The sequence below is a fragment of the Quercus lobata genome, chromosome 2 (genome assembly GCF_001633185.2).
Source record: "Quercus lobata isolate SW786 chromosome 2, ValleyOak3.0 Primary Assembly, whole genome shotgun sequence".
Classification (NCBI taxonomy): domain Eukaryota; kingdom Viridiplantae; phylum Streptophyta; class Magnoliopsida; order Fagales; family Fagaceae; genus Quercus; species Quercus lobata.
Window position 1 is genome coordinate 168,796 of NC_044905.1, and position 72,089 is coordinate 240,884.

The 72,089-nt window shown below is 35.4% G+C and overlaps 4 protein-coding genes across 4 annotated transcripts in view; 1 reads left to right on the forward strand and 3 right to left on the reverse strand.

Annotated features, from left to right (window-relative positions):
• Positions 1-4,931, forward strand: part of LOC115974856 (thermospermine synthase ACAULIS5) — a 5,088-nt gene extending 157 nt beyond the window's left edge. The window contains exons 1-10 of the mRNA XM_031095398.1: positions 1-174; positions 763-829; positions 1,132-1,226; positions 1,833-1,935; positions 2,414-2,502; positions 3,602-3,758; positions 3,865-3,940; positions 4,086-4,144; positions 4,222-4,358; positions 4,557-4,931. The exon at positions 1-174 is cut by the window's left edge and continues 157 nt beyond it. Of these exons, the coding sequence (XP_030951258.1) occupies positions 11-174; positions 763-829; positions 1,132-1,226; positions 1,833-1,935; positions 2,414-2,502; positions 3,602-3,758; positions 3,865-3,940; positions 4,086-4,144; positions 4,222-4,358; positions 4,557-4,635 (1,026 nt within the window). The 5' untranslated portion in view covers positions 1-10 and the 3' untranslated portion in view covers positions 4,636-4,931. The remainder of the gene's footprint in view (positions 175-762; positions 830-1,131; positions 1,227-1,832; positions 1,936-2,413; positions 2,503-3,601; positions 3,759-3,864; positions 3,941-4,085; positions 4,145-4,221; positions 4,359-4,556) is intronic.
• Positions 4,932-6,032: 1,101 nt separating this feature from the next.
• LOC115978135 lies at positions 6,033-6,705 on the reverse strand. Its single transcript, XM_031100159.1, has one exon. The coding sequence runs from the start codon at positions 6,590-6,592 to the stop codon at positions 6,221-6,223; it is 372 nt and encodes a 123-aa protein (XP_030956019.1). The 5' UTR covers positions 6,593-6,705; the 3' UTR covers positions 6,033-6,220.
• A 7,263-nt stretch (positions 6,706-13,968) lies between these two features.
• LOC115968383 (mechanosensitive ion channel protein 10) lies at positions 13,969-21,111 on the reverse strand. The gene is made up of 5 exons (XM_031087775.1): positions 19,561-21,111; positions 19,340-19,460; positions 18,259-18,552; positions 17,951-18,153; positions 13,969-15,308 (listed from the first exon to the last, which is right to left on the reverse strand). The coding sequence occupies exons 1-5, from the start codon at positions 20,964-20,966 to the stop codon at positions 15,041-15,043; spliced, it is 2,292 nt and encodes a 763-aa protein (XP_030943635.1). The 5' UTR covers positions 20,967-21,111; the 3' UTR covers positions 13,969-15,040.
• A 2,981-nt stretch (positions 21,112-24,092) lies between these two features.
• Positions 24,093-53,301, reverse strand: LOC115977720 (serine/threonine-protein kinase CTR1-like). The gene is given in 8 exon segments (XM_031099741.1): positions 24,093-24,275; positions 24,591-24,647; positions 25,062-25,077; positions 28,045-28,643; positions 30,221-30,514; positions 50,639-50,658; positions 51,536-51,742; positions 53,127-53,301. Coding segments are annotated over 8 exon segments (1,551 nt in total).
• Between the last annotated feature and the right edge of the window lie 18,788 nt (positions 53,302-72,089).

Consider the following 72,089-nt stretch of genomic DNA (forward strand, 5'->3'; position numbering starts at 1 on the left):
TTTCTCAAGGATGGGTGAGGAGGCTATTCAGTTCTTCCATACCAATGGGTATGCCAATGGGTTCTTAAAGATTCATGAAGAAACTAATCAAACACTTACTAATAATCATGAGGACTGTTCTTGGTATGAAGAAGTGATTGATGATGATCTCAAATGGTCCTTTGCATTGAAGAGGTTCGTCTTCAATCTTAGTCCATAGCCAAATATGTTCAATCGTATTGTAAATGTCATATTTATGTTAGTAGGCCAATTATCATTTCGTGCATAGGATATATGCGTCTTTCTTCTTATAGTGTCTAAGTTTACATCATTTCGTATTGATGTATATATTCACGCATGAGATATCTTCTCATTAGAAAGCCCTCCTCCCCTCTACAACCTTCCTTATCTCTCTCTCTCATAAATAGATTTAATAAGAAACAATCTTTTATTTTCATGACTAAATTAACTTAGCTACTATTCATTGTTCCATAATTCGAAGTAAACTATAGGCTTCTTTCCAATTAACTATATTAATTTGGAGATCATGCTAGATATTGAACATCTATCTCTCAAGATCTTAAGCAATTTTTCTTGTATTCTTTTTAACACACGCCCCCCACACCCTCCCCCCCCCCCCCCCCCCCCCCCCCCCCCCCCCCAAAAAAAAAAAAACGGTAAAATAGAAGGTTTAAGCATGTCTTTTTATACATATGGTAATTATGCACTAAATAATCATGTTTTCTTTGCTATATATTAATTTCATTCTTTCTCCTTAATTAGGGTGCTACATAAAGGGATTAGTGACTACCAGGAGATAGCTCTTTTGGACACGAAACGTTTCGGGAAGGTATACATATGATATGATTTTTGGACTAGAATCCTAGAGTCAATCTCATGTTTTAGATTTTATGTTTTGTATTTATATATATACATAATAGTGTAAATGTGATTACATCGTTTATAGACTGGACATGACATTAGATACATCTTTGTATTTATAATATGTGATATGAACCATTTGTGGATACTAGTTCATGATTTTGTATTTTGTTTAGATTTCAAATTAATTAGTTTTTTTTTTTTAAATGAAAATTTATCCTCTAATGCTCCTGCATCCCTGATGCCTTTGTGGGTTTATTGGATATATAGGTCTTGGTGATTGATGGGAAGATGCAAAGTGCAGAGGTGGATGAGTTTATTTATCATGAATGCTTGATTCATCCCGCTCTCATATGTCACCCAGAGTAAGTCCAAATCTCTTATAGCTCAAAAACTTATATACATATATATATATATATATATTTATTTATTTATTTATATATATATATATATATTAAATTTTGTTCTTTTGTTTGATATTCATTTGGACAATCATTAGATGGTGTATTCCATTATATGCAATGGATCGAATTTAGCCGTCCAGTTTTCCTGTTCAATAATGGTCTAGAACTGTCATTCATCTTAATTTCATCATATATATATGTGCGCCCGAATCTTTTTCGTTTTTATTTTTTTATTTTTTATTTTTTTACTTATGCAAAAATTACTTGAATGATTAAATTACGAGTGTTCAAACTACTTTTGTTTAAATAATTTTGTTAGACGATTTACCCAGCTAGCCCTCTACAAATTCATGGTAATTTACACTACATTTTAGTTTCTGTCATAATAAGCATATTGGAAATATACGTCGAATGCATGGCCCATGAGATAATAATTTGGGTCGATAATCTTTCTAGCTATATGACAAGAAATATAGTCGATACTATAATTAACTAAAAAAAGTCTCCCCCTGGTCGGACTTTGACTCACCCAATTGGACTAAATTTGACTCATTTTATTCCGTGCAGAGCCAAAACCGTATTCATAATGGGTGGTGGTGAGGGGTCGGCTGCAAGGGAAGCACTCAAGCACAAATCATTGGAGAAAGTTGTTATGTGTGATATTGACCAGGTTCCCACCATTTCTATTCGCTAATTATTATTAAGCATATTGAGTTATACATTGTCATGTACATTTATTTTTCTTTTTTAATAAATAAAAAAGAAGTAATTCAATTCCAACAGCGTAGTGTTTTAAATTCACAATTTTTTTTTTTTTCAGTGTGGGTACATGATAAAAATTGTGTGAAAGGCATATGTTGATGATGCTGTGAAAATTTGTCTATCCATCTCTTCTCGTCTTTTAATTTTTATTTTTAATGAACTCTTACTAGTCATTTATTTGGGAGTAAAGTATGAACAAGAATTTCAGTATATATAGGAATTAGGGATACGAGGGAGAAGTCCATTCTATGTGTAGTTAGTCACTGCATTCTGCTTTTACCTTTCTTTGTCACTCGCAGCAACTTTATGTAAACTTGGCTTTAAATATTTGTATACCTTTAATATCATATGCCTATTTGAATAATATTGTTGGACGCTTGTTTCAGGAGGTGGTCGACTTCTGTCGTAGATACTTGACTGTAAATCAAGAGACATTTTGTCACAAGAAGCTTAATCTTGTTATTAATGATGCCAAGTAAGTATTATGCTCCTTTGTTTAACTCAAGGGCTGTTCGGTAAATTCTGATTAGTTACAACTATCAAATTCAAATGACACAGATTGGCTAAAGTCTTTTAATTTTTAACTAACAAAATTTAATATGTTCATTATCACCATATTTTATTTTTGGAATTCGCATGCTTTTTTTCTTTTCTTTTTTTTAAGAATTACTTACGAGGCAATTGTCCTTATAATAAAGCTGGAAACCTTTTCTTTTTTATAGGTCATTTGACTCAGTTAATAACATTCATATCACATTATGTAAAATAGTATAAGTGTCATGCACATATAAACCCAAAAATTACCACATCAATCAATTTAAAAGTGTGTAAATTTACATTTTTGTTAAAACATAATATACACAGTCACTATTCACATGCATATCTATTTTTTAATACTTCTTTACTTATTTACACAAAGAGAGAGAGATATGATTTGAGAGAGTAATAAAAAATTGATAAATAAATAATATTTTAATCAAATGTATTGAAAAATAAATAATCTAATATAGAGTGTTTTGAAAAGTGATTGTGTAATAGCTAAATAGACGACGACGACGACAACAAAAAAAAATAATAATAATTGCACAAGTGAATGCTAATGCTCTTAGTAGGTCTTCACATATACCATGTTGATCCGCTAGCTTTGGTTACGAGAGACACTGCCAAGTCTAATCAACGGAATGTATGGCCTAATGTATTTATTTTTTTAATTCATTGTAACTCTAGAAGCGCGATTCATTTAAATTTTAGACCTTTTTCTTTTTCTTTTTTTCTTTTTCTTTTTTTTTTGAAAAAAATCTTTCAATAAATAACCATTTTAGGAGTCCTGGATTAGCATCTTATTACACCATATAGTGCAATTATTATAAATTTTAATGCATAAATTGTACAAAAAGTTGCAAACTAATGCTAACTTAAAATTTAAGAAATTTATTTATTATGTTATTGACATGATAACGAGGACAAAATTGAGAGTGCATATTGTTGCTTGTTTTGCTTGGTATATATTGTGGGTCTCTTTAGCATTGTCCTTACACGATATCATATGATTTGAATAAATTTTGTTATTAAAGGGCTGAATTAGAGAAGAGGGATGAGAAATTCGATATCATAGTTGGAGATTTGGCAGACCCAGTAGAAGGAGGTCCTTGCTATCAGCTCTACACAAAATCTTTCTACGAGAAAATTCTAAAACCTAAGCTCAATGAGAATGGCATCTTTGTGACACAGGTAACATGTCACTTGGAAAAGCTTTACATAACTACTTGGAGTCATGTTCTTCAGCTTATCCGATGGATAAAACAGACCAAAAATTTATAGATTTTCTGTCGTATAGGCTGGACCAGCGGGTATTTTCACACACAAGGAGGTCTTCACCTCTATATACAACACAATCAAGCAAGTCTTCAAGTGTAAGTCTCGCATCCAATCCAAAACAGTTCACCTTATCAACTTTTTTTTTTTTTTTTTTTGGTGGAAATATTGAGACAAGCAGAGCCACCCAATATGGACTCCCACGTCGAAGTGTTATTAATTTTCTCCTATGCGTGCTTGCAGATGTGGTTTCATACACAGCTCACGTGCCATCTTTTGCAGATACATGGGGATGGGTCATGGTATGTTACATGTTTCGATAGAAATGGATTAATTTGAGTTTGCTTGGTTGTTTACGCGATAATTAAATTCAATCCAGGCCTCAGACCAACCTTTCTCTATTAACGCTGAGGATATTGACAAAAGGATTGAAGCAAGAATTAATGGCGAATTACTCTATTTAAATGGTGCCTCGTTCCTTTCCTCTGCCACCATGAACAAGACCGTTACTCTATCGTAAGTTCACTTGATTATAGAAGCAACTAATTTGAAAAAAAAAAAATTTTGAATTTAGTCCTAGGCTATTACGTGCGTAGTACTGTTAGTTAAGCCTCTAGTGCTAGTAGACATGGTCACTTGCATTATATGAGACATATCTTCATCATTTTTTTGGTGATATAAACTCTCTTAATTAAGATGGATTTGCCATTTCAGGTTGTTGAATGAAACTCACATCTACACAGAAGAAAGTGCAAGATTCATTCATGGACATGGGGTAGCTTATCGCCGTTGAGGTCACAAGCTACAGGTCGGGGGGAATTGCTGTACAGAGGAAAAGATTGAAGCATTGGTTTTACACAATTGATGTTAGCTAGCTTCATTGGGCCGTTTAGAGGGTTCAAAATGATAAACTGTAACAAAAAGGTTTTATCTGATATGAATGAAATATGAGGCATTCCTCCATTCAGATTGTAGCACTGCACGGATATAGGTTTTTTTTTTTTTTTTTGATGATGAAGGGGGCCCCCCCGTAGTTTCTTGGTCTTCATCTTCTTTTTTGGTTATCAATTAAATTCATCCATTCCAGAAGATACTTGTGCGTCGTTCAGCGACAATCATCTTAATTCTTAAGAAATGTCAACTTGAGAAATTACTAATAAGCACTCATAGCAGTGAAGCTAAATCTAAAATTTTTAGCTCCATTGCTACAGTGCACATTTATAGATAGATATGCACTATTCATGAAAGCTAAAAAAATATATACTATTTTATTCTCCCCACTTGCTCTGTCTTATCACCGTGCCTCTCTCTCTCTCATTCACTCTCATCTCTATCTCTAAAGCTCATCTCTCTCAACTCCAGTCTAAAGCTCATCGTCAACGTCGCCTCCACCGACCTCAACGTCACCGGCCCAAGCCAACCCAAGCCCCGAGCCACCAATCCACGCCTCCAACCCACGCCTCCGCCGATCAAACCCACGCCGACACCGTCCTCCCCAAGCCGCAAGCCACCGTCTCCGCCCATCTCTCTATTCTCTTTGCTGTGATTGAGTTTTTTTTTTTTTGTTTTTTTATTTTTTTTTTATTTTTTTTTTTTTATGTATTTTCATATGGGTTTGGTGGCTGTGGCGGTGGTGGTTGATTTTGGCTATGGTAGTGGTGGTGGATGATTTTGACAGTGGGATTGTGGATTTTGATTGTGGTGGTGGTGGATGATTTTGGCTTTGGCAGTGGGTTTTGTGGATTTTGGCTATGAGTTTTGTGGTTTATGATTGTGGTTGTGGTTGTGACAGTGGCAGTTGGTTGTGGTGGTGGTTGTGATGGTTGGTGAGTTTTCTGGGTTTTTGTTTTGTTCTACTTCACTGGTTTGGCTATGTTGATTTTTCTGGGTTTTTATTTTGTTCTTCTTCACTGGTTTTGATAGGCACGGTGGGGTTGTGGTTGTGCAGTGATTTTTATGGGTTTGATGGTGGTTGTGGTGGTGTGTTGGTGGTTGAATGAAATATTATTTTATTGTAGTGTTTATATTATTTTATTGTGTTAAAAGGTAAAATAGCTCAACTGCTGTAAGGTGTGTGAAGGTAAAATAGATAAAGTAACTTTTTGTGTAGCTAAAAAGTTAAAATTTTAGATCCACCGGTGTGGATGCTCTAACTAGTTTGAACCATGTATGCTAGCTTTGTGCCCAAAATAATAATAATAATAAAGGACATTTATTTCTAAATTCATTTGTTTCATTCCGATAATATAAAAATAGCTAGAAGAGTTGCACAATATAAATATAAACTACTCATAAACCAATACCAACAAAGTCAAGAGGCCAATACCAAGAAAACTAATTCACAAAACCGAACCTTCAGTTCAGATACTCCTCAGTCCTCAGCTTCGCTTAACAGGGTCAAAGTTGGCAACACCAACAACAGCTCCAGCAAGCACTGCTAGCACGACTCCACCGGCAACAATGCTGAGCAGAAAGTTCTTAAGAGATGGGGACACACCAGGCCCTGCTGCCTCAGCCACCTCAGGTATAACCATTGAGGCTGTAAATGCAGCTGCTGTTAGGCCTGTCACAGCCTTTTCCTTAAGAGAGGCCTGCACTTGAAGCCAGACTTTTGACTTCGGCTTCACAAACATAGCCTTTTTTGATGGTATTATTGGTAATGGCTTGAAGAAGAATTCTGAGCTAGGCTGGTTTAGCTTATTTTGGGCCGCGGAAGTGAGTGGCATCGCCATTGAAACAGAAGATGCCATTTTTGCGAGTGTCACTTTGTTTATCAATCTTGCTTGGTTTGCAACAAGTGATGTCAGTATTCTATTCACCCTCTTAGAAGTTAGAAGAGAGATGGGGCTTAGATATTGGATGTACAAATCAGGCCTGGAATAAGATGGGAGGTGGAAATCAGAGATTTGCAGCTTATGTGTCAATTTGGAGTTGTCCTACATGGCAAATTTTCCACCTGGTTTGGAGGATAAGGTTATCCTCTTAGATTGATCCATTAGGATTAGATTTCTCTTGTACATGAAGAATACGGTTAAGACTTATAGTTTGTTCTATTCATATGGAAAACCTGAACGCTAAAATAGACTGAGGGAATAAATTGTTATAATTTTAAAATTTTAAAATACCAAAATTAAAAATTTTAAAATTGAGGAACCAAAATCGAAAAATACGTCAGATTTAATGAACAAAAAAAAAAAATGCATTTTAAACTAAAATAGTAACAGTAAGTAACATTTTTTTTTAATGTCCTCTTTTGTCAATTCCCACTTCTAACAGCTCTTTAGATATAACATCTTTAAAGCACTTTTATAACCTTGGTTTCTCTTGTCCTAGGGTTGCGCTGCGCGCTCTCTAGTCACTCGTAGAATTTGCGTCCCTTTCTCAATAAAGGTTGTCCTATTCCCTCCATTGACTCTGTTCATTGGTAGGGCTTCCGTGGGTAGTTCTATACTGTCCCATTCTCCTCTCCCTCTGTTCGTCTTTTTAGACTCCTGTTCGTCTCCTTTCCTTTCTGTTTTGCCTTGCAATGGAGGAAGTGGAGAGTATATGGCAGAGGCTGTCTCTCTCTGCAGAGGAGGAGGCTGGCCTTGAAGTCCCAAGCCTTCCCGAAGTGTCGAAGTCTCTGCTAGCTGGTAAATTCCTGTCTCACCGTATTATCAATAAGGAGGCAGTGCTAAGGACATTTAAGCCGCTTTGGCGCACTCGAAAACCCTTTCACATCTACGATGTGGGAGAAAATAAAATGATCTTTGAGTTTGAAACAGATACTGATTTGGAAAGGGTCCTGGAGTATGAACCCTAGACTTACGACAAACATTTGGTAATTTTTCAAAGGGTTGATAAGGCATCCACGGTTGCGTCCCTAGCCTTTAACGAGTGCACTTTCTGGGCCCAGATTCACGACCTCCCCATTAAGAGTATGACGCCGGAGCTGGGTATGAGTCTAGGTAATTCCATTGGGAAAGTTGTGTGTGTGACTGAGCCTAACGTGGATGGGTTTATTGGTCGTTTTCTTCGTGTCCGTGTCACTCTCGACGTTACCAAACCCTTGAGTAGGGGGACGAAACTTAAGGAAAATGGTGTAGTGGTGGGGTGGGCATCTTTCTGTTACGAGAGGCTTCCCAACTTTTGCTATTGGTGTGGCTGCCTACTACATAAAGACAGGGAGTGTGAGGTCTGGCTACAGAACAAAAGTAAGCTGACCATGGGAAAGCAGCAATTCGGTCCATGGCTACGAGCTGAGCTGGATCGTCCGGCCCGAAAAGTGTTGGCCTCCTCTAGTGTTTTTGCTCAGGCCGGCGTCCTGTCATCAAGGCCTGTCACGGAAATCCCATCTCCTTGCCCTTCTCCCAATGCATCCGTGGGTAGGTCTGCCCGAGAAGCTGCCAAGCCACCAGTTGAGTCAGCGCATAAGCTGGATGTGGATACCTCGGACTTAGCTACTGAAAATTTTGAAAAGACTTTGCAAGAGATTGACACTGAGTTGGGCTGGAATCCAGATGGTATGGATGCTTCCTTGGAGTGTATTTCTCGGGATAAGTGTGACTTGAAAGAGGCTGATCCGGTGGATGGGCTCAGGAACTTGTCCAAGCGTGGCCCAATCCCCTCTAAAGTGGATATTGGGCTTTCTTTCAAGGCTGAGAATGGGCCGATAGAGACAAAGCAACCCCTGCGCCCCCACGTCGCCTTAACTAGCAAATCCAGGTCCCCCCTTGCAGACATTACGAACAGATCTGGCCCAAGCAGAGTTAGTAAGGTACTAGCCCAAGCTAGGCGCCCCAAAGTAACCCGTAAGCCCATTCCTACACCATCTGATGATGTTTTGCTGAAATTCATTAGAAAGCGCCCAAGTTTAGAAGCCTCAGATCCGCAACCCTCTAAACGCAGAACCATTCTTTCACATGAAGTTTCTTCACCTGTTAGTACATCGACGGTGGCTGCATCCCAGCCACGCCGGCAGCTATGAATTGCATCAGCTGGAACTGCCGCGGGCTTGGGATCCCGCGGCGAGTTCAAGAGCTTTCCTGTCATCAAGGCCTGTCACGGAAATCCCATCTCCTTGCCCTTCTCCCAATGCATCCGTGGGTAGGTCTGCCCGAGAAGCTGCCAAGCCACCAGTTGAGTCAGCGCATAAGCTGGATGTGGATACCTCGGACTTAGCTACTGAAAATTTTGAAAAGACTTTGCAAGAGATTGACACTGAGTTGGGCTGGAATCCAGATGGTATGGATGCTTCCTTGGAGTGTATTTCTCGGGATAAGTGTGACTTGAAAGAGGCTGATCCGGTGGATGGGCTCAGGAACTTGTCCAAGCGTGGCCCAATCCCCTCTAAAGTGGATATTGGGCTTTCTTTCAAGGCTGAGAATGGGCCGATAGAGACAAAGCAACCCCTGCGCCCCCACGTCGCCTTAACTAGCAAATCCAGGTCCCCCCTTGCAGACATTACGAACAGATCTGGCCCAAGCAGAGTTAGTAAGGTACTAGCCCAAGCTAGGCGCCCCAAAGTAACCCGTAAGCCCATTCCTACACCATCTGATGATGTTTTGCTGAAATTCATTAGAAAGCGCCCAAGTTTAGAAGCCTCAGATCCGCAACCCTCTAAACGCAGAACCATTCTTTCACATGAAGTTTCTTCACCTGTTAGTACATCGACGGTGGCTGCATCCCAGCCACGCCGGCAGCTATGAATTGCATCAGCTGGAACTGCCGCGGGCTTGGGATCCCGCGGCGAGTTCAAGAGCTTTCCGATATTGTGAAGGCGAAAGGTCCCAACCTCATCTGCTTGATGGAAACAAAAAAGAAGAGCTCGTACTTGGAGAAGATAAGATGCCGTCTGAAGTTTGACAACTTGTTTGTGGTTCCTCGAAGGCACCTAAGTGGAGGTCTTGCTCTTTTATGGAAGAACGAGTTAGACTTGCACATTCGGACCTTCTCTCCGCACCACATCGATGCAGTGATAAACCCAAGGATTGATGACGCCTGGCGGTTTACGGGATTCTACAGAGCCCTGGAGACTGTCAACCGGGAAGATTCTTGGTCCCTGCTTCGTTACCTTAGTACTCAGTTGGATTTGCCGTGGGTCTGTATCGGCGATTTCAACGAAATTACGCGATTGGAGGAGAAAAGTGGGGGAGCTATCAGGCCTGAGAAACAAATGCAGGAATTCCGTGATTGCCTTGATTTCTGTGGGTTTAAAGACCTTGGCTTCACTGGTCTTCCTTTTACTTGGAGTAATCGCCGTTATGATGGTCCGCTGGTTTGGGTTCGTTTGGATAGAGCTGTCGCCTCGGCTGATAGGTTGATCCAATTCCCCTCAGTTCGCCTTCACCAGCTGACTGGCTTCTCTTCAAATCATAAACCCATTTGGCTTTGCTCAGATAGTATTCACAGTAGATTCCACCGCCCTCAGAAACCTTTCCGCTTCGAGTCTATGTGGCTAAAGGACGAGCGTTGCGCAGGTGTGGTGCATTCAGCGTGGGACAAACCTTCCACGAGTGATCCTATGGGAAAGGTCCTGGAAAAGGTTAGTAACTGCCAAACTCAGCTGGTTTCATGGAATAAACATGTTTTTGGTAATGTTAGATTAGCCTTAACTCGTAATAGGAAGCTATTGGCTAAGGCTGAAGCCAAAGCCTTATCAGGGTGTGGAATAGGTCAGGTGAAAATCCTGCAAGATGAGATAAATAAATTGATGGATATGGAAAGGTGCATGTGGAACCAGAGGTCAAAATCAGATTGGCTTAGGGACGGAGACCAGAATTCTAAGTATTTCACTGCCGAGCTACTGATAGGAATAAGAGGAATTTTATTGGGGGTTTAGAGGACCGGTATGGTAATTGGGTTGATGATGAAAATAGGATTGGCGACTTGGTTGTCAACTTTTACTCTAATCTTTTTACCTCTACCAACCCGACCTTGTTTGATGAAGTGTTACATGGTGTAAATCCTCGGGTTTCCCAAGAGATGAATGACAAACTGCTCCAACCCTTTCATGCTTCTAAAGTCCAGATTGCTCTCAAGCAAATGGAAGCTAACACGGCCCCTGGTCCTGATGGCCTTCCCCCCATCTTTTACAAACAGTTTTGGGCAAAAATTGGCGATGAAGTCTCTTCTGCAGTTTTGGTAGTGCTTAACTCAGGTATTATCCCTCCAAACCTCAACCACACTTTTATTACGCTTATCCCTAAAATTCAAAGTCCGAGAAGGGTCACGGACTTTAGGCCCATTAGTTTGAGTAATGTGTTGTATAAGCTTATTGCTAAAGTGCTCGCTAATCGTCTAAAAAAGTTTCTGCCTGAGTTAATTTCAGAAACCCAGAGTGCCTTCATGTCAGGGAGACTTATCACTGACAACATTCTAATCGCTCATGAGACTCTTCATTACCTGAAGACTAAGAGAACAGGGAAGATGGGGCTGATGGCGGTGAAGCTTGACATGAGTAAAGCTTACGACCGCGTTGAGTGGGTTTTTCTTGAGAAAATCATGGACAAAATGGGTTTCAGTCAAAGATGGATAGCGCTAATTTCCATGTGCATCAGATCTGTCTCTTATTCAATCTTACTAAATGGGCAACCACACGGTTTCATTGTGCCAGAAAGGGGCCTTCGTCAAGGTGACCCATTGTCCCCGTATCTATTCCTATTGGTGACAGAAGGGCTGCATGGGCTCTTGAAGAATGCTGAAGCTGAAGGTAGCATTAGGGGGGTCTCTCTTTGTCAATCAGGCCCACGGATTTCGCATCTTCTTTTTGCTGACGACAGTCTCATTTTCTGTAGAGCCTCTATTTCAGAATGCGAAAAGATCCAATCAATCCTTCAGCTCTATGAGCAGGCATCGGGTCAGAATATTAACAGGGGTAAAACAAACTTGTTTTTCAGCTCTAACACTCCTTCCCAAACTCGGGAGGGTATTAAGAATTTCCTTGGAGTGGCAGCCTCTCAAAGTTATGACCATTACTTAGGTCTACCCTCCCTGGTGGGCCGTGCCAAAAAGAAATCATTTAGCATCATCAAAGAAAAAATCTGGAAGAAGCTTAAGGGCTGGAAGGAGAAGCTCCTGTCCCAAGCCGAAAGGGAAATTTTAGTTAAAGCGATTGTCCAGGCGATCCCCACCTACACCATGTCGTGTTTTAAGCTCCCAAAAGGGTTGATCAAGGAAATTGAAATCCTCATACGAAAATTTTGGTGGGGTTACAAAGGTGAGCAGAAGCGCATTCACTGGATTAGTTGGGAAAACTTGTGTCTTCCGAAGTGTGAGGGGGGTATGGGTTTTAGGGAGTTGAACAAGTTTAATGACGCCCTTCTAGCCAAGCAGGTGTGGCGGTTGATGAATCATGATGAATCCCTTTTCTACAAGGTCTTCAAGGCTAAGTTTTTTCCGGATTGCTCAATATTGGAGGCAACAAGTCACCACAAAGGTTCATTCGCGTGGAAAAGTATTCTTCAATCCAAACATGTCATTGAGTCGGGTTCAATTTGGAGAGTTGGTGATGGTAAGTCAATCAAAATCCGAGGGGATAATTGGTTGCCAACCCTAAGCCGCAGAAGAGTCATTTCCCCAATTTCCTCTCTTGGCCCAGAGTCCACTGTGAGCAGTCTGATTGATGTTGGCTCCCGTTCCTGGAAAGCTGATCTGATAAAGCATGAATTCTTTCCCCATGAAGCTAGTATCATTGTTGGTTTGCCTTTGAGTCTAAACTAGGTCCCAGATTTTCAAGTTTGGTTCCATTCAAGCCAAGGCAACTACTCCACTCGGAGTGCTTACCAAATGCTAGCTAAATCTGACAGGAGCCTTGTTCCAAATTGTTCCAACTTGGGTCGAAACAAAAGAATGTGGTCTGGTATTTGGTCCTTGTTGGTCCCCCCTAAGGTTAAGCACTTGTTGTGGAGAGCAACTCACGAAGCTATCCCAACTCTCCTCAATCTGTGGAAACGCAAAGTGGTCGCTTCAGTCATTTGTCCTAGGTGCCTGTCGGCTTGTGAGGACACTATACACTCCTTGTGGAGTTGCCCTGCTTTGCGGGTCATTTGGGAGGCTACTGCTGCTGGTCAGAGACTTCTAAAACATAGATTCATGACATTTGCTGACCTCATGGAGAAGGTCGTTGAGATCAAAGAATGTTTTGATATCAACCTTGTAGCTGTGATTTTGTGGATGATTTGGGATTGTAGAAACTCTGATCGTGTGGGGGGCTGCTCTATCGACCTTCGTACAATACGTGCTAAAGCTTCAACCTTTCTCCATGATTTCTCTTCAGCTCAGATTCCTCGTCAGGTTCAGCCCTCGGTCTCTGGCAGTAGTAGTAGGTGGATTCCTCCTAATCCTTCGACGTACAAGGTGAATTTTGATGGGGCAATTTTTAAGGAAATGGGTGCTGCTGGATTGGGCATGGTTATCCGTGATTCTGCAGGTTCGGTCATCGGTGCCTTGGCTGAAAGAATTCCTCTGCCTTGTTCAGTTGCCACGGTGGAAGCCTTAGCGTGTAGAAGTGCAATCTTATTCGCAAAGGAGATGTCCATTTTTGAAGCCTCTATTGAAGGGGATGCTGAGATTGTTATGGCCCTTAAGGATGGAACGACCAGCAACTCAGAATTTGGCCATATCATCCAGGATTCCCTTGTATTAGCTAATGACCTTAGTTTTTGTGTTTTCTCTCATGTAAAAAGATTAGGCAATTCTGTTACCTACTACCTTGCCAAAAAAGCCAAATCTGGTAATGAGCTACAGGTGTGGATTGAGTCCACACCTGATGATATAGCTCCTCTTGTGTACCGTGACTCTCTGTAGTCCTTTCCCTTTATTAAAAAATTTGTGACCCTTGGGTCTGGATTCTCAAAAAAAAAAAAAAAAAAAAAAAAGCACTTTTATAAGTGTGATTTACTAACAGCCTTTCCATACTATTATCTTTTTTTCGTAAAAGCTCTACCATTAAAAATATATTTCCTACCACAATCCCAAACATGCACTAAATATCAACATTTTACAAGTACTAGCATCCATACATTCCATTCCACTGTCTTTTTCCAGCTTCAAAATCATCTAGAAAACTCATTTATCTAGCCTACAGGTTAATATCCTTTAATCTCCCTCGACTATATAGAAAGAAAAATAAATATTACCCTCCACCTCCACCTCCACCTTCTTGCATAGATGGCTCAACGAACCAGCCAATTTATAATGTCCAGTTTGCTCAACTTCATCACTGATTCAACATGCCTTTTGAGAGTATGAAGTTCCATAAGATAAAACAGACGCACACACACCACAAATATACTGTCCAGCAACTTTCGAGACTACATTGACTTCGAGCTAAAAAATATATATACAGTGATCTGTTCCAGTAATTCTACTCCTTACTGTTTACCCAATACCTTGTTTGAAGAGGTCCTATCCAAACAGAAGGTCCACAATGGCCTTGAATAAAATGTAAAATGTATCCTGCAGCTTTCCTCAAAAAAAAAAAAAAAAAGTATCCTGCAGAAATTTCAACATTAATTCTAAATCCAGAGTGAGCAAGGGCTTTTCATAATACGGATTAGTAAGGCCTCAGATGAGCCATGCCACTAGCCAGCCACTTCAGCTCAAGTCAGTTGGAGGCTTGTCGTTGCGTAACTCAAATGATTTAATAGATGAGATGAGCTCAAGCTTGAATGAGGTTTATGTAATTAATGAACTTGAGCTTGAGATCAGCCGGTTTGATGCATCAGCCTTCATATGACTATATTAAGCTAATAATTTAACATATGCTTTGCTTGTGCCAGGCTCAAGCATGAGCTCAAATTTGAGATTCAGTCACAGGCTTGTCAGATAAAACAAGCCAGGTCAAGTCAAGTGAGAAAAGTTTTGTGGTATTGCAAAGTTTGATTCTAGCTTGGAATCTATATAAACTTGACCAAACCCAGCTCTACTTGCCCAGGGTTAGACTATGCTCAGCTTGTTTGTGTATATGAATATTCACATTAAAAAATCCATGGATTTAGAATAATTGGAAGCAGTGGCAATGGGATGCAAATGGAAAGCTGGTAACTCAAGTCCCAGATATATAATGTAGATCTGAATTGAAACTCTAACATAATGTGGGCTGAAATGGCAAACTGACATGATAATCTCAAAAAACCTAGTTCATCTCATCAGAAGGGAGAGGAAGAACAGGAACATACTTGCAGATTATCAAAGGCATATGAAGCAATGAGCAATAATCATTTGTTGGCTGCATTTGTTGTTTCGGACCCAATATGGAGAAGATGAACATCTTGGGGCAGGAGATTGTATCTGATATTAAGCTCTTCAAATATTTTCTTAATTTCAATAACTAATTCAGTTCTTCGCCTGTTCTTCTCTCCAAAATCTTGAAAGTTCATTGTGTGAAAGACGTAGAGACCCATCTTTATCTTATTCACATTTTCAATCTCCTTCACCAACACATTGTGGTTAGGATGCCAGTGTTGTGGATTTTTCTCCAGGTACCTGACCAAACAAAAGCAAATTGGGAGAAGATTGAGGCAAAAGAGTTGTACATATTTATGGAATAAATAGTAGTATAAAAACTGTTAATGACGAGAATAAAATAATATAAAGAAAAATGGAAGAAAGAAAGAAAGAGAGAAGAACATAAGGGACTACGTGGTTCGGCCAACTGCCTACATCCACAAAATAAAGCCCTAGTAGCTAATCTTTACCGTATACTCAAGTCAACAATTACAATGAATTCTTAATAGGGTGTAAATAGAGACTAGAAGCTAGGGTTAGCCCAATATGGGCTTACAACATAACTAAGCCTCTTAGGCCACTACATCAACATAAACCCAATATTTCAACAAAAACAAACTCAAGATCTTAAATAAAGCCAATCCTCTGTACATTTTGACACAAAATTCAATTCACAGAAACTAGTCTAGTTTTCAAAAGCAATACCAAGACTATGCATTTGTTTGTTGTTTAGCAATGAAGAATAGCCTATCAACAAGAGATAGAATGGTAAAGCACGGATTCAATTGTGGTGCAATTTGTGTTTTATTCATATAAGGATGGAAAGTAGGAAGTCATCTTTTCTTTGAGTGTTCATTTTTTAAGAGAATTAGGAATTTTGGAGAACATTGATGCATAGCTGCATCATTGAAGTTCCTGAACTTGAATGTGAGATGGTCACTAATTGGGGTGAGAACAATTTGAAGGAAAAGAGCCTTATGGCTGTAATTTGTCAACTGAATTTGGAAGCTGCTATTTATCACATTTGGCAACAAAGAAGTGCCATCATTCACCAAGAAAATATCAATAACTAAGTAGGACATGGCTGATGCAATAAAGTGCGAAGTCAGAGCAAGAATTGAAGGAAGTGAACTTCTTTTTTTGATAAGTAATGTAAAATTTATTCAAATCATAAAAAGAATCACCCAAGTATACATGACGTATACATTTGGGGATCATAACAATCAAGTACATAAGTTACAAACATCCATCAAATCACAGATTGAAAATAATGGAATGGCTTGCAACAATGGACATCCAATCAGTCGTCATTCTAAGAAGAAAAGTTTTAGATTAGCTACTGTCCTTTCTGAATCCTCAAAGCACCGGTTGTTTCTCTTCCGCCAAATGCACCACATCAAGCAATGAGGGACAGCCATCCAAATAACACCATTATGACTGAAATCAAGAACACTTTGGTAGTTTCTTCGAGGGAAACTAGGTCTCCAAGAACTTAAAGAACAGAGCTAAAGGAAGGAACAAGAAAGAAAAAAAGAGATAAGGAAGAAATAAGGGAAAAGAAGAGCAAGTTTATACATTCCACATATGGTCCCTACAATTCATTCCCTAATCTATTTATACAATCTGATTCATCCACTAACTGCATAACAACTAATCACAATAACTACCTAACTAACTCCAGCTCAGCTCAGCCTTTAACTGCCTCCAGCTCAGCACAGCCTTAGCACGTGCACAGCTTCAATCCTGCACCTCTTCAGCACTTGCGCTGCACCTCTTCAGCACTTGCACTGCACACACATCAACACTTGCACACACCACAGGACTTACACCCATACAGCACAGTCTTTGGCATTACCCAATAAATACCAAACAAGGTGAACACTATAGACCATAGCTCAAATGCAATAAAACAATGTAGTAAAAAGATGATCTATTGATTCTCCACTGCTTTTACACATGTAAAACCAATCCAAAATCCACATCTTCCTCTTGTGTAAATTATCAATTGTCAAAATATTTCCCAAAGCTGCTATCCAAACAAAAAACGCTACTCTGCAAGGGACCTTTGTCTTCCAAATACTCCTCCAAGGGAGTGATTGTTCACAAACACCCATCTGAGTATGATAAAAGCTACTCACCTCAAATCCCTTTCTCTTGGAAAATTTTCAACACAACTTATCCTCACTCATACCCCAATACCATATATAACATCCATAAAATTAGACAAGGATGCCAATTCCCAATCCTAAATAGCACGCAAGAATACCAAATCCCAAAAAAGGACCCCATTAGTGAACTTCATATGGTCAGCAACATAAGCCTCTTTTGCCCTACTAATTCTAAATAATTCTGGATAGTTCACTTTCAAGGGGCTGACCCCACACTAAACATCAGACCAGAATTTCACTCTTGATCCATTTCCAACCTCAAACTGAATATGGCAAGAAAAAATAGACCAGCCACTTCTATTATATTTCCATAAACTCACCCCATAAGAACCTGCAACATCCAATCTAAAAATAAACTTGTGTTGATATTGTGGAATTCCCAGTCTGTAGTAAATAATGATATTTAACTTGTAACATTTTTGCTTGAGGAGCTATGGGTTGTTTCGCTAGGAGTTGGAGTCTGGTCTCTAGTTTGTAGCTCCAACTGTTGCTGTTGTAATTTTGCTGTTTTTGGCTTGTTCTAATAAAATTCCTTGTTCATTTTTGGGTGTTTGGGGGGGGGGGGGGGGGTGTGAATTGTACCAGAATATGGCCCAAAAAGTATCTGTTTCTCCCAATTATCCTTTAAAAGCCATTAAGCATAAAGACACGAATTTGCAACAATTATAATAGTCTTTCATAATTGCATTATTACATAAAAGGAAAGGAAAAGCAACGGTTTAGTAAACTTACATCTTTATTTTATCTTTCAGCATCCCAATCCTCTCTATTGGTGTCACAAAATCAATTGAGAATTCAACATAATCCCCCATATCAGGGCTTCTATAGTAATTACTGATGGGTTTTGTGGCCAAAACTGAATTTGGATAGTACACCTTTTCATTATTGAGTTTCAGGAAGACTGTTGTTAAGATGTTCATCTCTTCAACCATCATCTGTCAATTATCAGTTAATGAAGTAACCCAACCCACACAAGATGAACTTTATTAAAGATAAAATAAAAATTAAATTAAAAAAAATAAAGTTTCCTTATAGATTACCTGAACACCATCAATGACACAGCGATCACCAACGTCAAATGGATGCATTACAAATACAAATATAATAGCTTCAAATATAGTCTTGCAGGTATTTCCAAACATAAAAGCTGCCACGACAAGCTGTGATGAGAAGAAGACAAGAACTTTTGTTGTTGCAATTTCCATCAAGAGAAGCCACACGATAACAGTCACAACAATCAGGATCACAGTCACGAGTTTGTTTAACTGCTTCACAGCGGTTTTTGTATCATTTAGAGCATGTGCTAGTGCTTTGCGGCCCTTGTAGATCTTCACCTGCACGATCACAAATGTTAACGAAAGAGCATTCCATGAACCAAACAGAGTTTTCCATCTTTGTTACAGTTAGTAACATACATAAATTTGTCCACTGCCTTTTATATATTTCAAAATCAAGTTTATTTTTAGTAAAAACCCATGTAGAGAAAACCTTCAGCAACCCCACATTGCAACAACTGACCCTGATTCATGATTATGATATGGTTCTTCCCGTCTTGAAAATGTCATACCTAGTGCACAAAGATTCCACTTTGCAAGGTCTGGGAGAGGTGATTGGTAAGCAGCCTTACACCCCAATTTTATTTTTTATTATGTTTTTATTATTTCTTTTGAAGAGGTTGATTCTCATACTTGAACTCATGATCAGTCACTTTTGGGTGAAGACACTTACCATCGCACCAAGGCCCAACCTCTCTTCCCGTCCTGCATTTTCAAAATTGAAAAACAATTGACTAAATGCACCAGAAAATTCAGAATGTTGTTTGCTCTCTATGGTCACATAATCGATGAAGGAAAACAGAAGCAAATTTGAAACTTTACACATGCATAGGTTATTAGTCTCTCTTTTTTCTTTGGTCATTACATTATGCTTCTTCTATGCTTTTTCACAAATTATGCAGGATGAAAAATGTTCTACAGTTTCAGAATTGCATTCCTTAATGACTAAGCAATAGAACCCAGTGACAAGTGACTAAAAGCGTGCTATGGGTAAAGAGATTCAGAAGACAGCATAAAACTGCAAACTAAAGTGAAGATTTATTAATATAAAAAGAAAAAGTCTTACCACCCAATATGTAAGAGCTTTTCTGTCAATCCTTCCTGTATCTGCTCCTTCAAACAGTGGAAACACAAGATCCACTTCTTCCTTGATCATGAATCTCAAGAAGTCGTACTCATCTATGTACCTACTCATAGATATAAGATATTGAGAAACTAGCCAAACAATAACATAGAGAGGAAAGGATACAACAACATTACAAAACTTCTATAAAAGGTAAATCTCACTTGGAACCAGACTCAGCAACATTCATGAAAATGTGATAGGCGGCGGCAGTTGCTTCCATCTCATTTGTAATCTCCTTATCCATCTGCTCACCACCTCCATCATCAACACTTTCATCTAGTGCATTTGAGATTGTCGACAGCCCTGAACTCATCACTGCATCAACCAACACCTTCATTGTCCAAGCAGAAACCTTCTCTTGTTTCATCTTATGAAGCTTTGCCATATCAATTACCTCTTTCTCCTTCCCACCTTTGCTCTTTTTCTTGTTCTTCGTACTCCTAAAACTCAATTGACCAGTGCTCGGTGATCTCCCAACCCTCTCAGCCTCCAATATCAGCGGAGGCCCCGAAAGGGTCTGCAAAACATACTGATGGAAGATTGATTCCTGAATTCGATCAAAGAAGGTGTTCACATGGAACTTGGACGCTAAGATCTTCAGCAATAATGTCTTTAATAGCCATAAAAACGCCCCAATGAGAAGGGAAACAAGAGTCCATGTCACATAATCCAAAATCTTGGTGGCAATCTTCGACCGCTGAACCCCGCCATTGAAGAGAAATACCCATGTAAGAAGAACCAATCCCAACCAAATAAAGACTTGAACACTCTTCTTCAATCCATGAACAAAATAGAGCACCTTCTTCCTAAGCAAAAAGTTCATTTCAATCAAGAACACAATCAGATGCATAAACCATTTGGTAACCAACATTCCCGAGAAGATGACCATGACAAGGACGAACCATTTCCAAAACTCCAAACCCCACACCATGAAATTCTTCAACCTCTCAAGAGTTAAGCTAGCCACCAGGCACACCAAAATGCATACAAACACAGTTAGCTCAATCAAAACCTTAGTCTTTAGTCTCCTATGCTTCTCTTTACTCAAAACAACTTTCTTGTAAATCTCTTCATCCTGATCATCATCCCCCGGAGACGACATGAGGGGCGTCTTAGGAGTGATGGAGACAGGTCTGGCAGACTTATTATTAGGGGACGCCATGGCTGTGGCCATACTGAAGGAATTATTAGGAGAAGTCTCAGTTTGTAATTGTTCTTGCAAATGCAAACCCTTGTTGTTGTTGTGGTCATTTGGAGTTAATAATAGAGGATAAGATGGTTCCCCAAATCTTGATTTGGGTTTGGAATAAACAGACCTTGCAAGAGAACGTCTGCGTGTAAGGTTGTCATTGACATTGGTGGTGGTAGTGGTGGGGACTTTGGGAGGCTTGGAAGTGTTTGTGTTGGTGGGACTGTACCAGCTAGAGATCTCCGGTGACCCTTTTGCTTTTGCTGATGCGTCTATTATTTTAATGGGTTTCGAATTCGAAGAAGACTCTTTTACTACTTCTTCTTCTTCGCCTGGGATAGGGATTTCCACAACCACTTGCTTCTCTGTCTCTGCCATGAATTTAGAGCAAATTAAACTAAGACTTGTGATTTAGACCTGCAACTGCAAACTTCTCTCTTACTCACCATCTAGTCAATTCAAGGCTAGAGCTCCAAAACCAAAAAATAATAGTAATAATAATAAAATAAGTAGCTAGTAATAAAAGTGTCAGAAAGAAATAACCAAACCTAAATAAAGAAACAAAAGATACATGCATACACTTTTTTTAATTTTATTTTCAGATCTTTAATTTAAGAAATGAGATTCTCTAAATTGACTCAGTGTCAGTAGGTACTCTCTCACAAAATCAGCACCACCGGCAAGCAATGCAAATCTTTAAAGAGCTTTTTAATTTAATTTCGCTTTCGCGCCAAAAATTAAATCACTAATATATTTATACAAATAACATAATTTTTTTTTTAAAGGTGCTACTAAAATAGTACTACTACTGGCATCTTATCTCTACCCGAAAGAATGAATCGACTTTAGCCATCAGTATTTCACATGCTAAAACTCCAAATATGCTAAAATTTAGCATCAAACCATATAAATATTGCATTAACTGTACTTTCAATTCTAAAAAATTTTACCATTTAACTACAGGATCATTTTACTTTTATGATGATACTGTAGCAAGATAGTTTATATATATATATATATATATATATATTATTGAGTTTTGGGTTTTTATTTGGATATTGGGTTATATTTTTTATTATATAAATATATTATTTTAAAATGTTGTATGGTAAAATAAAAATTGGTATGTAAAATGGTATGGTACTAAACTAGACTAGGACACAGTACACTCATCAGTAACGGTAGGGGAAATTTTTGCTATAATATAAATAGAAGAGAAAGAGGCCTGGGGTCTGGGGAACGTTATGTTTTGGATAAACGAAAATGTATGCAACGAAAGTTACGAAAGGGAAGTCAAGTAGCCTATTACCTATAATAATAATAATAATAGGGTTGATTTAATGGTTGGTGACAAAACAAAGCCAGATATGAAATGAATAATGCTGACAACACAGAGATTTATTAAATTAATAAATGTAATGAAAATGTAAGATGAAGAGGATGTTTTTTGTTCCATATCATTCTTCTTTTCTCTGTAGTAGTAGTACTATACATTTGTACAGTGATAATTATATTGCTTGAACTTGAAAACCAGAATAAATGTCAACAACGGAAAAATAGTGTGAAAATTGAGAGCATGGGGAACTGAGGAAGGGCAAAGGATGGTTTTTCATTTTTTCTTTTTTTGAGAAGGCAAAGGATGGTTAATTGGTTATACAGCTTATGCCAAGAAAAGGAGACTTTAATAATAAGCTCAGATCTTGATTTCTTATAATTAAAGAACTACTAACAAAAAGGAGAGGAAGAGTAGGAAATTACTAAAACCGCATGCCTCTATAAATTCACTTGAGCCCATTAAGAAACTAAACTAGTACCACTAATTTCTAATTAGCGTGAAGAAGCAAATTTCTAACAACTATTTTTGTTCAAAACCATTGGTGATGTAATGTAATACCAAATTCACTTCTTTCATTTGGACTTGTGTTTAAAGTACTGGATCATTTTTCTTTATATAGACGTGGCCCAATTTCCTTTTGTTTCTTTCTTCTTTTCTCCTGATCTCCTCCCATCTTTTTTTCTTCTTCTTCTTCCTCTTCTTCTTCTTCTTCTTTTTTTTATTTTTATTTTTTTAAATATTGATTTCTATAAAAGTACGCAACACATATCATACTACTAGTATAAAGGCCTTACTATAATTAATATAAATATTTCTTTTTCCTGTTAGGTCTTTGAACCAAAAGTAGGTCATGGGTCCTCAAGTGAGTTAGTCCCATCTAATTTATTTGATTATTATTATATTAAAAATTTTGGTTTGCAAGCATGCCACCTGGGTCACCCTCATCTAAGGCTTGCTAAATACGTGGTGAGTCCACTTTAGTCCATTATTTCTCCTTTATTGGGTCGACCCACTAATTAATAACTAGAATTAGTTCTACTATAAGCTATCTTAAAATAATGCCCTTATATCGACTTAGTTCAAAAAAAAAAAAAAAAAAACAAGGCCCTTGTATTGTATGGACCCAAGTAAGTCGGCAAACTAACCCATTATAGGCAACTGGTCAGATTGTGGATTTGATTTTTTTAACTTTTGCTAGATTGACTTCATATCCATCTCTCCTTCATCATCGAGCTTACATAAACATGCTCAGGAAAATGAAAAAAAAAAAAAAAAACGTACCAACATAAGAGATTGAATCCTTTTTAACTGGGGCTCGTCCATTAGCTAGGCAGAGCATTAGAGTTAAAAGGTAGCCATACCAAATAATCCAGCAAATTTGATGACTAACATGATTCCTTTGCACAAGTTCAAGCATTGCTTGAACTAAAAAAGTGTTTGTAGTCTATGGTTGTCTTCTAAAGGCTTTGGTGGGAACTGGGAACGGTGGAAGCGTTTTTGTTTGAGGTTTGATCCAAGTCAAGCCAGACAGAGATTTGTTACCTTGGGCTTGAATTTAAATTAAATCCCTTTGTATGTCTATTAACACAGCTCATATTTCGAATCCTAATTTTTTATTATGATATGGGAACAAAGCCACCTTGCATCACAAGCCAAGTTTGGATTTATACATACACAGCTAACCGTGGCCTTTCTTAATTAAAAGTGTAATAAATTTAGGTGTATTTAGGGTCAAGGTTTTGTGAGAGAGCTTTTTGCGCTATCATTATAATCTCCTTATTTTCATAATGAAGCTTTCTACTTCAAATCACTCGTGTACATACCTAGGACTAAAATTGAACCACATAAATATTTATATTCTTTGTGTGATTGATCATTTTGTATTTCTATTTTACATAAACTCACGGTAATTAATTTCACCTTCACCTACAACAAATACATTAGTTTCAAAATTTTTGCCATCTCAACATTCTATAGACACCCTCTTCCTTATTGTATTTCAGATTTAACCATAGAAATTTTATTTGACGATAAGAGATATTTTTAATTGAACAAACTGACATCTACAATAAATAAGTTCAATTTCACTCGTCATTTTTCCAACTGGCTAAGACTATACTTTTGGACATACTACTAGAACTCTAAAATGAGTACATAAGAATATCAAACTAAACAGTTCTTAAAAGACTGCTTTGAATTGTCCTCAGATTACAAGTAATTGTTGTGAAGGATGGTCTATTATAAGCACCCCCATCCCATGAAAGGCAAATGAGGTCGATGGGCCCTTTAAGTTGACCATCGTCCTTAGGAAGTGTTAGCCTTAGCTTACCCTCTGCAACCTCCATGGCAATCTAATGTAGAATCAAGACAAGTGTATGTTAGTAAAATGATTAATATGATTATTCTTTATTGTTATCATGTTGATAAAGTCCAAAGCACAAGAAAATAATGACAATAATGATAAGTCATCCTATCAGTGATCTAACACTCCTCCTTCACATGTGGGTCACTGCTAATGAAAATATAATGGGAGGTAAAGTGAAGACAAAGAATTGAAGCCAACCTCATACTCTAATACCAAATCAATTGTTTGAATAATACTATCGTAAGTTTGACAATTTCTCTATATACTTAATAAGGTAGTCTAGATAGATGAGTTGATTTACCCTTGTGGGAGTGTAATTTGTCTCAATGTATGGATATTGCCCACCCAAACCCACCCACTTAAATGAGATCCAAACCCACCCAATTATTAATTGGGTTAAATGGGTATTAACCCAATTAAACCCAATTAACATTAATATTTATTGGGTTTTAATTGGGTACCCAATTAAACCCAATTATGATCCAACTATCATTTCTACAGATCACCCAACTCTAAAATGCCCCAAAACCACTAAAATTACCAAAATACCTCCTCAACCTAAAAAATGACCAAAATAACACCTAAACCTAAAAATGACCAAAATACCCCTAAAATCTAATAAAAAGACCAAAATACCCCTAAAACCTAAAAGTTACCAAAATAACCCCCAAAACCTACAAAATGACCAAAATACCCCCGAAACCTAAAAAATGACCAAAATACCCCCTAAAACTTGAAAATGACCAAAATACCCCCTAAACCTAAAAATTACCAAAATAACCCCAAAACTTACAAAATGACCAAAATACCCCCGAAACCCAAAAAATGACCAAAATACCCCCCAAAACACAAAAAATGATCAAAATACCTTTGAAACCTAAAAATTACCAAAATACCCCCAAAACCCTAAAAATGACCAAAATACCCCAAAACCTAAAAATTACCAAAATAACCTCAAAACCTACAAAATGACCAAAATACCATTGAAACTCAAAATACCCCCAAAACCTAAAAATGACCAAAATACCCCCCAAAACCCAAAAAATGACCAAAACACCCCCCAAAACCTAAAAAATACCAAAATACCCTTGAAATCCAAAAAATGACCAAAATGCCCCCGAAACCCAAAAAATTACCAAAATACCCCCCGAAACCTAAAAATTACCAAAATACCCCTGAAATCCAAAAAATGACCAAAATCCCTCTGAAACCTAAAAAATTACCAGAATACCCATGAAACCTAAAAAATGACAACAATACCCTCAGACCTATAAAATGACGAAAATACCCCTAAACCTTTGAAATGACCCAAATAAACCCAAAACCTCTAAAATGGCCACAAAAAACCTAAAACCTCTAAAATTACCAAAAATACCCTAAAACCCCTAAAACGACCAAAATACCTCTAAACCTCTAAAACGACCAAAATACCTCTAAACCTATAAAACGACCAAAATACCCCTCAAAATATCTAAAATGACCAACATACCACTAATCCTATAAGATGAACAAAATACACCTGAAGCCTCTAAAATTACCAAAATAGGGGTTTGGGGTATTTTGGATGTTTCGAGGGTATTTTCGTTAAATTAAAGATTCTAAGAGTATTTTAGTCATTTTGTAGGTTTTGAGGGATTGTCACTAATTTTTTAGGTTTTAGGGGTGTTTCATTAACTTTTAGATTTTGGGGCCCTTTTTTGTAATTTTCTAGGTTTTGGAGGTTGTTTAATAACATTTTAGGTTTTTGGGATATTTCAATCATTCTTTAGGTTTCCGAGGTATCGTACTCATTTTTAGGTTTAGAGGGTATTTTGGTCATTTTTTTGTTTAGGGAGTATTTTGGTCATTTTTTTTTTTTTTTAGGGGGGGATTTGGGTAATTTTTTAGGTTTAGGGTGTATTTTTATTGACTTATAGGTTTAAGGGGCATTTTTGCATTTTATAGGTTTCAAGATATTTTGGTCATTTTTTAGGTTTCGAGGACATTTTGGTCATTTTAAGGTTTAGGGGTTATTTTGGTCATATTTAGGTTTCAGGGGTACTTTGGTCATTTTTAAGGTTTCAGGGGGTATTTCAGTTAATTTTTAGGTTTCGAGGGTATTTTGATCATTTTTTAGGTTTTGAGGGTATTTTGATCAATTTTTGGTTTTTAGGTTATTTTGGTCAATTTTTAGGCTTCAGAGTTATTTTGGCCATTTTTAAGGTTTCAGGGGTATTTTGGTCATTTTTAGGTTTCGGCGTTATTTTGGTTAATTTTTAGCCTTTGAGATTATTTTGGTAATTTTTTAAGTTTCGGGGGTATTTTGGACATTTTTTGGGTTTTGGGGGTATTTTTGTCATTTTTAGGTTTCGGAGGTTATTTGGATATTTTTTGGGTTTTGGGGGGTATTTTTGTCATTTTTAGGTTTCGAGGGTATTTTGGTCATTTTTTGGGTTTCAAGGGTACTTTGGTCATTTTTTATGTTTCGGGGGGTTTTTTGGTAATTTTTTGGTTTCGGGGGTATTTTGGTCATTTTTTGGATTCCTGGGGGTATTTGGTCATTTTGTAGGTTTTGTGATTAGTTTGGTAATTTTTAGGTTTTAGGGGTATTTTGGTCATTTTGTTGGTTTTGGGGGTATTTTGGTCATTTTGTAGGTTTTGTGATTATTTTGGTAATTTTTAGGTTATTGTGGTATTTTGGTTATTTTTTAGGTTTTAGGGGTATTTTGGTAATTTTTTGGGGGTTTTGGTGGTATTTTGGTAATTTTTGGTTTTGGGGGTATTTTGGTCATTTTGTGGGTTTCAAGGGTATTTTGGTAATTTTTGGTTTCGGGAGTATTTTGGTCATTTTTTAGGTTTCAAGGGTATTTTAGTAATTTTTAGGTTTCTTGGGGTATGTTGGTCATTTTTTGGGTTTCGGGGGTATTTTGGTAATTTTTGGGTTTCAATGGTATTTTGGTCGTTTTTTAGGTTTCGGTGGTATTTTGGTAATTTTCAAGTTTTGGGGGTATGTTGGTCATTTTTTGGGTTTTAGGGGTATTTTGGTAATTTTTTGGCTTTCGAGGGTATTTTGGTCATTTTTGAGGTTTCGGAGGTATTTTGGTCATTTTTTGGGTTTCTGGGGTATTTTGGTAATTTTTTAGGTTTCGGGGGTAGTTTGGTCATTTTTTAGGTTTGGGGGGGTATTTTGGTAATTTTAGATTTAGAGGTATTTTTGTCATTTTTAAAGATTTTAGAGTACTTTGGTCATTTTCACTTTAGTGGCATTTTGGTAATTTTGATAATTGAATAATTGGGTGGGTTGGGGTTTATCCATAATAATTGGTTTAGGTTGGATTTGGGTTAGAAGCAATTAGTTAAATGAGTTTTAATGGGTAAATGGGTTTTATATACCCAACCCAATTATGCCCACTCCAAACCCACCCATTTGCCACCCCTAATATCGGCCCTCGCTTTGAGAATAACATCATAGAACTATACATAATTTTAAGCTCTATGATAGTGTAAGTGTGTAACTAGAAATTAAGTTGGATAATTAGATATTCGTTTATGTTATTCAACAAACTAATTAGAGTGTTTGACTAATATTGATTATGTAATCTTAATGGTTTTATTATAAGGAAAATACTAACAAGTGCCCTTAGAACATTGATTAATAATCAATTTTAAGAAAATTTTAACATCACTTTTATGGAAAATGAAAAAAGCTATCAAAACATTAATTGCGAATTTTTTTTTTTTTTCTCATAAAAACTTTCTTTAATTGAAATGTTAACCAATGCTTTAAGGACACTGGTTAGCATAACCCTTATTACAATGCTCCCAAGAGGAATATGGTGCAAAAATGATATAGGTTCTTGCCTGTTTCACTAGTGAGCGCCATCTCCTCTTCATTCAAGAACCTGGCATGACCAAAATCTGCTACTCTCACGTGCATGGAATCATCCAAGAAAATGTTGCTAGGCTTCAAGTTGTGATGAATAACCTTAGGCTTTTTTCCATGGAGATACTGCATTGCTTGAGCAATCTCCAATGCCCGAGCTAACCTCTCTTCAATTGGAGGAAGGGGAACCATCCTCTCTTTCCGCCTCTTACCTGGTCCATGTAGCCATTCCTTCAGTGTCATGCCCAATAACTCTGTTACCACCCACCCATGCTTTGGGGGTTCAAGGCACGCGCCCATTAGATGAAGCACAAATGGATGGCGTTGCCTTGATAAGGTGTTGAGCTCTTGAGCAAAAAATGACACACCGTTCCCATTCAAAGTCTGAAAATAATTAGGGTTTAGACACTTCACCACAACATCAAGTCCATGCCAAGTTCCTCTGTAAATATCCGCAGTACTTCCCTGTCCTAGCTTTTCTTGCAATTCAATCTGTACCAATTATTTGTTATAGATGTAAAGGGTCAATAAAGAAAATCGTTAGTTAATAAGTACGTACAAGTAAATGAAAGAAGCTTCCATTTGAGACAGTGGCGACTCTAGGAATTTTTCCCAGGGTGTTCCTAATTTTTTTTTTTTTTTTTTAGTTGAAAGATCCAAAGGCCAAAGCCATCATCAAGTAGATTAATCTTGGGTATGTAGTTTTTTTATCAAATATTTGTCCATAATTCTAGCAAAAGAATAAACAATAAACTATAAGTTGATTTGAAATATTAATAAAATTATTAAATATTATTGTTTAGTTGTTTCATTAATTTGTTGTCTTTTATAAACTATAATTTGTTATATTATTGTTTCATTAATTATAAAATTATTAATTATTATTTAGCCTAAAATAATTTAATTTGTTTATCTTTTATAATATATTGATTAATTAAATTATTAATTATTGTTTATTAGTTGCTTCCCTTAATTAATTATTGATTAATTAAATTATTGTTTATTAGTTGCACCATGTGCATTTACTTCCCCCAATTCAAATTCCTCACCCGATCCCATGTGATGACCCATCCACCCCCACCCCACTCAATAGACAATGAGACAAACCCCATCACAAGAACCAATTGCCAATCAGAAAATTTCACAATCACAAATCACAATAAAACAATTAATTGTATCTCACCAACACCAACACACGGATAATGCCAAAATGAAAAAGTCAAGAACAGAGTCAAAATATTAATAAAGTTAAAAGATAAGCTGAGCCAATCACAATTATTCAAAAGAATCAGATAAATTATTAAAGTTAACTTTTAAAGTCTTAAAAGAATAAAGAGAGCCTCAATTTTTCAGAGAGAGAGAGAGAGAGAGAGAGAGAGAGAGAAGTTATGAAATACCTTGAGGGAGCACCGGAGCAAGCCAAGCGACGGAGCAAGCGACGTGATAGAGCCGAGCGTCGAGTGACGTGATCGATCGGCGATCTCCGATCCGATCTAGTGAGTGATCTCTGATGCCCGAATCCCGATGTGGCGATGCCCAATCCATCTGTTGGCTGCATTGCTCTGTTGACGTTTTTGTCTCTAAGTTTGCTTTAGTGATATCTGATTAGTGATTTGAGGTTTCTGATTGAGTGATTTGCAGTGTATATTGGGTTTTAGTTTTTTTTTTTTTTTTAGAATCTGTGGGTTTGCTTTACTGTTTACCATCTGTTGGGTTTTTTTTTTTTTTTTTGTTTAGATTGGGTTTGTTTTACGTTTTGGTTTGATGTTGTGCTTTTTTGTGGGCTTGCACTGGTACAAAGTTTTTGTTTTTTTGTTTTTTTTTTTCCAAATTTTAGTTCAAAATTTTTTTGGGCTTTTTTTTTTTCTTTTCTTAAAAGTAAAACAAATAATTTTTTTTTTAATTTGAGAGTGTTCCTCATTTTCTTAAGGGTGTTCCTATTTTTTTTTTTAAGGATAAACAAATAATTTTTTTTTTAATTATTATATATAAATTTTTTTTTTTCAAGTCAGGGTGTTCCTGGGAACACCCTGACTCTAACGTGGCCGCCACTGATTTGAGAGACTGACCTCATTTGGATCAATGTACCATCCATTTAGCTTGGCTTGATTAATGATTGCTGCTAAGTCGGAATTTTGATGCACAGGAGTTGGCATTAGAGGTAGAGGACTAGTACTAACAATATTGGAGTAAAGAACACCTTCTTGTTGATCATTTTTGTTGTTTATAATAAGGTGCAAGAATCCATTCTCTTGTGCTATTTGGAGACAGTACCTTAGATAATCTTGTGTTCTTTCCATCCTCTTCCTGTACACGAGCCGATGTTCTTTCTGGCTTTGGATTTCCCTTTCCAAATCGGCTACCTTTAAATGAGAAAAAAAAAAAAAAACATATGATTTTGTAACTAGAAGAAATATAAATTGGAAGGAAAGCTACTAGATCTGGCCACATTGTCAAGAACATTATATATATATATATATATATATATATATATATATATATATATTTGGTCCAATAAGACAACTAGGGAGAATGTCAATTGCAATGGCAGGGTGTATGGTTATGAGGGATTTCTAAATCAAGCACTGCAAGGATTTTTTTTTTTTTTTTTTTTTTTCTTGAGAAACAAACACACACATACAAGGAAATTTTAATTTAACTAATTAAGAAATGGAGGTTATTAAAAATTTTATAGTAAGAATGCCAAACATGACTTTAAAGATATATTCTAAAATTTCATCATTTACATGGGCATAATTATGTTAATATATAGCTTCTTTTTTTTTATGGGGTTAATATATCTTCTTTATCTATATATATATATATATATATATATAACTAAAGCTTTTGAAGCTTCTACAATTTTCCACGTCAGCACAATATTAAAAATAATAATAATAATAAAACTTTTCTAAACCCTAAAACCGATGCTCTGCTTCTCTATATTAAATAAATAAAGACTAGAGAGAGATGTATAAAGAATAGAGAGCATTTGTGACCGTGACTTGATATCTGGGTTACACCGATGCTCTGCTTCTCTATAAACCTAAGGGAGGCCTCTTCACTACTGTTAGACTGATCTCCCTCCATCTTCCAGTTCCACACAATTGTCGGTAAGTTTCAGTTTCATGTTCTATTCTATTCTATTTTGTTTTTTATTTTTAGGGAAAAGATATTTCAAATCCACAATGTTTCTACTCTCTCTCTCTCTGAATCTTTCTATTATTTGCCTTTTGTTTTTCGGTTTTTGATCTTAGTTTCATATTCTAGGGTTTTTAGCTTTATTGTGTTTATGCGATCAAAATTTGGGCAGTCCTGATTGATTTATAATCTGGGTTTGCTTTCATTTGATTAAAAAATGAGAAATTTCGTTGTTTTTGTTGGGCAATTTGGGTTTTAATCTATGACTTATTATCTGATTTTTGTTTTCCTCCTTCCTGTTTTGATTTTTTTAGTCAAAGATATATTTACTAATTTCAATTTTCGCTTAATTTCTGATTGTTACTAAGGGGTTTTGTGTTTTTATTTTTAGGCTAACTTTATAATCTACTTGATAATTTAATGTACTTTTGATTTTAATCCTATCAGGGGGTTTCTCTACTTGAAAAAAGGGTCAAAATTAATGAAGATTTGATTGGTTGGTTTATAATCTGGGCGATTTGGGTTTTATATCTATGAATCATTATCTGATTTTTATTTTACTCCTCCCTGATTTGATTGTTTTAGTCAAAGTTGTATTACTTAATTTGATTATAGCTTAATTTTTTATTGTTATTCAGGAGTTTTCAGGTCTCATTCCCCAACATGTATTTCTCTTGAAAAAAACAATTCTGGTATTTTCACACTATGTGAAGTCCTTGCTTTTTATGAATACAAGTATATGATGTTTAGTGCTTCCTCTAACTTTATAGAGCCTACATATAAACCATTCACCAACTGCATACTTCTCCTAACTTGTGTGAAATCCACCTGTTAGGGGCTTGAGTGAGTTTGGATGATACCATGGTGTTATATTAATTAACAACAAATTTGAAACAATAACCTTTGTTTTGATGCTGAGAAGAAATGCAAGCCTTTTGTTGTAAAATAATTAGTCTCTGTCACGTTCTAGAGTTGGTCATGATAAATACCTATAAGCCATTACTTTTAGTTGTAGAGAAATTATGAATCTATTAACTATCGAACTATTTGACTAAGGCAAATAACATTAGACTTGATAATGGATTCTTCTTTGCAAGTTTCCCTCATTAGGCACATCTCTTAGGCCTGGTTAGTTGCCCATGAATCAAAACCATTCATATTTTGTATAATACTGCATTCACAAATTGTCACTGTAGTGGATAGAATGACTTATTTGTGTTTTATGATGTGGATTTTAGCAAAATATTTTTAATTTTGTTAGAGAAAATTGGAACATGTTTGAATTCAAAAATGGCTTGAGAGTGAGGCTATGATTAGCTATTGTCCTGCCCTATATGTATATAAGCATGCAAGGCTGTGTGTGTATTTTTCTCATTGGGAATAATTAATTTCATTAAATGTCTTTCTTATATATGGAGGTTGTTTTTTTTAACTTGTAGGTTTGGAGATGTGTCATAGTATGCATTCTTTGGCAAAGATGTTGTTGAGTTGGGGGGTTGCCAGTCGCTTGGAGTTTTTAAAATGGTTAGTGCTGTTTTTAATATAATTTTAGGATTTTCCCTCTTACCTGTTTTCTTTATTTGACCATTAGGTTTACAAATCTATTTAAATTGTGTTCTTTTAATTTAAGGTTTTCTGAGCCAGGTTTGATCTTATCGAAATAAAAAAGTTTTTGAGCAAGGTATGCTTCTTTAGTTTTAGATATTAATTAATTTTTGCATGTCAATGTCTTTTAATTACTATTTTATTTGTATATTTAGCTACTATAGTTTCTTTTCATTTCTTTTTTTCCTTTTTGGATTTCTTTGTTGCATGTTATATAATTTATTTGGAGTTTGATATTAGAATTCATGTTTGTTTTATAAAATTTTAACTTTATATTAGAATTTATATATTTATTTCTAGAGCCTAATTGATTTAGTTTTGCATATAATTCTAAACATAAAAGGCAATTAGGATTAGATGTAGTTTAAATTGAACATAAGGGTAGGATTTAAGGTCGGGCTTGGTGCAATAATAAGTACCTTCCACAAAACAAGTCACTATGGTAGTTGGAAATACTATAGTATGGCTCATATTGTTTTGGTTTCAAGCAGTCACAAATCACATAAACCCCAAAATATTTTGGATTCCATTTTTTTTTTTTTTTGGCAAAATATTTTTTGTTGAGAACAATATACTCCTATGAAACTGAAGCTCCACTTGTTTCCAATTTTTTCTTCATTGGGATAAGTATTCGTTTCTCTTTTGAAAATTGAGATTGCTAAGTTTTTTTAGATGGAGGCAAATAAACCTGAGTTTGAAAGAATTCAAACCGGAAGTCTTTTCCGGATTTGTTATTGGCTTCTCACAAAAGTTTGATAGAATTCCTAAATAGTGTTCATATGGCATGATTTGTTTTCCCACATAAATTAGGTCCTAAATCATCAATAGCTGAATATTGAGAAGAAACAAAAGAAAGTAAGAATGAAGTGGGGAAATGTTATTGATTCATCTCTCCTTCTTTCTCTTTTCTTTTCTTTGCCTTGCTTTTTGTTCATATCTCCTTTTTTACTTTTGGTCCCATGCCCTGCCGCTTGCTTTGTTGTATATGTTCTTGCTGTTTTGTTCTATTGGTTTTTGAGAGTGAATGGGAAATCTGCCTTTGTTAGGTTTTTTGGTTCAATAAGAAAAAGGAGGAAGCTTTATATGTTTTTGGTCATGCTTTCTTCGAGTTTCTTTGAGAGGTTTGTCTGACTAACTGTGGGGAGTTGTTGGTGGTCTCAGCCCTCTTGGATTTCTGGGAAAGGAGGGAACTTTTTGTATTTTTGGGCTAGGAAAGGGTTTTGTTTATGGAGTTTTGGAGGGCTGGAACAGTGGTACTTTTTGTATTTGTTTTGTTACTTTTTTTTTTCTTTTCTATCTCATTTATTTGTATTGAATTGTGCTTAAGAACAGCCAATGCTATTGCCCATTGTACCTAGATAGATAAATCACTTTGTTGTATACTGCAGAATATGAGCAGCAAGATAGAGTTACAAAGAATTGCCTCCTTTTGTAAAATATGTTACTATCTAATTTTATAAAGAACATTTTTCTACCATTGAGTTGACTTATCAGACTTGGAATATATGTAGTTTGTTTTAATTCTAACCCACATATGTAAAGGGTTTGTGATGTTTCCTTCCTTAGAGTTATAGAGCATGTATAAGTACACTTTACATAAAACTATAATTTGTGTATACACAAATTTTACTATTAATAGAAAATTTTCTGTTGTGATTGTTTAAATATGAGCCATGAAAACAAGTTTGGAATATATGTAGTTTGTTTTAATTCTAACCCACATATGTAAAGGGTTTGTGATGTTTCCTTCCTTAGAGTTATAGAGCATGTATAAGTACACTTTACATAAAACTATAATTTGTGTATACACAAATTTTACTATTAATAGAAAATTTTCTGTTGTGATTGTTTAAATATGAGCCATGAAAACAAGTTTGAGTAAAAAGTGAAGAAGATGGTTAATTTTTTATTTTTTAATTTCAGTATAATGTTAATTTATGGAGTACACTACACAATGATTGCTCTCTATCAATAGACCTAAACACAATTATATATACATGACATATAATAGAATAAAAGAAAGATTAAATATATTTTTCAATACCTTTCCCGTGCATCGCACGGGTTAGCGACTAGTTAATATAAATAAAATTCCAAAATTATATGACCTTTGGGTCTTCTAATTCTCTATGTAAATATGTATTTTTTTTGTTGGATGAATTCACGAATTCACGTTGTAGCTAAATTTGACCCGGTAGATGATAAAGGGTGACCATATGGGCTAGGTTGAGTGGATAAGCATCCAAAGAGGCTCAAGTGTAGATGGATGCATCAAGCTATACCATAAACCAAATCAAACTGTTGATAAGAAGGGCAAAGAGTTGCTACAAACTAAATTGCAGTAACTCTTGCAAAATGTATATGTGTCAATGCCTCAAATAGATCTTATTTGGTGAAAAATTCAATTTTAACACAATAATATAAACTTGGACAGGTGTCTATTTGAGGCATTGACACGTATGTATTTTTGTAGGAATTGCTGCAACTTAGTTACCACAAATCCTTTCTCGATAAAAATAAAAGTAAACAATATAATTTATTGGTCTAAGAGCATTAGCATCAATCTATCTATAATTTTCTGTCTATTTTACACATAAGAACCTACTTTTTCTATTTTACAATACCATTTTACAAAATATCCACATCAAACCATCTATTATACACACTATTTTATTTAAATAATATTTTTCATTTTTTGTTTATTATTATTTTATTAATATTATCTTCATTAAAATATCTCTCTCATCTCAACAATGTCCCTCTCTCTCTTTCTTTCACGTCTCTCCATCTTCTTCCTCAACTCTATGCCTCTCTCATATCCCAAACCCATGCACTCTCACACACGGAGGCAAGGAGATCACTGAAAACGGGCCTGTGGCTACACCGGCTTGGCACAACCCTTTGCAACCAGAGACAATCATGACTCTATCGTAGCCTCGAAGGTGGGGGCACCAATGATGCAATAGCAGTAGCAACAGTGGATCACCAGGCTTACGAAGGTGCAACTCCAACAATCCTGTTGGGTTTTTTTAATGGGTTTTTGTTGAGTTGTAATGGGTTTTCGTTGGGTTTGGTTTTGATTTGTTTTTTGTCTAGAATGATTTTGAGTTGGGTTTGGGATGGGTTTTCCAGTGGGTTTGGGTTGATTTTGAGTTGGGTTTGGGATGATTTTTCAAATGGGTTTGGATTGATTTTAAGTTGAGTTTGAGATCGATTTTTGATGGTTTGGGTTGATTTTGTGTTTAAATTTTCAACCGTTGAAGCAGGTTGTGGTGGTGCTAGATTGCAGTGGTGCTAGTGGTGGTTAGGTGGTGCTAGTGGTTAGTCTTCATCTTCTTCTTCACGTTGAAGAGACTGGGGTAAGGGAGAGAGAAACTGATGAGAGCAAAGGTGAGAGAAAAAATTAATAAAATAGTATTATATACCTCTACAGTAACCTTGTAAATATACACGATTACTATAGCAAATGTGTATGTTTACACAATAATAACTTAACTGATGCAAGACCGATTTAGAAGATATTGTGTAAATTTTGCATATTATTTTTTATTATTTTGCACCCACATATGTGAGTGCTATAACTATTAAGTATTAATTGCATGCATGTTGTGCACTAAATTATAGTATATATATAGATACCTGCTACACCAAATTCGAAATTGGTTGGTGGTGGTGAGATTGGTTGGTGGAGATAATAGACCCCATACTCATGCAGTCGTTAAGTACTCCACACCATCTACGTGGCTAACTAGTCCGAGTTGTATTGTGCTTTGACGGGGATAGGGAATTCACTGCTGGCGATTACATAGACTCGAATAAATACGTGGTCTTCTTCGATCTGCTCATGACTAGCTACTACTGCTGCTTCTAATAATGTTCATCATTTTTCTTTTACCACTAGCTGTACTTGATCATGACATCCATCTGAGAAATCAAAGAAGCTAGCTAGGGGTTATCTTAATTAAAATGTCTCAAGCTATTCTTAATTATTATTACTATTATTATAAGATGTTACACTTTTTGTTTTTTACTATTTCCCTACAACACACACACACACACACATATATATATATACTAATATTTAGGGCGGATTTTGTGATGAACTATAGCCTACTAGCTCCTTGATGATTTGATCAATATTTGTTAGGACATATGTGTTTCACATGTTTAAGAACATATGTCACTATTTTATGTAATTGGTTAATCCTTTGACAAAACGCACTTTACTTGTATTTGGGTAGATCTAGGATGTGTTTAATACTTCAAAGAATAAGAGTTCAAGTCTAGTATTGAAACCATGCAAATTTAACCAAGAAACAAGTGAAGAGGAGTTGATTCATTAAAACTCGACAGCTACTCAACAGATAGCTATCTACCGAGGTTTAACGAGGCTCGACAGATACTATCTATCGAGGTATCTATCTAGAATTACAAAAATTAGTTTTACAGATCTGATTTTTGGCCCATGCTTATGTATTTGTTTAGGGTTTCTTTTCTCACAACCCTAGACATATATAAAGCTTATTTTAGAGGCCGTCACATAAGAGAATACAAGGAGAACACATGCAAAAAGTGACTGATGCCTTATTCTCTCTAAAAGAAGTTACTGTGTCTTTGTGTCTTAGGGTTTTGTAACTAAGTACTTCTTGATCTTCATTGTTGATGAAGTGAAGAACTCTGCAGCCAATATCTTCTTCAAAATGGTGTGTTAGTCATGTACTGGGAGCTGTGCATCTTTTGGTTAGTCACATACTGGGATCCGTGCAAAAATGGTGGCGTTCATATATTGAAGAGTTCAGAGGTTTTGAAGTGGTAGAAGGTTTCTGCTATAAGTTCATCTATGGGGATTGTAGAGTCTAGGGACAAAGGTTTTGTACTAAATCTGAAACTTCTCTTTACTATAGTGGATTGCTTTTCGGGAAAGTTCCCCCCTAGGTTTTTTACTGTGAAACTAGTTTGTTTCATTAGTTTTCCTAGGTCATCATATCTTATTTTATTTATTTTTTCGCTGCATGATTTTGACATGATATTAATGTTTGTTTGTTTGTTTGTTTTAACAAGTTTTATTTATAATAAATCTAATTAACAACTTGAGTTTAAAACTTGTTAACTCTATTAATCGGGGTCTAAATTTCCCAACAAGTGATATTAGAGTGGGTACACTTTGATTGGATTAATTTCCTGAGTGTGATCCTTGACCCCCGTTGTCATAGATCGTGGACAATCTCTTTTGATTCCTCTTTTATTTAATGGCATTAATTATGCATACTGGAAAGTTCGTATGGAAGTTTTTTTGCAGGCTCTAGGTGAACAGGTATAGTAAGCTGTTGAAGTTGGTTGGATTAAGTCAAAGGAGGCACCAGTGGATTGGGATGATGCAACAATCATAGCAGCAAATTTCAACAATAGGGCCTTGAATGCATTATTTTATGGGGTGACTAATGAGGAATTCAAGAAAATATCATCTATGAAGGTACCAAGGCAGTAAAGACTGTAAAGCTTCAATGACTCACTAGTAGTTTTGAAGAAATAAGGATGGGGGAGGATAAAACCTTTGAGGAGTTCTATGCCAAACTCAAGGATATTGTGAATTTTGCCTTCAACCTTGGAGAATGTATTGCAGAATCCAAAATTGTTAGAAAAATCCTTAGGTCCTTACCTGAAAAATTTTGTGCCAAGATCATTGTCATTGAAGAAGTGAAGGACATTGATCAAATTCCTTTAATTGAGCTTGTAGGGAACCTTCAAACCTATGAGATGAGATTAGGTTTAATGGAAAAAGGTGGAAAGAGTATAAACTTGGCTCTTAAAGGTATAGAGGAAGAAATTGAGGACTCCAAAGATAAGGATGAAAATGAAGATGATGATGAGGATGAGGATCTAACCTTCATAACTGATGAGATTATCAAGCTTCTTCAATTTAGGAAAAAGAATAAGGGAAAACCTCCTAGGAAATCTAAATTCTCAAGGAAGGGCAAGAATGAGAAACCCATTATCCAATGCCATGGGTGCAAAGATTTTGGTCATATAAGGATATTGTACCCAAACTACCTCACGAAGGAAAAGACCAAGGAGTCAAAAGATAAAGGGTTGGTTTGCTACTTGGAGTGATACTGAGAATGACTCTTCTGACGAGTATGTGGATGAATGTAGTCACGTTATGGCCTTTGTTGCCTCAACTGATAAGGTGATTGTGGAGAGTGCTAGTGACAGTAAGGATTCTCCTGATGATGAAGTACCCAAGAAGATGACCCTTCAGGAAGCCTATGATAAGCTATGCACTGAATTTATAAAATCTAAAAAGACTTCTCATCTTGGTAGAAAAGAGCTTAATGAGGTAAAAATTGAAAAAACTAATCTGTTAGTCAAATTAGATAAGACTACAAGGTTAATTGAGACTCTTGTTGTGGAGAACGCCTCATTAGAAGAGAAGGTCAAGAATTTTGAGGCAGAGCTTAGTCAAGCTAGAACTCAAATAGAGAGGATGTCTAGTGCAAAGTTTAATGAGGTCTTGAGTGCTTAAAAGCCTAGTTCTGATAAGATTGGCTTAGGATATGCTGTTTCCTCCAGCCTTTCCTCTTCTAGGGTTTTTGGATCAAGGACTGTCTTTGTGCCCTAATCTGAGAAAGGTGATAAAGGTATGAAACCAAAACTGATTTGACTAATTTTAAATCCTTTGTTAGACCTCATGTTTGTCATCATTGTGGTGTTTCTGGACACATTCGTCCTAATTGCTTTAAGTTGTATCCTCAAAAGCAAGTGTCCAAACGGTCACAGGTTTCCTCTTAAGGACCTACACCTTTGTTTGAAGAGTTATTAAAAGTCTTGAACTTTTTAACTCAATTTTAGGAGAATTTTAATTCTTCTATGTCCTTTAGTAGACATACCAGGACACATGCCTTTTCATCTTCACAACGAAAGACTCGTGCTGTATGGATGAGAAAGGAGCCTAAGACTTAATTGTCATTTCTGTTTGTTCTCTACTTTAATTCTTTCTATCTAAAGTAGGACTCTCTTTAATTGATTTCTTATCTGCTTTTGGAATCATGCTTTCATGCATCTGCACCCTTCTATCATGCCTTCACACATATGCATCTTTCTTTCATGCTTTCATGTTATTTGTCTGTTTTTGTTTGGTTGTCTAGTTTTTATTTGGTTTAGTTTTCAAAATTTTAAAAAAAAATATTGAAAAATCAGAAAAATACAAAAACAATGTGTGTTTGTGTACATTGGTACTTGTATATCTTAGATGGCCATTGAAACAAAATTTTCTAAACTTTTTATCTTTTGTAGCTTAGATAAGCATCTCTATGCACAACTAAGCAAGTGAGTTTTGTGACTCATATTTGTGATGAGTAAGATTAAGTTATCTCTTATACTTAACACTCGTATCACTCTTTTTGACGGAAAGGACTAGAAAATCTTAAGAGAAAGGCATAAATCACCATCTCACCACTGTTGCCCGCCAATCATGAATGACATTTGTGTACTTCGGTATAGCAAAATTGAAATGTCAAATGCTTAACATAATTGGATATTCCTTTTCTATCTCTTATATGCCCATGCATGGTTTGCTTAAAAGAAAAATATGAAGAAAAAAAAAATCAAAAGCAAAAAGATCAAAATGCTTTTAAATATGATTGCAAGCATGTATTCTAGGAGATGTGGGAGTTATAGAATGTACCTCAAAGGTGATAGTCCCCATCAAACAGTTATGATTGTGTGTGAGTTTAAGTGATTTTCTCATATCTCAAATCATCATAACTAGTTGACACTTATGCAATCTTGCGATATTTTTCACACCCAACACGCAATATTCTTTGCTACTCTTGATATATGTGCAGGTACAATGTGATTTGGCCATCACAAGGTTTTACATATGTTAATGTATGCTCACTAAACTGTCTTAACTTGTTTTTGAAATATAAAATTGGTTAGACTTGTTGTGTGTGTGTGTGTGTGTTTTGGGATCTATGTGCTTAACATTTTTTTTGTTGAGAGATGTTTGTGAGAGATTAAAATGTTGTTTGGATTATTGGTTGAGTTGTATATTTGATTGTGAAAGTTCAAATAGTGTAAAAACACCCTTGAACGTTTAGACCCCCAATTTACAAATTAACCAATTCAAACTTTATGTCAGACAACTAGTGTACGGAAAATGAACAAAAGCTATAAAATAGAATTGGAAAACTATCTAAGCCAAATTAAAATCACAGCCCACAGCAGATAATAAAAGGCAAAGATAAAAGGGAAGGAAGATGCAAACACAAAGACAACACGCGATGTGTTATCGAAGAGGAAACCGAAGCCTCGGCGTAAAACCTCTCCGCCGCCCTCCAAGTGGTAAACAATCCACTAGAAAATGTAGTTGGGATACATGGACAGCAATAGACCCTCCAAGCCTAATCTACCCAGTGCACCTAAGCCATCCAAGCTTCTTGCTCCAACGAGGTTGCGCCGAACCTTTTTCTTTTCTAACTTCCCGGATTCCGCTACTTGACCATAGTATCAACCAATGTAAATTGGTTCCTTCCTAACTGCTTCCCAGAACACCAAACAGCCATTTCACAGTAATGGAAATGGTGAGAACAAGGTTTTGGTAAAATGCCTCTCAAGGATTTAACAATGGAGAGGAAGAGAGTTGAGAAATTTGAAGAGACTCTAATGTATAGATTATAGATGAATCAATCTTGTTTTACTCTAGGATTTCTCTCTCAAAATTCTCTCTAGAAACTCTCTTTCATTTGTGGGTATAAGGGATATTTATAATAGGGTGAGAAGAGAATGTGAAACGTTAGGCTTTTCAAAACAGGGGTAGCTCGCGGCTTGGCCTCGCGACTTGACTGAGTCGCGAGATCCAGTCGCGAGATAATCGTATGGCCAGTTGTCCTATTTTGTCCTGTAGTGCCCCAGCTAGCATAACTGTTTACCTTCTAGCATGCTTGACACGTGTGCTGTATCTGGCGGCTTGCAGCCGCAAGTCACCCGCGAGATCAAGCCGCGAGTCTCTGTTTTCTTGCACACTCTTGAGCATTCAACACTCTATCTCACTCACTATCCTTACAACAAACCCACTTAAATATAGGGTTATTAAATGCTGAAATACAAGCAAATTTGATACGAAATAAAGCCAATAAGATGGTTGATTAAATTCAACCTTACAGATTGCATTCATATCTGTGTTTTTCTCTTTTTGAAAAATTGTTTTTAAACAATCTCGACACCTCTCGATAGCTAACTTATCTATCGAGCTCTTCAATTGCTTTTTATCGCAATCTTGACATCTCTTGATAGTTAGGTCGATCGATCAAGAAAGTTTATGTCTGCTCGATAGATCCTCGATAGACTCTCGATCCATTGAGGTTGGCTCGATAGCATCTCGACATCTCTCAATCCATCGAGATCCTCTTGCATGCATTGTTTTTCACATGTTTTACATCTTTCTATTATCTTGTCATCCATAGCATCTTGTTTCATTACATTCATGCATTTATATGAATTCCTTGTACCCCATTAATCATCCTTAATCCTCTTTATGTTTCTCAGGTGAAGCTTTCTAGCTTCTTATATCTTTTGTCAATCATGACAAAAAGGGGGAGAAATTGTGGAGAAAATGTGGTTTCTTTTTAAGATTCTACATGTTAGGATACATGCATTTGTAAGGGGGAGATGTGTTTCATCTTGTTAGGGGGAGTGCTTACCTCCTTCTTCTTGTACACCAGTCTTGTGACCATGTTTACATACATTGTGTTTATCTATATATTTATATGCTGATGTATGTCTTTTTCACCTACCTCTACATGTGTTGTTTCTTTTCTTTCTTTATACACATGTTTCTTATATCTTGTATGCAATCTATTATTTCTGTTTCATACAAAGATACCTTGATGAGTTTTGTTTTAAGTGTTTCAAAAATACAGGTTGTCAAAGTCTACTTGCCATAAACTCTCTTCTTGCAAAATTTTTCAAGAATTTGTGATTGGATAGATTTTATTGTATTCAACAAGTGAATATGAGTTGAGTGATTTATAACTTCTCTCATATGTTCATTTGTTATTTGTGGTTTTGTCACGGATTGCCAAAGGGGGAGATTGTTAGGACATATGTGTTTCACATGTTTAAAAACATATGTCATTATTTTATGTAATTGGCTAATCTTTTGACAAAACGCATTTTACTTGTATTTGGGTAGATATAAGATGTGTTTAATACTTCAAAGAATAAAAGTTCAAGTCCAGTATTGAAGCCATGCAAATCTATCCAAGAAACAAGTGAAGAGGTGATGATTCATTAAAGCTCGACAGCTGCTCGACAGATAGCTATCTATCGAGGTTTAATGAGGCTCAACAGATACTATTTATCGAGGTATCTATCGAGAATTACGAAAATCAGTTTTTCAGATCTGATTTTCGGCCCATGCTTATGTATTTGTATAAGGTTTCTTTTCTCACAACCCTAGACATATATAAGGCCATCACATAAGAGAATATAAGGAGAACACATGCAAAAAGTGACCGATGCCTTATTCTTTCTGAAAGAAGCTAATGTGTCTTTATGCCTTAGGGTTTTGTAACTAAGTGCTTCTTGATCTTCATTGTTGATGAAGTGAAGAACTTTGCAACCAACATCTTCTTCAAGATGGTGTGTTAGTCACGTACTAGGAGCCGTGTATCTTTTGGTTAGTCATGTATTGGGATCTGTGCAAAAGTGGTGGCATTCATATATTGAAGAGTTCAGAGATTCTGAAACAGTAGAAGATTTCTGCTGTAAGTTCATCTACGGGTGGCATGTATTGGGATCCGTGCAAAAAGGGTGGCATTCATATATTGAAGAGTTTAGAGATTTTGAAGCGGTAGAAGGTTTCTGTTGTAAGTTCATTTACGAGGATTGTAGAGTCTAGAGACAAAGATTTTATACTAGATCTGAAACTTCTTTTTATTATAGTGGATTGTTTTTCAGGAAGGTTTCCCCTCGGGTTTTTTACAGTGAAACTAGTTTGTTTAATTGGTTTTCCTAAGTCATCATATCTTATCTTATTTATTTTTCCGCTGCATGATTTTGACATGATATTGATATTTGTTTGTTTTAACAAGTTTTATTCATAATAAATCTAATTAATAACTTGAGTTTAAAACTTGTTAACTCTATCAACCAGGATCTAAATTTCCCAACAATATTTACTTTGGTTTTCCAAATACAAAACAAGAAAGAGCCACACTATTGGCGTTACTATTTGATCCATAGTGACAATTCTACTATTTAGCTAGGAGCCAAAAATATAAGGGTAAGGGTAAATAAATTCCCATTAAATGTACGTAAAATTTGAGAATGATTGTGACGGACATTAATTTGTAAATAACACTAACAGGCGACATTTTCTATGACACTTATGGACATTTATACGAGGGCAATGGAAACAATAGGTGGGCCGGGTTGTCCAGAAACAAGGCATAGAGATTAAGTCAGATATGCATGACAATTTTTGCGTAACATTAATTTTTGATATGTTGGTTGCTCCGGACTGGGATTTATTTATGGTGTGGAAACCATTTGGTTAATCAAAGGAGGACTATGCCCAAGTAAGCAGTCAGATTGGGGGTTTGGGATATTTTTCAACCCAACCCTAATCCAACCTCTTCTAATTGAGAAATCTTCAACCAGAAGCTTAAAAACCAACCCAACTAAACATATATAGGTTTTCAGGTTGGAGCCATTTTATTAGGCCTAATTATATATATTACTAGTATTATTCCCATGCGCTACACAGTTTTAGCTATAAACTTTTAGAATAATTTTATTGAGAAATAATAAATTGATAATCACTTGAATCTAGTATTGTTCTTATATAAATTGCATATAAAGTATTGTTCTTAAAAATCTCAAGCAATCACACAATATATTTATATGAAAAAATTCATTAATTTAATAATTAAAAACCTATGGAAACTTAGCTAAACGTATTTCATTTGCCAAAAAATAAAACATAATTCTCTTCTAACTTATCGGTTGTCTTATAATCACATTTGTAGCATGCACACATATAATATTACTAACAAAGAAAATGAAATTGAGAAATAGTAACATAAAAATTTTACTATTCAAGAAAATTATTTTATTCTAATAATGCACATATAAACATAACACAAATACAACTTAGAAATAAAAAGGATGAAACCCTTATTGTAGGAGAGATTATAAAATTTGATATTCTTAAATAATAAATAGATAAATCCTATGAGAAAAAATATGAGTACAAATAATTCATAAATGCAAAACCAAAAAAAAAATAAAAATTTGTAGGATTAAAAAGAAGATCGTATAGCCATAGAAGGATAAATCTCCATACCTTTAAGTTTAACTCAAATAATAACGGATGTTGTCAAATCAAGAAGGTGAGATATTTATAGAGGTTTATATAATGGATTTCACGGATTTAAAATTGCCTTTTAAGACTCATAAGCAAAAACATTTTAAAACACACACACACACAAAAATAACAAAGAAGAAAAACATACTTGTAATAATATGGATGGTGGCTTTGATAAAGCATTCTACTACTACAAAAAAAAAAAAAAAAATAATAATAATAATAACTAATGTCGGACATATTATAAATGTGAAATATTTAGATAGGCTAGTTTGTTTGAATATGGGCTCATTTATTGTATTCGGGTTATTAATGTATTGGGCTTACTTTTGTACTTGAGGTTTTGTCATGGATTGATAAAGGGGGAAATTGTTAGGGTTATGTGTTTTGATATTGTCAAACCATGCCAAATTATGTATCTTTTATTGAGTTTTGCTGTGTCTTAAAATTATAATTGAAGACCAAGTTGAAGACACAAAGTTTGCTCAAGAAAAGCTTAAGAAAAACACTTTTTCAATACTTTTTCAGCATGTACCTCAACAGCAGCTTGACATTACCTCGATACCTCTCGATAGAAGCTCAAAACCTACTGCCTCCTTGACACAAGCTCGACACCTCCTCGATCTATTGAGCTTCATGGATTAGCAAAAATCAGTAACGTGAAAAAGCCCATAACTTATTCATTTGAAGCTCGAATTGAGATCTGTTTGAACCAGTATTTAAAGGAAATTATAAGCCATCTATTAGAAGGATTTTTAGAGAGAGAAACACTCTATTTATACGGCTAGGGTTTTTTAAATAAGTTTCTCTATTTCACCAAATAAAAGAGTTTCAAAGTAAATCTAAAGATTCCATTAGTGAAGAAGCTAAAGTCATAGCAACTATCATAGACTTGCTTCTATGAAGAAAGCCTTCAAAAGGTTCTTGAAGTCAATTGGAAGTTCCAATTGTGATTGTGGGTAGAGCATTCATATATTAGAGAGTTTAGAGGTTTTGAAGCAGTAGAAGGTTTCTGCTGTAAGTTCATCTACTGGGTTTATAGAGTCTAGGAACAAAGGTTTTGTACTAGATCTGAAATTTCTCTTTATTATAGTGGATTGCTTTTTGGGAAGGTTTTCCCCTAGTTTTTGTGTGTGTGTGTGTGTGTGAAACTAGTTTATTTCATTGATTTTCCTAGATCATCATATCTTGTCTTAATTACTATTGTACTGTGCATGATATTAACATGATATTGATGTTTGTTTGTTTGAACAAGGATTTTCGTAATAAATCTAATTAACAACTTGGTTTTAAAACTTTTTAATTCTATTAACCAGGATCTAAATTTCGCAACATATATATATATATATAGAGAGAGAGAGAGAGAGAGAGAGAGAGAGAGAGAGAGAGAGAGAGAGACGTTACTGTTGTTATTGTGTTTTTCTTTTCAAAATCATGTGTTTGGATTTTCCTCTCTTTTTTTTCACAAGATTCTTCCAAGCAAATATCATTATCTTCATATCTCCCTTTGTAGAAGAAAAGAAAAGTTGCTAACGATCTTATGGAAACTAGCCTTGGGATCGCCAATCACATGCATATACATACGATCTGTGGCTATGTCTTTTAGTAGCAACTTGCAAAGCAAAAGTGGAAACTGGTGGACCATCTCTCTAAAGTCTCTAAACTAGCTAGTAGCTAATGACCGGTTTGAGTATGATCTTTCTCTGTAATGGGCCCAATTGGGGTACGATGGCAAGACACGTGAGATAGCTGTGGAATTGGTTATGAAATAATCAAGTTTTAGTCTTACTTATACTGTTATAATCCTTGGGTTAGTTTGGACTTCGGAGTTAGTCCATAATTAGTCTACCATACGTATTTCAATGGATTCATGGTAGCCACATAGCTAAACAATATGGTTGATCACCGAGGAGTGTAGTTTGATGGTAAAAGTACTTTTATCAGTTTACATGATACTTGGCAAAAGTTGAGTGGTTTGTTGAGTGATTCAAACCGTAACGCTTTAACAAATATTTTTTGCCCAAAATAATAGTCTCATTAAGGCCTCAGTAATACAAATGATATTATTCATTATGGTTACGTAGCGTGAAATCAATAAATCCACACCGGAAACCCTCTTTTTCATTTTAAAAAAAAAAGAAAAAAGAAAGAGGTTCCATTTAGGAGTTTTTTTTCTTCTAGATGTAGGTTTCTTAGTATGAGTCACATTCAGTGATGATAATTATTTTGGGTCTCTTTTCTTTCAATTTAGTTCTTCCTAATATCTTCTTATTGTACACGCAGAACTTGGTTATCTCTCTCTCTCTCTCTCTCTCCATTTCTGCCATCCAATCCTTTAAGGATCAGTTTTTATTCTTGTTGTGCTAGCATCTCAACAAAACTCCATACGCGTCTTTATGTGTCCTTATTAAATCATTATATTTTTTGCGTAAGTTTTTGTAGAATATCAATTATGTAAGAGACCCAAGCTTTAAGTTTGACTATGCTATCACATAAATTAATGAGCTATATCGATGCCTGATGAACAAGTTTAAAGTTTTACCAAGAAGAAAAAAAAGATGAGCAACGATATGAAATATGAATAAAGGGAAGATGATGATTATGATTGATGAATTGACAGAATTTTTCTAATGGGTCATGTTTGAAATGAAAAAAGTAGTAGTAGAAGGTTCAAAGCCTACGCAGTTAGGTCTGTGTATTTAACCCTTTTCTCCCTCCTCAAACAAGATTCTTCTCATCATTGCGCTAGCGACTTCCCCACCTCGCCGACTGTACGGAATCTCTAACCAAGGAAGATTAGGAATGGTCTTTAAAAAAAAAACTTGATACCATTCTAGTCATCTAAAAGCAGTTAAGTTTATCTTTAGTTCCATAACAAACCTTTTAAAACTATTTTTCAACACTTCGAATCATAAAGAGCTTCAATAAAAAAAAATTTAAAAAAATTAAGATTGTGGTCTACCTACATTTTCTAGAATAAGTTACAAATCCACCATAGCTTTCGTGCTTTTTTTTTTCATATGATCATCTTAGTTTTGACTATAGAGAAAGATTCTTTTAAGTGGGTCTTCTCATTTTCACATAGCAGGCCCTGTGCATGCTTGTCACGTACTATAATCTTATATTACTATCTTATTTTTTATGAACTTGTTATGCTTTTAAACTGATAAGAACATGTTAATAATATATTAATTGATCATTAAGAGGTCTACGAACAATGAACCGTCATAGGGGTTTCTTTTTTTATGCTTGAGCATGTCTGTTGAGTTCATGCTGCGTTAAGTTATAGTCTTTGAGAATCATTGGTTCTAGAAGTATTTGGCCCTTGTCCCTATATTTTCACTTCGTATAAGATGTGGCCAAGATTGGTCGCCCGAAAAGGAACTACTATTTGCAATTAAAGCTTAGGTTGGTAGTGTATATATGAAACTTTGTGACAGAAGCTTCAAGCAAATTTCAATAAATTAATGGAAATGATGCTTGACCACTGCCCAAGTTGGTTATACAAGAAGAACGTATATTGTATATTCGATGTATACACGTTTAGATTCTTCACGATTTTGAGACTCACATACCATGAAAATGATGATGTATACATATTGAATGTAGAAGATAATTATTATTGTTGACATATATAGGCCTTGGGCTTTGGACTCACTCTCTTTTATGACTTTCACTACTACATATGCTCAATCTTCTCTTGTTCTCCATTACTCTAATGTTGATTGGGCTAGAAATCACATTAATCAAAAGTCAACCACCACTTATATTTACTTCTTTTTTGGTTATTCTTTGATTTCTTAGCAAAGTAAGAAATAGATTGTTGTGGTTCGCTCCAGTACTAAAATTGAATATCGTGCCCTTCTTAACACCAAATATGATTTTTTTTTGCTTCGATGGCTTCTCAAGAATTTAGGTGTGTCTACATTATCTATCACTTCCCTTTATTGTAATAATTGGAGTGCCATTCAGATTATTCATAATGATATTTTCCGTGAACAAACCAAATATATCAAGATTGATTATCATTTTTTTTCTATTATCATCCTGTCCATAGCACTCTCAAGCTGCTCTCTATCTCCTCTCAAGATCGACTCGCATATATTTTTCACTAAGTTATACCCCAAGGAACGTCTTCATGCTTTGGTCGTCAAACTTAAGTTTGTCTCTCACTCAACCTTGAGTTTGAGGAGGGTTATTAATGTGAATAGGTCTTAGGCTTTAGAACCATTTTCCTTATTTTACATAGCACACGTGTTTGTACTGCATATGCATGTCTTGTAGTACACTACTATGCCTCTTATATAAAGGCGTTTTCGTACAATTTATTGCATGTGAAATACAATAAAGTCATTCAATATTTTTAACAATTGTAAAGGAAATCAAAGCGGTTAATTTAATATCTTTCAGGGTTGATTGCATCGTAAACTTGCACTACAAAAAATGAGGGCTATAGCCACATTTTTAAAATGCGGCTATAGACCCTAAAAACGCAGCTATAGCCCCATTTGGTCTATAGCCACATTTTCTATAGCCATGGCTATAGGCTGAGACTTGTAGCCACATTTTAAAAAATACGGCTATAGACCTGTTTTGGCCACATTTTTCCAAACACAGCTATAGGGCTTATTTTGGCCGTGTTTTAAAAATGCGGCTAAAGCCTCCTACAAGTTTTTTTTTTTTTTTTTTCCTAGCTAAGTCACAAATTCCTGCCCAAATACAAAAACCATACTGGTTCCAACAAAAAAAAAAAAATCACTTAATCCAGGGTGGGTATAGACCACAAGCTGTACCATTCTGGTCATGATAACAATAACTTAGGAATTGCAATAATCAAAAGGATGCTTGCTAGAACCAAAGAATTTCTGGTCAATCTCATTTGTGAATAGCAAATGATCTTTCTAAAAAAATACCTAACTCCCAATAAATATGTCAAGGCATTAAATGATACTCTGACCATTTTTACCATCTTACGCATATGGAACTCCAAATAAATTAAAAAAAGACTCAACTCCAAATATATTGACACCCTTCCACCACCTTTTGAACTTGGCAAAATAAGTATCCTTATCACTTGCCTACATATTACAAGGGAATACAAGTTAGAGATAAATTGGGCCAAAACAAAAAAACGCAACACAATATCAAATGCAAATATCAAAACTTATCTAAGATACATCATTAAAGTTTTTTTTTAAAGGTAAGATACGTCGGTAATGTTGTTCCCACATAAACTGATAAATACACTATGTATAATTTTTTTTTGATAAGAAAACTCACTATGTATAATCACCACCACCCCCCAAAAAAAGAGAGAACTGGTGTCCATATATCCCCCCATATGTAGCTGAGTTGCCTCAGTTTCAAAACTTACAAAGCCACTACCAAAATGCTCTATTCATAATCAAATCAAAAACATATCAAACCATGCCAATAAGTAGCTTAACAAGTAACAACCAAGATCAGCATTTGCAACCCCCAACTGTAAAAATGATTACAGCATTAGCAGCTGGAAACATTGACTTAAGGAAATTAAGAAACCAAGAGAAACAACTACCTTGTATGATACAACCTCTTTAAGCTTGTTGTAAAAATATGTGTTGAAAAAATGATAATCACACGTTGCTCTATTTGTAGGAGATGCTTGTAGCTGAATATATCTAGCAAAATGAACCAGCAAGTGATTAAAATATAGAAACTTAAAAAGAAAATTATATATATGTGTGTGTGTCTAATTGAGGGAAAAAAAACAAGAGAATAACAACAACAAGAAGGCATGCTAGACAGTGCAACTGAAGAGGACTCTTGCAAGTTAAACTTGAGAATTAGCAAGGGCGACGTAAATATTGTGATTCCACTTAGTTAATACTTAAGACATGTGTATGCCTAGGTGTGCACAAAGTTCCCATTGGCACTACACATTCAAATTATTGAGATCAATAAACATATATGGTAAGCATTTTAGATCCTTAGGTCCCTAATTTTTTTGGGTCAGCTATATATAAATCCTCAACAAATTAGTCATGTCGGCCACGTGTATTTTTTTTTTCTCGATTTATTATATACATAGTCAAGCAATAAGTAATAAGCAAAAAACAGAACAGAACCTATAGATAGATAAATAAAATCCTAAACACAAGAAAAGCAAGTAAAGTCACCTTCCATCAACGAGTTCCTCTTTGAAGTGTAAGTACTAGGGCACACGTAACTCCTCAACAACAAGAGCATGGACATTCACAACTAAAAGACCAGCTGAATGTTATTGATTTACCAGCTGAATCGCCGCTGTTTTCCTCTTCCAAATTGACTATTTTCAGCCAAACTAGATCTTCATCCACAACTAAAAGACCTGTTGCATTTGGTTTACTTTGGACCTTCTTCTTCTTCTTCTTCTTCTTCTTTTTCTTTTTATCCTCTTCATCATTGATTCCATATCTTTTTAGATATTCTTTAAGAGAGTTGGATCCCAAAGATGCAGCTGCCACCATTATTCAATATCAATACCTCCCTAGAACAAAAGCTAAAACAAAATTCTTTTTACCCCCAATTTGCTTTTATCAAGCTCAACCCAAATACAAAAATTACTCCATTATTAGATTCTAATTCTGGCAACATCAAAAAGGTTTTATAGTTATGGCTCCATCACAATTACCAGCACAATAGCAAAGTCTAATACTGCTAAAATCAACTGTAACTAAATTTTTATAGTTTCCAAGTTTCCTAAGCAAAAAAAAAAAAAAAAAAAAAAAAATCAAAAACACAAACCGGGTAGTAAGTGTTCTAAGCTCAACCCCAATAAAACATTACTCAAGTAAAGAATATAAAGAAACTTTACGACACATATAGTTATATAAAAGCCAAAACAATCCCATTACTACCTTTGACAGTGTAACTGTAGATACCCAAAGCCAGTCAACTGTCCTTGTTGACAAGTGAAACTTGCAAATGATTATGAAACATAAAGGTAAGCAAAGCCAAATTAGGGAAAAACATTATGTAAGGAGGAATCTTGCAAAACAGTGTAGACTACAAGATCCAACTTAAATGGCAGAAAGTAATTTCAGAAAACAACTTGAAAGCCCATTAGTCTTTCACTAACTACGAGCTCAAATTGCAATCTATAGTCAAGAGTATCCTTGTCAGTTCCTAAAACTGGGCTGATGCAGAAATTGACAAGAACGAGAAACATAGAATGTTGACTATTTTATAAATGGGAAGTGGGGAAAGGTTTTTTGAAAGTCATAATGTGTACCATGTAGGTAGATCTAGAAAACAATGGTAGAATGATATAGTTATATCAATCAGTTGGATCCAATTAAAATTAATGATCAATCCCTTGGCTGGATCCTTTGATGAGAAATTGATAAAGGATCTTAAGCTTTGACTTCATGTTCTGGGTTTAGACTAATCCTCGTATATGGTAAAAATATATAATACGACTTATTTTCTTAAACAATCTAAAATAGACAAGGTTGAGATAGTAGTGATATTGCTTGAAATCAGTAGGTTGAACGCTCTGGTTTCAATGGGCTACTGAACGGTGGAAGGCCTACAAAAGCAAACATGCTATCAAAAAAGGGGACCAGAGAAGACCGGCCAAACCCCCTCCGATGGCAAAGTTAGTCTCTTACAGGAATGAAATTCCAACTTTTTGGGAGTCAAGTCTCAGAATGTTCTTACCTTCATTTGGTCCAGACCGGTCCTTTATATAAAGACCCTGGGGACAGTTATTTGTCCAATAACCTCCCCAAGATTTGTGGAAGCCAATGAGTCCAGAGATAACTTCCTCAACGGCTACTAAAGTTGTAACCGCTAATGGAAGTTAACTCATTCGAGGGATTCATGGTGATAGCTACAGGTACGTTGTAGTTCCTGAAATTCCTCCAAGGGAACGCCAGGAACCCCAGACGAATAATGCTCGTCTAAGGAATCGCTACAGGACAAGCTATCTACACTACTTTCATCACTACCCTCACTCCCAGAAGAATCGTCCTGGTACTCGTCTATCTCCTTCTCTAAACTACTAGACGAAGACATGATTGAAATGTAGAAAGATTTAAGATGAAAGCCTAAAAAGAAAGAGGAAATACCTGATAGAACTAGGAGGAGAGCTAGACGAGGCTCTTGGACGAGATGGCAGAAGGGAAAATGAGAGGAAAGTAAGGGGCATGAAAGAGAATGCACTATTTATAGGCCCCAGCAACAGGGTCAGTGAAATGACGCTCACCACTCAAAAATTGACACGTGGCGATTCCTTTGGGAAATGAGATCGACACGACTGGCCAACCAATAGTTTCGCGACACGTGGCTCACAAAAAAGTAAAATTTTGTTAAAATCACAACAATATCCTGGACGACCCCTTGAACAAAGGGGCAACTGATGGGGAAGTGAAAAATTAGTCCCAACTCCAGTTCGTCCAAAGCGATCGTCCAGAGCCAATAAAGCAAGCAAGATCAAGAATCACCCCAGAAGAAGAAAAGATGTTCATGGACGATAATATTGCTCTTGAACAATGAAGTCTCCCATGGACGATAAACTCGTCCATAAAGGTCGTCCATGAACGATTATCAGATGTCTAGGGACGATGAAATCGTCATACAATGGACGGACGAATGCACAACACTTAGGAAACTTTCGACTCTTTGTAGCGGTTACTAAACCCGTAGCTATCGCCATGAATCCCTCGAATGAGTTAACTTCCGTTAGCGGTTACAACTTTAGTAGCCGTTGAGGAAGTTATCTCCGAACTCATTGGCTTCCACAAATCTTGGGAAGGTTATTGGACAAATAACCGTCCCTAGGGTCTCTATATAAAGGACCGGTCTGGACCAAATGAAGGTAAGAACATTCTGAGACTTGACTCCCAAAAAGTTGGAATTTCATTCCTATGAGAGACTAACTTTGCCATCGGAGGGGGTTTGGCCGGTCTTCTCCGGTGCCCTTTTTTGATAGTGTGTTTGCTTTTGTAGGCCTTCCACCTTTCAGTAGCCCACCGAAGCCAGAGCGTTCAACCTACTGATTTCAAGCGATATCAAGTAGTGCTAAAGCTCTCTCCATAGTATTTGTGAACAATATAATTAACAAAGATTTTTTTTTCCCCAAATCTTGTCCTACATGAGTTCTTCCTGGGATTGGATAAAATCGTCCTTGCATTTGTTTTCAACTTTCCAGGGTCTATTAGAATCCCAAATAATACATTCCAGCCTTTTGCACTATGATGACTCACACAAAAGAACAATATGCATTTGTAATAATCTTCTATGTTGCTGAAAAATCAACGTATTTCTCTTTATTTGAATATATAGGTTGTGTGCAAAGAAAATTTAGTAAAACTAGCATTGAATTTTTACCATGTCTGGAACAACATCACTTTTGTTCAACCTAAAAAAATTTATGTCTAAATTGTTGATCTAATATTTGTAAATCTAGCTTAGCTAAACCATAACAGTACTATTAGACTTAGTCAAGCAACCATTTTCACTTCCTCACATTTTCTCAGCAACCAAACAGACACTTTTAGCAAAGGAATTAAACTAATCAATACATATTTTTCAGCTTGTTATACAAAAAAAGTTTATTGATTTGAGGAGCAAAATTAGACACGTAAAAAAAATTGCTTGGTTGCGAACCAAACAGGAATTTTCTTGAGAAAATGGAAGAGGGAAAGGGAGAGGGAAAATGAGGGGTTGACCTGTGAGGGATCGACTTTGGGGAAGCTCTTGATGAAGAAGAGGACTCTTTCGATGACCTCGTCTTTGGTGAGATAATCGTTACCGTGCGATGAAAGGAACTGGAGGGAAGCACCGTTCAGACCCTATCACTGCGATTTCCATCCAGTTAGGGTTAAGGTTTGGACTGGGACTCGTACGTGATGAAGTATGGCTGCTCTCAATGCCAGTGGCGTCGATTGGCGCTCAATGGCGTGGCTCGGAGCACAACGGCGTCGTGGATCAAAAGATGACTTGTTGTTGAGAGTTGAAGGTTTCTATGAAACGTGAGCTAGGTTAGAGTGATCTGAGTTTGTGTGGAATTGAGGGTTTTTTTATTTTTTTTTTATTTTTATAATTTATACCAAACCTATAGCCATGTTTATAAAACGCAGCTATAGACATGCTTTAATTCATGTTTTAAACAAACGCAACTGTAGGCAGGCTATAACTGCGATTTCAAAATGTGGCTATAGCCCATTTTTCAAAAAAAAAAAAAAAAAAAAATTGTTCAACCTATAGCCACAATTGAAACACGCGGCTATAGACAACACTATAGCCATGTTTCTATGAAATGCGGCTTTAGGTGTGTTTATGGCTGCGTTTTCCAAATGTGGCCATAGGACATCTTTAAAAAAAATAAATAAAAAAATAAATAAAAAATCGGCTAGGCCTATAGCCACATTTTTTAAACGCGGCCATAAGCCCTACCCGTAAAAATGCCGCTAAAAACACCAAAAAATGCGGCTACAGATCTCACCTATAGCTGCATTTAATAAACGCGTCTATAGGTCTATCGTTAAAGCCGAGTTTTTCACTATAACAAAATGTAATTTTAGTGACGAATTTTAGTGAAGAAAATTTTTTTTGTCACAAAAAAGTACCATATAATGACGAAATTCATATTTCGTCATTATTTATAAAAAAAAAATTAGTAACATTTAGCGACGAAAATTAGATTTCATCACTATATATTGTGCTGAATTAAGGGTGCCAAACAAAATTGTAGGTGCAAAACTAAATTCATGTACAACAATGATTTGTTCATCGCTAAAAGTTTAAGTTTTTTGTGGCAAAAATGTTCATCGCTAAAGGTGTTGCTAGTCACTATATTAGTGACGAAATCATTTTCGTCGCTGAATGTGAGAAATAGCAACGAAAATAAGTCATCGCTAAAAGGAAAATCATGAATGTTTTGTAACGTAATCGGCAACGAATCCAATTTGGTCACTACAGGTAGCCAATAGTGACAAAATTCAAGTCGTCACTAAAAGTTGTGTACATATATCAGCTCTGTTTTCTTTTTCTTTTTCTTTTTCACTTCCCACGAAACCCATATCAACTCTCTTTCCCTCACTCTCTCCCTCACCTAGCCCACTAACCCAACTAACTCACCACTGCCAGCCTCACCACCGACCAGCTCACTGCTAACCTCAGCTCGCTACCGACCCAACCCAGCTCTCCTTCATCCCTCCCTCTCTCCTTTGCCCTCCCTCTCTCCTCCACCACCACCCCTCCCTTCTTTGCCCTTTCCCTCCCCCTTTTCCTCCACTACCTCCCCTCTTCCTTCCCTCTATCTCCCCCCTTCCCTCTCCTTCCACTAATCTGAACTATGTATTTTTTTTTTTTTGGTAAATTTGGTTTGGATTTGTTTAAATGATATGGGTTTTAAGTAATTTTAAGATTTGTAAGTGTAAGTATGAATTTATAGTATTTAGTTACTTGTAATGGGTTTTTGTGTTGGTTTCTTGTAATGGGTTCTTTGTTAGTTTCTTGTAATGGGTTTTTTGTTAGTTACTTGTAATTGGTTTTTGTGTGATTTTAGAGTGCATCTATTAAATTTTGTAAATTTAAGTTCTCTATTGTTGGTTTTGTCAGGTTTGGATGATGATAAAGATTGGTTTTCTCTTGGGGATTCTTTGTTTCTAACTATTCTTGGTTAGGTATATTTTTGTTTTGTGGTGAAACTACTTAACATTATAATTTTAAGATTTGTTATCATTTGTTGAAACAAGCTTTTGGGTGTGTGTAATTTTATTTTCTCTTGGGATTCTTTGATTTTAATAGTTCTTGGTCATGTATATTTTGTTTGTTTGTTTGGTTTTTTTTTTTTTTTTTTTTTTTTTTTTTTTTTTTTTTTTTTTTTTTTTTTTTTGGTGAAGCTAATGACTTGTTATCAATCAGTTGAAAAAGGGTTTGTATTTTTTTTTTTTTTTTGAGATGTTTTCTGCTTAAATACTTATATTGAGCATTATGCTATAATAGCTAGTAAGTGTATTGATAAACTCTTTATAAATTAGACTTTTCTTTTACAGGTTAAATATTCATTATTTGTGATAATTTTTTATTTTTTCTTAAAGGTGTACGCTTGGCTTGAGCATAGTAAGTAAAATTTGTTTAAATACTTTAAAAACTCTATACTTGTGATATTGATGATTGGTTTTGTGGTGGGTTGTTGTATTGGAGCAAGCGGGTGGCTTGTATAGTGTTATAAGATGGTTTAAATTTATATTAGGAGTGTCTTATTTGTTGGAATTGTGAATGAATATTGTTGATTTATATGTGATGGATGCTATTTAATTGTTTTTAATACTTGTAAACATTATATATCGTGATGTTGATTATTTTTTTTGTGGTGGGTTGTTGTGTTGAGCAAGCGAGTGGCTTGCATGGAGTTATAAAGTGGTTTAAATTCATATTGGAAGTTTTTTTTTTTTTTTTTTTTGAATTGTAAATGAATATTATTGATTTATATGCGATGGATACTATTTAATTGTTTTTAATACTTGTAAACATTATATATCGTGATGTTGATTATTGTTTTTGTGGTGGGTTGATGTGTTAGAGCAAGCGGGTGGCTTGCATGGAGTTATAAAGTGGTTTAAATTCATATTTGAAGTGTTTTTTTTTTTTTTTTTTGAATTGTGAATGAATATTGTTGATTTATATGTGAAGTATGCTATTTAATTGTTTTCAATACTTGTAAGCATTATGTATAATTTTGTTGAAAATTGGTATAGTGATGGGCTATTATGTTGGAGCAAGCGGGTGGCTTGCATGGTGATATAAGGTGGTTCAATATTATATTGAGAGTGTTTCTTATTTCTTGGAATTGTGGATGGAGTTGTTGAGTTACTTTTGTATGATTATATTGACTTTTTTTCAATACTTGTAAATGTTTTATATTGTGATGTTGATGATTGGTATTGTGGTGGTTTGTTGTGTTGGAGCAAACGAGTAGCTTGCATGGTGTTATAAGGTGGTATAAATTGATATTGGGAGTGTCTGATTGTGCAATGTATATTTGTTTAAGTATTAATATAGACTTATGCATTCATGAATGGGATAGAATTTTATCTAAGTAGCTTACAGACTTAGATGTTAGAATACATTATGCATGAGTTGTCCTTTTTTTGAGATGTTTTCTGCTTAAATACTTATATTGAACATTATGCTATAACACTGAGCATTATATGCTATTGCTAGTAGTGATGATATAGCTTGTAAGAATATTGATAAACTCTTTATAAATTAGTCTTTTCTTTTGCAGGTTAAATACTCATTGTTTGAATAACTTTGGATTTTTTCTTAAAGGTGTACGCTTAGCTTGAGCATAGTAAGTAAAATTTGTTTAAATACTTAAAAAACTCTATACTTGTAATGTTGATGATTAGTTTTGTGGTGGGTTGTTGTGTTGGAGCAAGCGGGTGGCTTGCATGGAGTTATAAGATGGTTTAAATTCATATTGGGAGTTTTTTTTTTTTTAATTATGAATGGATATTGTTGATGTAGATGTGATGGATATTATTTAATTGTTTTTAATACTTGTAAGCATTATATATTGTGATGTTGATAATTGGTTTTATGGTGGGTTGTTGTGTTGAAGTAAACAGGTGGCTTGCACGGTGTTATAAGGTGATTTAAATTCATATTGGGAGTGTTTTTTTTTTTTTTTTGGGGAATTGTGAATGGATATTGTTGAATCATATATAATGAATATTATTTAATTGTTTTCAATAATTGTAACATTATATATTGTGATGTTGATTATTGTTTTTGTGGTGGATTGTTGTGTTGGAGTAAGTGGATGACTTGCATAGAGTTATAAAGTGGTTTAAATTCATATTGGGACTGTTTTTTTTTTTTTTTTTGTTTTTGGAATTGTGAATGGATATTGTTAAATTATATGTGCTAGATATTATTTAATTATTTTCAATACTTGTAAGCATTATATATAGTTTTGTTGAAAATTGGTATTGTGGTGGATTGTTGTGTTGGAGCAAGCGGGTGGCTTGCATGATAATATAAGGTGGTTCAATATTATATTGGGATTTTTTCTTATTTATTAGAATTGTGAATGGAGTTATTGAGTTACTTTTGTATGATTATATTAACGTTTTTTTCAATATGTGTAAACGTTTTATATTGTGATGTTGATGATTGGTATTGTGGTGGGTTGTTGTGTTGGACCAAGCGGGTGGCTTGCATGGTGTTATAAGGTAGTATAAATTGATATTGGGAGTGTTTGATTGTGCAATGTATATTTGTTTAAGTGTTAATATAGACTTGTGCATTCATGAATGGGATAGAACTTTATCAAAGTAGATTATAGACTTAGATGTTAGAATATATTATGCATGAGTTGTCCTTATTTTACTAAAGTAACATTCACCTTACAATTGTAGTCAAACATGGATAAAAATTGGATGACAATGGGTAAGATACCTGATGGCAGATTAAGTCATCCATATATTAAAGGGGTCAATGCATTTATCAATTTTGCAAGGGCGGTTGTGGACTAGAGTGGTAATATTTCATGCTCGTGTATTCACTATGTGAATTGCTATCGACAATCTCTTTATACTGTGTGTATCCATTTGCTTCATCGTGAGATTATGCAATCTTATATTAATTGGTATAATCATGGAGAACCTTATGTATTGAACGAGAACATTCATGATAATGAAATGTCGAATGGTGATTATATGGATGGTATTAATACCTTAGTAGGTAACCAAATTAGAGGGGAACTAAGAAATGCAACCAAAGATGAAGAAGTGTGTAATTTTGACAAATTTAAGGAAGATGCAAAGCGAGAGTTGTATCAGGGTTGCACTGATTATACTATCTTGAAGTTTGTTATTGAGATGTTGAATATAAAGGTAATGACCAACCTGAGTAATAAGGGACTTGATATGATGCTAGAATTGCTGACAAAGGTTTTACTGAAATGTAACTTGGTTACAAGGTCAACTTATGAAGTAAAGAAAATATTATGTGACTTGGGTATGTCATATGAGCATATAGATGCATGCAAAAATGATTGTGCACTATTTTGGAAGGAAAATGAAAACCTTGATAAATGTCCGGTGTGTGAGATGCCTAGGTACAAGGATATACGTGCCCAAGGTAAGAAGATTCCTTATAAGGTATTGTGTTACTTCCCGTTGACACCGAGACTAAGGAGATTGTACATGTCAGGCCAAAGAGCTAAGGACATAAGATATATATAGACAAACGTGTGGACGATAGGATAATGAGGCATCCAGGTAATAATGAGGAGTGGAAGGAATTTGATTTGCAATATCCTGATTTTGTTCTCGAACCTTGTAACGTAAGGTTAGGGTTGGCTACAGATGAATTTAATCATTTTGGGAATATGAACAACTATAGTAAATGCTTGTCATACTTATCCCCTATGACTACCGCCTTGGTTGGTTATGAAGAAGCCATATTTTATGTTGTCCTTATTTATTTCTAGTCCCCATCAACCGAGAAATGAGATTGATATTTACTTGAAACTATTGGTTGACGAGTTGAAGGACTTGTGGGAAGAAGATGTAGAAACTTATGATGCTTATAGTAAAGAGCATTTTCAGATGTGTACAATTTTCAGATGCGTAAAATTGGATTCATTAACTATCGAGCTTATTTGCCTATGGAACATTGTTGGAGACATAGTCGATTGCATAATGGTTTATCAGAGAAATGAAAGAGATCATTAAAGTTACCGGTGGGAAAGGTACAAGAGCAGCTAGATAGAATACTAAATATAATTTAAGAAAAGCATGCAAGTAACAAGAAGAGACAACTCATTAGGGAGCCAAATTGATCAAAGGTAAGTATTTTGTACAAACTTCCATACTGGAAAAATAAGAACCTTAAGCACAACATTGATGTCATGCATGTGGAGAAGAACATTAGTGATAGTACTTACGGTACTTTATTGAGCATTGAGAGGGAAAACAAGGGCACTAACAAGGCACGGATAGACTTGCAAAATATGAACTTTAGGCACACGTTGCATTTGAAACAACGTCCTGATAGATCATATGATAAGTCTCGGGCTTTTTTTTAATTAAACCCCAATGAAAGGGATGGTTTTTATGTCTTTTTGAAATCAGTCAAATATTCAGATAGCTATGCAGCCAACATATCAAGGTCAGTGAATGCAAAAAATAGTAGATTATCTGGTTTGAAAAACCACGACTGTCATGTGCTACTACAACGAATTCTTCCAATTGGGTTACGAGGGTTTGCAGATAAAGACATTAGTATTGTATTGTTTGAGTTGGGCAGTTTCTTTCAAGACTTATGCTCAAGGACCTTAAAGCGGAGTGAATTGGAGAAACTAGAAGAACGTATATGTTGGGAAATTTAGACCCCGGTTGATAGAATTAACAAGTTTTAAACCCAAGTTGTTAATTAGATTTATTATGAATAAAACTTGTTAAAACAAACAAACATCAATATCATGTCAAAATCATTCAACGGAAAAATAAATAAGACAAGATATGATAACCCAGGAAAACCAATGAAACAAACTAGTTTCACAGTAAAAAACCTGAGAGGAAACCTTCCCGAAAAGCAATCCACTATAGTAAAGAGCAGTTTCAGATCTAGTACAAAACTTTTGTCCTTAGACTCTACAATCCCCGTAGATGAACTCACAGCAGAAACCTTCTACTGCTTCAGAACCTCTGAACTCTTCAATATATGAACGCCACCCTTTAATGCACGAATCTCAGTACGTGACTAACCAATTGCACGGATCCCAGTATGCGACTTAATCACTAACTAGAAGAAGATGTTGGTTGCAAAGTTCTTCACTTCATCAATAATGAAGATTAAGAAGTACTTGGTTACAAAACCCTAAGGCACAAAGACTCAATAGCTTCTTTCAGGGAGAATAAGGCATCGGTCACCTTTTGCATATGTTCTCCTTGTATTCTCTTATGTGACGGCCTCTAAAATAAGCCTTATATATGTCTAGGGTTATGAGAAAAGAAACCCTAAATAAATACATAAGCATGAGCCGAAAATCATATTTGAAAATCTAAAATTTGTAAAGCTCAACAGATAAGGTGTCGAGTAGGTGTCGAGCTTTAAACTTCGACAGATACAGCTATCGAGAAGCTATCGAGGAGCTGTCAAGGAGACAGGAGCTTTCTCGATCGATCCACCAACTGTTGAGGAGTTGTCGAGATTGGATAAGAAACAGCTTAAGAGCTCGACAGATAGCCTAGCTGTCGAGAGGTGTCAAGCAGCTATCGAGCTTTAAAAAAATCAGCACTTCTTCACTTGTTTCTTAGACAAATTTGCATGGCTTCAATACTAGATTTGAACTCTTGTTCCTTGAAGTATTAAATACATCTTAAATCTACCCAATTACAAGTAAAGTGTGTTTTGTCAAAAGATTAGCCAATTATACGAAATATGTCCTTAACAGTATAGTTCTTATACTATGCAAGCTTGAGAGGTTCTTTCCTCCAGCATTCTTTAATGTTATGGTCCACCTTGCTGTTCACTTGCCTCAAGAAGCAATTCTAGGAGGCCCGGTATAATATCGGTGGATGTACCCAATTGAAAGGCAATTAGATCTTTTGATGCATCCATCAGTTGCATCTTTCACATATGGTATAAAATCACATACTCCAAATATTTTTTCCTCATAGGTACCTTGGAAAATTGAAAAGATACATTTCCAACCGAGCTTGACCAGAAGGTTCAATTGCAAAGGCTTACATTCTTAAAGAATGTATTAGCAACTGGTCTTTGTATATTGATGGATTGAAACTGTGCATAATCGAAGAGAAAGAAATGAATATTTTAATAAATCTAGTGAATGATTAATAGTTTTTTCACAGATTGCCCGACCTATAGGTGGTAGGCAGAATGATGGTAACTTGTTTTATGCATTGCTTGATATTGCTCATTGATACTTGTTGTAAAATAGTACTGAGCTAGAGCCTTATTTAAAGTATGTGATTTCATATGCATATATTATTTGATCAAGTTTTAAATATTATTTGCGATGCTTAGCTGAAAATAAATCATCTTATTTTTAACAATGAACACAAAAGCACATTGCATGATCCTACTAGAGAAACCATAAATCAAATCCAACGACAAGAGTTTCCTAAGTGGTTCAAAGAATGTGTAAGACATTTGAAATTTAATCACTCACTGATAAAAATTAAACATTTAAACAGTTTCTTCATTGCTTATTACTAATTAATATCACTTGTTGTATGTCAATATAGATGAATAGATTGAAAGTTAACAAGTCATCAGAAACTACTAAATAGTTATGGTCATTAGCAAATGATCCTAAGCCGCATGTGAAGGAGTACATAGTTTGTATGGTCAATGGTGTAAAGTTCCATACAAGGGATCTCGACAATTGTTGTGTGACCCAAAACAGTGGTGTATGTACCAAAGGGGACCATGAGGGAGAAATGCACAACTTCTATGGTCATGTGTGCAAAATTTGGGAATTAAAGTATGTGTTTCGTCATAAAGTTGTTTTGTTCCAAAGTGAATGGTACAATACTGGTACTAATGGTCAAAGGAGAACGATAAGAATCGATGCACATTGCACAAGCATTGATGTTCCAAGTCAGTGGTATCAAAATGACCCTTTTATACTTCTTAGTCAAGCGAAACAAGTTTTCTACCTTTAAGATACCAAATAGGGTGAACCTTGAAAATTTGTGTAATGCATCCAACATAGGGGTGTGTTTGATGTCCCGGAAGTCGAGGGTAGAGAATCCAATGATAATACAGAAAATAGTGACGCATTCTAACAAGAAGCGATTGTTGATGTTGTCCCTATCAATGTTGAAGACAATATTGAGTATTGTATGGGTGATATTGAAACTGAGGTTGTTCTTAAAGGTGGAACTTCAAAAGACGCTAATCAAAATGAAGAGCATGACATACTTGAAATTGATCTTGATATGGATTATGATATGTAGAGTTCATAACAATTGTCTTAAATATTTTATGCTTATCTTAAAGTTTTATACTTGTCTAAGTAGCAAATGTTTTAAAGTTTTTTGCTTATCTTGAACTTAATATAGATATTGATGTGGTCATTTGTTGTGTTGAGTTAATAGCAATTGTGTTCAAATTTTGTACTTGTAAATTGCTTAATATGGATAATGATGTGGACTATGATATGTAAAGTTAGTAGTAATTGTACTTATCTTTCATGTTAATACCTAGTTTCAAAAAATGTCCAAAAAAGCCAAATACATTCATAATATACCAAAGTATGAGATGGCAAGATTGGATAGAATGAGGCAAAATCAAGAAAGAATTGATGCTTTAGGATTGAAGCACATCTCAACTTCTCTAAAGGATTCTGCTCAGTCCAATTGTGTAAAAGGGAAAAGAAATAGAGTTAGTATTGTGGTAGATGATAATTATGTACCACCTATTGGTGATGATGACAATGATGATGAGTCATCTAATTCTTTAATCCATAAGGTAATATAAATGTGATGTATTGTTTGCTACAATATATGTTATTCTTATTAGAATTATTACATTAGATAATAATTTTGTTGTTCCATTATTTGTAATGACCTTCTTGTTCCATTATATGTATGTTTGTTAGTTACAAATGGCACCAGGACGACTTACACGCTTGCGAGGTGAGGCATCTATCCCGGTGGTCCAATTTACGGGAACACCTCCTGAAACAAATCCTCCCATCCAAAGTTCTTCTAGTGCGGAGGCATAGCCTACCGGCACATTAGCTAGCACAACTGGTAATTACATAGAACCATATTTAATTACAACTGCTACTTGTCTTTACTATTGAGATTATACTTCACTTAGTTTAGCTATAATGTACATGGAATGTATAATTTTTAACACTGATAATGTCTAAATAGGATCTACTAGCAGAAATACTCGTGGAACAACACGAGGTATAGCAGTATGGGCACTTATTGAAAAAAGTGGTAAGCTGCAAGTACGTATAGCTGCAAAGTATGCTGCTCTTGTTGGGAAGAATGCATGCAAGCTTGTTAATCAAATTGGCATACAAATGCAAAGTAATCTATCTAGTTACAATGTGAAAAATTGGAAAAGTGTTGATGCTGCTACTAGAGATGTGATGTTTCAAAATATCGTGGTAAATTTACATTGATAATGTCTAACTGGTCTTTGTTGTCACTAAGCATATTAAATTCATATAATAATATTTTTATAATTCATATACACTTCATTTTACAGGATCAGTTTGAGCTACAAGGAGATTCCAACTTGGTAACAAAAACATTAAATACAAAATGTGAAAGATTATTGAGTTGCAGCTCCAACAAGTTACATCAGGCTTATAAAAAGCTCGTAACATCTCATGGTGTTGACTATGCAAGAAGCCACCCGCAAAAGAATGCCACACTTGAGTAGTGGACTGGACTCATTGATGGGAAATGGACTAACGAGGAATGACTAGTAAATTATTTATGCGTATATTATTATTATCCAATGTTTACTATATTATGTTGTCAAATGATTAGATTAATACTTAGATGAAGTAAATGTATACTGTTTTATTCATGATCTAATAAATATCTTGAATGTTCTTTATTAGAAAAAATAAAATAAAAAAACTCTGAGAATAGGGAAAAAATTTCAGGCAAACATAGATGCAGAACAAAGGCACTTACTGTTAAGGTTGATGAGGAGGTGTGTGTTTTTTCATTTTCTTAAACCTTAGTATATTACATGTTGTGATTAATTAACTATATCTATCTAACACTCGAATGTTAATTAATCAGACAAATAATAATGGCGGTCAAGTTCCTAAATTGGCAAAAATCTTCAAAGATGTTCATTTCAATCCAAAGACAAATATGTGGATACACCATGAGGATGAAGCGACATATGTATGTGTATCATTATATCCTTATCATGTTTATAAACTTATAACATATGTAGTATTAATGTTCTGATTGTTTCTTTCTTTCTCTCTTTAAAATGATAGGAAACTATTATCAAAGTGCAAGAGGATCATTGTCAAGATCCTAATGCAATTCCCCTTACACAAGAGGAGATCTCAAACTTGGTTTTTAAGAAGAAGTCTGATATTGTAAAAGGACTTAGCATAAGACCTTCCTCTTCTCTAGTAACCTCATCCTCATCTAGCTCATCGGTGGAATATATCCATCGTCTAGAAAGTGAGATAATTGAGCTCAAAGAGACAAGAGCTAGGGACCAAGAGGTGCAAGCTTAGCAAAAAGAGGTCCAAAAGAATATTCATAACTTTTTCAGGAGTAAGGGTTATGATGACACTCTTACTTATGGGGGTGGTTCATCTTTAAGTTAAAACACTTATTGGTTAATACTTTATTTTAGTAATTGACCCACACTACATGGTGTGACTACTTTTTTAATGCATTATTTGAAACTAATTGTATTATATTACACTTGAAAATCTATATTTGCTTTCTACAACTTATATATTAGGAGTTGTGATTTTAATTCATTGGTGTGGCTACTCTTAATGCATTGTTAGAAATGTTTCTTATAACATAGTTAATGTTTTTACTTTATGATTTTAATGTAGCATTGTTTTTATATTTGTGCAGATTTCTTATTGGTGGCTTTTAGGGCATTTACTTTTGGCATTAGTTGAAGACATTTGAGGACATCTTCTGTTGGTCCTAATTATATTATACTACACTTTTTGTATTGTTATAAAACATCTTATGTTATTGTATGTGTTGCAAACAATTATTGTATGGAAGGAGTTTGAATTGGAAACTTGTTTTATTTTTTACTTGTGGAATGTATGGATCGTTTTTTCATAAACGTGCTGTTGAAATAAATGTGTTATTCAAATGTGAGGTTTTAATAATGTAATGACAGATTACAGGCTAATATCAAAGCCATGAAAAAAATAAAAACAGAAAATAAGTTTTAGCGACGAATTTTTCCGTCACCAAATATAGCAACAAAAAATTGCTTTAGTGACGAAATATTTCATCGCTAAATGTAGCAGGATTTTGTAAGAAATAGTTTTAGTGACAAAACTTTTCATGGCTAAATGTGCTTGGATTTTTTTAAAAATAGTTTTACTAACAAACTTTTTCGTCACTATATGTACTCGAAAATAGTTTTAGTGACGAAATTGTTCATCACTAAATATGATTTAATAAACTAAAGTGTTTTTGGCACTACAAAAAACGTGAGCTATAGCTGTGTTTATAAAACGCAGCTATAGACCCCAAAAACGCAGCTATAGGCTATAGCCGCGTTTACAAACATGGCTTATTCTGCATGACAATAGCCCCCTGCAGGTCTATAGCCACATTTTTTTAATCACGGCTATAGGTTAGGCCTTATAGCATATTACATTTTCATTTTCGTGGAATCTAATTAATGGACATAATGTGTCATATAAATATAATATGAGTAATTGATTATAAAGTGATTGTATATTATTTTGTTTAAATACTTAATAGTACACAAGTCCCCCCCCCCCCCCCCCCCCAAATGAGAAGTTGCTGGCTCTACCACTGTAGACAAGACAAATCAAAACATATGAAAACACAAAGCAAAACATACCCCCACACAATTAGAGCAATAAAATAGGAAACCATGACAATTGTATTCCATACATTCACAATCTAGATCATGCCAACCAAAACATTCAAAACTCAGAAGACTTTATACCAAAGTCAAATCCATAAAATAGAAAAAAAAAAAAAAAATTATGGTTAAGTCCATTGCACGGACTATATCCAATCCATAAAATGTTGCATGTCAATATGATTCAGGCCCACAAATTTATAGCTCAATTACCAAAATGGTAACTCTAATATGACATTAATTCCTTAGTTTCATTTACTCTAAAAGGTACATACAGCATTTCTTCATTTTCTGCATATTATTTGACCTGAAAATATCTTTTCCAATCTTGATGCAATATTTTCCTAAGGTAAAGTGAATAAAATGTATGAATAGACTTTGTCTCAATTGTTAAATAGATTGACAATTATACATTAATGAAAACTAATTATACTTTTAAACAAGGTTCAAAGGGAATATATATTACTACTTCCAAATCTCAATTGGAAAGCCCAATTTCAAGATTGTCAACTGTTATAAGCAGGTTTGCTTCAAAAGTGTGATCCGTCTAAATTGGTGGTGTATATGTCACTTCATCCGCTAAATCCCCATCCAAAGAGGTAAAATTTTTAGTATCATCTTCTTTAAAGTAACATAAAGCAACATAAGAGAGCAAGAGAGACCTACTTCTTTTTGGATAGAAGACCTACTAATTACAATATTTTTTGAATCTCCTAGAACTAGCAGAATCAATTCCAAACTTAGTCATTCTTGAGGAATCCAGTTTGAAATTTCATGGGTAGTGTTGCTAGATTGGTGCATAGAGCTAGCGAAGTAGCCAATTCTTTCAACATTTATCAACAAATCATAATCCCAGTAAGCTACAGAAAACTCTCATGTAAAAGTGCATGAAGACGCATATAAGAATTTGTTGAAAATGAAATTCTTATTTCCGTGAAGATTGATTACACAGCTGTGCTCTTTATATACAAAACAGAGCATCAGTTACTAACTTAACTGATTAACAAACTCTTAACTGATTAACTAACTCTCTTAACACAAACTAAAACTCACGTGCTCTCTCACGTGCAACAGTAAAGCTATATACAATAGAGCTAAACTACCTTCAGTTTATACACAGTGAATTATGCAGAACTACAAGTCGTTCCCTTCTTGTTCTAAGTCTGACTTCTGCTCTGAGTCTAACTGTTGCTGCTGCTGCATATTCTGCTGCTGCTGCATATTCTGCTTCAATCTTTGACACTCCCCCTCAAGATGGACACCAGTGGAATGAATATTTAGGATTCCCATCTTGCCAATTAGAACAGTAAACTGACTTAGATTCAAGGCTTTTGTCAATAAATCTGCCAATTGAGAATGACTCCTAATATTCATCAACCTTATAACTCCATCATGCACTTTGTCTCGCACAATATGACAGTCTATTTCAATATGTTTGGTGCGCTCATGAAACACAGGGTTAGACCCTATGTGGATTGCTGCCTCACTGTCACTGAATAACAAAGCAGCTTTGTTATGTTCTATATTTAGATCCTTTAACAAGTATAAAATCCAAGTCACTTCACACACAGCCACAGCCATTGATCTGTATTCAGCCTCTGCAGTAGATCTAGAGACTGTATTTTGTTTCTTAGATTTCCAAGAGACCAATGAGTCACCTAGGAAAACACAGAAACCTGTAATGGACCTTCTAGAATCTGGGCAAGCTGCCCAATCTGCATCTGCAAAAGCTTTTATGTGCAGTGAAGTATTTGATGGAAATAACAACCCTTGACCTGCCGTGCCTTTAATGTACTGAATGACTCTATATGCTGCCTTCAAATGAGGCTTTCTAGGCTTAGACATGTACTGACTTAACCTGTGCACAGAGTAAGTAATGTCTGGCCTAGTGATTGTTAAGAACAGCAGTCTACCTATCAACCTTCTATACATTCCAGCATCATGTAGTAACTCACCATCATCTTTGCTCAACTTTAAACTAGCTTCCATGGGAGTTCTAGCTGGTTTACAACCAAGCATTCCAGCCTCATGAACAATTTCAAGAGCATATTTTCTTTGACACAAAGAAATGCCCTTTTGTGATCTTGCAACCTCCAAACCCAAAAAATACTTCAAACTACCCAAATCCTTTAGTTTGAAATGCTTGTCTAGGTACACTTTAAGATCTTCCACAGCTTTAGGATCATTGCTACCAATTAGAATATCATCAACATAAACTAAAAGAGCAATGAACAATCTACCATCCTTCTTAATGAACAAAGAGTAATCTGCTTTGGATTGAACAAAACCATGCTGCAATAAGGTGTTTGAAAACTTTGAAAACCATTGTCTTGAAGCTTGCTTAAGGCCATACAATGATTTATGCAACTTGCAAACCAATTTCCCTTTTGACTCCTTGGACTCCCCCTTGCTATCCAACTCCCCCTTGCTGTGCAAACCAGGAGGAAGAGACATGTAGACTTCTTCATGAAGATCACCATTTAGAAAAGCATTATTAACATCTAATTGGTGAAGACCCCATCCTTGCACAGCAGCCAATGCCAAAAACAGTTTGACAGTAACCATTTTAGCCACAGGGGAGAAAGTCTCAGTGTAGTCCAAACCCTCTTGCTGGGTATAACCCTTGGCAACCAGCCGTGCCTTGTACCTCTCTATGCTACCATTAGCCTTGTATTTAATTTTAAATACCCACTTACAGCCAACAGCCCTCTTATTTGGTGGCAAAGGAACCACAGACCATGTATGATTCTGTTCTAATGCATCAAGTTCAGCTGCCATAGCAGCTTCCCAGTGAGGATCACCAACAGCTTGATGATAGAATTGAGGTTCCTTAAGGGCAGAAATGCTATTGCAGAAGTGGGAATAGCTAGGTGACAAATGTTGAGAAGAAAAAAAATTAGAAATGGGATACCTAGTAGAAACTGTATTGCACTTGTAGGATTGGAGATAAGGAGGAGGTTTAGACACTCTAGTAGACCTTCTAAGAGAGGGAATAGAAGCAGTAGGTAAAGCTGAAGGAATATGATCAGGTTGTAAAACAGCATCATCAACAATATCATTAGGTAAGTATATGGACAAATCCTCTGGAAGATCAGAAAAATGATCTTCAAGAATTTGAGAATCTGGACTAATAATATGAGAATGGACCTTAGGATCATCAATAGGTAAAGGAGGGGCATCAGGAGTACAAATCTGAGATAAAGGATCAGAGGGAGAAGACAAAGTTGAAGATGGAATAGAGTGAAAAGGAAAAATAGACTCATGGAAAGTAACATCCCTCGAAGCAAAAACTCTTTTAGAATGTAAATCAAGTAATTTGTAACCTTTAACAGCAAAAGGATAACCCAAGAAAACACATTTGATGGCTCTAGGATCAAATTTAGACCTGTTATGAGCCAATGTGGATGCAAAACAGAGACAACCAAACACCCTAAGAGAATGATAATCAGGGACCTTACCATAAAGCAACTCAAAAGGGGTTTTATGATGAAGAAGAGGGGATGGAAGCCTATTAATGAGATGCACTGCAGTGAGAATGCAGTCACCCCAATAGGCAATAGGAACATTGGACTGAATTCTCAAAGCCCTTGCAACACACAAAATATGTTGATGTTTCCTCTCTACAACAGAATTTTGTTGTGGAGTGGCAACACAACTATGTTGGTGTATGATACCATGACTCTTGAAAAAATCAGTCATTTGAAACTCAAGACCATTATCTGTTCTAAAAACCTTAATAGATTTATTGAACTGAGTTTTGATCATGAAATAAAAGGATTGTAAAAGAGGCCTAGTATCAGACTTGGACTTCATGAGATAAACCCAAGTTGACCTAGTACAATCATCAACAATAGTAAGGAAGTATTTGTGGCCATCAACAGTAGGAACCGAATATGGACCCCAAATATCACAATGCACAATATCAAAAGGTAATTTTGAAATGTGATTAAGAAAAGGAAAAGGTAGTCTTTTGTGTTTTGCAAGTGGACAAATCTCACAATCTTTATTAAAAGTACAAACAACATCAGAAAGTACATTCTTTAAGGAAGAAAGTTTAGCATCAGAGGGATGTCCTAATCTGAGATGCCATAAGGAAGAAGGTACAACAACATTATTGATTACAGGAGATTGTGATTTATTAAAAAAGGACTTGAAAACAGAATTGAAGAGAGATTGAAAGGATGAACCAGAGTGGATTGGAGAGGTACAAGCATCTGAAGGGTTTTGCTGCA

Bases quoted from the DNA above. Each gene is read 5' to 3' on its own strand.
- LOC115968383 (XM_031087775.1), bottom strand. From the start codon at position 20,966: ATGGCAGAGACAGAGAAGCAAGTGGTTGTGGAAATCCCTATCCCAGGC. The intron at 19,461-19,560 runs GTGAGATTTACC...ATCTATGAGTAG, and splicing joins GTTGCTGAGTCTGGTTCCAA to GTACATAGATGAGTACGACT. The intron at 18,154-18,258 runs GTAATCTATAAG...GATAATTGACAG, and splicing joins GTGTCATTGATGGTGTTCAG to ATGATGGTTGAAGAGATGAA.
- LOC115978135 (XM_031100159.1), bottom strand. From the start codon at position 6,592: ATGGCATCTTCTGTTTCAATGGCGATGCCACTCACTTCCGCGGCCCAA.